Source organism: Cupressus sempervirens, chromosome 2 (genome assembly GCF_028749045.1).
Source record: "Cupressus sempervirens isolate cs-2001-9-10 chromosome 2, ASM2874904v1, whole genome shotgun sequence".
Lineage (NCBI taxonomy): Eukaryota > Viridiplantae > Streptophyta > Pinopsida > Cupressales > Cupressaceae > Cupressus > Cupressus sempervirens.
Window position 1 is genome coordinate 216,319,209 of NC_143119.1, and position 72,089 is coordinate 216,391,297.

Sequence of the window (72,089 nt, forward strand, 5' to 3'; positions counted from 1 at the left end):
ATATTCATTTTGGGATGTTACTAACAAATAATGATAATGTTGAAGTGTGTGTGGAATTAGAGGCCCATATTTAACATTCACAGTGCTATGTTTGAAACCTTCTACTTTCCTTCCCTAATTTTTCCCAAGAACTTCATTTCAGAGATTTACTATACCAATTTTGAATATCCTTCACCTTAAAATATTTGCTTCCTTCATAATTTTCTTATTCTCTTCATCATAAAAAAATGGAATAGTTAGATTGACATACATCTTTTCTTGCTCTTTTCTTTCAAAATTTTTACCACTACTCTAGCATGGAAAGTTGGATTTTATTTTCCCTTTACTTCATCCATCCCTTTTTGCTTTAGATTCTTTTCTTCCTGAATATGCAATTCTAAGTAATCTTTCAATCATTTATGTTGAGAAATCAGAAAAAGTAACTATGTCTACAATAAGTGACCCTCTTTTTAGAGGGAATTTGTTTCCATGGTTCAATTAATTCAGGTAGTTCCTTCACTAAAATGTGCTTACATCTCTCAATAATTTCCTTATTTGAACCTTCTCTGATGCTCAATAAGTCAATCCTAATAACATAATCTTGTTGAATATTAAATTCCTCACTCTTAGTTCCAACGTTATGTGTCATAGCATAGTCAAGGGGATACTACTTTAGAGATACAACTTCTTCCAATATTTCTCCATCTTCAATCTTTGTATTTTCCATAATATTCAAATTATGATTTTTTTCCTTATTTCATGTATAAACTTTATCTATCCAAGGAATTGTTTCCCTGTCCTTGCCCTTTTTAAGATTAATAATAGTGTCATTTTCCTATAAATCTAGAGTTTTAACAAATCTAGTCTTAGATGTGGACTTTAAAATTATTGTAGTTAATTTTTGATAAATATTTCTTTCATATAATTTAGGGGTTAATCAGTAAATTGAGTGTTTTGTTATAATTTTAATTGGTTTAATTTGTTGAAGTTGTACCTTCATATTAATTATTAGAACTTCACATGGATAATGATGACACACAATTTTCCTCAACCCCTACTAATCCTCCAAGGAAGTCTTCTATTCTAATAAGCATCTAGCTATGAAGTAGCTCAATTAGTAGATAGGTATAACTATCCACCTTGGTATGCTAATATTGAGGAACTCTTTTGGATCAAAGTTTTGCTTCCATTCTAAATTTTTTAGAAATACCTTCTAAATTAAATTGGTTTCCTATGTAATATTTATTATTATGAAGAAATTTCCCTACAATCAATAAATAAAATTTAAACATTAATGATTTTTATACTAACCTAATCTGCAAATGAATCCTTAAACTTCCTAACTAAGTTCTTCATTGAGTACTTGAATCCACACCAACTCAAGTATAGGACGAATTGAACATCACAACTAAGGCTAGGCTTAAAGTGTCAAATAGTCTTGATGTTGACTTAGTTTTTTGAAACTTAATTTTTTCCTTATTGCATGATGTTTAATGGTATCCCTCACATATAGACCATGCTCTTTGCAATCCTCTCTTAATAATATAAGATTTCCACAATCCATTTTCATGCAATTTTTGCTTGTGGATTTGATTGTGTATGCTTTTTTTTAGCATCAACATTTCATATCACACTCTGTGATCTGATGAGAGAATAGAAGAATCAGTGTATTTGTTGCTCATAACTAGAGTATCGAATTCCTCCTTCCCCATCTAAATTTTTTATTCAATTAATTAATATTGAATAAAAATAATAATATAGTAATATTATAAGATGTTATATTAATATTTTATCTAATTAGAATAAAATTATAAATTGACATCACAATTGTAATGTTATTTTAATATATCAATAATTTTACTTATTAGTCCTTGCCTCTATAAAGGCACGGAACTAATGTTTCTAGTAGAACCATAATTCATTAATTTTTATGACCAAATTAGTGAACTTCTAAAGTTCAAATATTGTTTTATTTTCAATCACAAATTTCTATTTATTGATTGGCTGATTGTACCTTTTCGGGGGGGTAAAATTTATTTTTTATAGAAAAATTAGTGAATTAAGTCTATGGAATGTTCCAAGTTCATTATGGAAGTTTCTTCACAATCATCTTTACCGTTCCAAAAAAGATGGACTGTCCAGATGAACCAATGGTTGTTGGCTTGCAATCCAAGCATCTACCAATAGTGGAGGCGTTGAGTAGCACAAAAGGATATAGGTAGTGCATATTAGGTAGAGATGGTTGTGAGTAAATGTGCATGATGTTTACCAGAGATGAACATGAGAAGGGAAGAGTTAGCTGAAGCTCACCCATCTTTTTCACTCCTGAATTGTGTAGCATGAGAAGCGGTTGAGAATGGGTGTAAACTCTAACTATTTCTAGAGTAGATAGATGAATCGTCACCTTCCCAGTACCCCATATCCTTAACTCCTGGTCCTTTCTTGGGGACTCCTCCAATTTGTTAATTATCAAATACCCCCAGTGGCCCTCTGTTCATTAGATTGGTAATCCCTACTAGGAATCTGAAACTGGCCCCAATGTGCTCGGTCACAGGTCGAATCTTGGTGCCTACACAAGACTTGCCATAATCTGGGAAAATCGTATCTTGTCCTAAAGAATTTTTGGCGATTGGATGACCATAAATGACATCCATGGGACTTGTGGTAGTGTGAACAGACGAAAAAGAGTTGTCCGAAAAAAATCAAGAACAGTTAAAAAAGAGGCTACAGATGTCTTCTAAAACTCTTCGTCTCTGTAACAAAAGCAAAACAAAAAGAAGAGAGTTATGTGCCAAGCACTGGAACTGACTGCAGTCATTCACCACCATGAATTAATTGAGGCATTAATTGATCCACGATAAATCATATACTCCTCCATCCACAGTGCAGCTCTACTAGTAAAATCATGATGGAACCCTAACAAAAGTTTTGCCATTTGTTTTGGAATTTGTAGTTCAAATGTGGGGATTGCAAAAGAGAAGTCTTTTATTTTCACACAAATCCTATTTAAAAGTAACTCATGTTGATCATCTTTAATGGATGAATATTGGACCAAAATATTTATTAAATACACAAAATGCATTAGTTGCATTTTGGTTAAATTAGTTCGTAAAATCAATTTTTTTAAAAAGGTTTATTTGAGATATTATATTATCAAGCAAGAGACGCAATGCGCCAATAATTGGAAAAGAAGGAAAATGGAGATTTATAGGTAGAAAGGAAGGATATGAAGAGATAGCTAAAAAAGATAATGATATGTTATTGTATAGAAAATTAAAGGTAGAATGATAGAAAGCGTTGAAGGGAATTTTAAAAATATTAATAATTATATTATTTTCAAAAATATATAAATAACAATAGAAATTATATTATATGAATGTGGGTAGTATTAGTTTTGCAATTTGTAAAATGATATAAAAAAATTAGAATAAGATTGTAAAATAGTAGCCAGTAAAATATAGAGTAAACTTAAAAAAATAACATTTTACAAATGACAAAAATAAACATCAATGTAAAATTAATCTATATATTTAAAATAAGAAATATAAAACATTTAACTTTATATTTAGAAAAATAGATAGTGATAATTAATATTGTTTAGACATTTATTTGTAAGGTGGAAGATAAAAATGATTATTTTTTTGAAAAGTTAATGCACTTGTCACAAATGTGGAAAAGGTAAAGTTGTAATTAATGCACTCGGAGTGAATGGAGGAGAAAGGACTGGAGAATGTGGAGAAGCATTGGCTGCCGGCTGGGCTAGGGTTTTTCCCCTAGCTTGTTCTTGGTGTTTGATCTTTACTATTTTTTCTGTTCTGTTTGGATTGCTAGCTATTGGACATAATTTGCGTCGGTGTTTTTGGAAATCTTCTGTAGTCAATTTTGGATTGGGGTTTTATTGTTTGCATGGCAGGGCTTGGGATTTCTTCTCCGTTGGTGAGAACAGATGGTTCTTCTCCAACTATGCATGCAATGCGATCTGAATCGTTTTATTCAGGAGAGAGCTCCAAGCTGAAAAAAGTTAATGGTTGTTTTCCGCGTAGCCATGATCGCCCTGTTCTGGTTATTCCTCCAACGACTGTAATGGAAGACATTGATTATTGGACCAAGCATGCTTTGATATGCAAATTTCTTGGAATCTGAATTTCCCTATCCGCTCTTGAGGCATGGATCCATCGCTCATGGCAGGTGGAAGGCGATATGGAGATTATGTTGGCAGGGAATAGTTATTTTTTTTGTATTCTCTTGCATGTCTGATTGTGATCGTGTTTTTGAAGGAGGCCCTTATTTCTACAACCATGTGGGGTTATTTGTCAAACCTTGGCATTCAGGTTTTAATTCTGCTGAGGATCTCCCTTCAACAGTGCCACTTTGGGTTCGCTTGCCTCGTCTTCCCTTGGAATTTTGGCGTGAAGACATCCTTCGACAAATTGCTACTTTGTTGGGGAAGTCGACTGCGATCACACATCAATCCCTCGATAAAAAGGTTATTTCTTATGCTAGAATTTGTGTTGAAATTAATTTGAATAACCCATTACCAGATTCTTTGAAAATTTGTCTGGGGGATTCTTCTTGGGTGCAACAGTTAGATTATGAATCCCTCCCTTTCCATTGTCAGATTTTTCATGAGTATGGTCATTTATAGCGTCAGTGCCCCCGTAACTCGAGTTTCAAAGGAGTGGACGGTTCTTCAACTGGCAATGCTGGTGGTTTGGCAGATACTACAGGGGAAGGACAATCTCAAATGGCTAATACTACCAAGGGGATGAATCCGCAAGATGCTACAGGTAAGGGTAAGGCTCAAATGCAGGATAAGGATGAATTTACCCCTGTTCGCCCTCGAGCTAAGGGACGTGGTCAAAAGAGGCCTTTGAAAGAAAGATTATCTAATTCAAGTTTTAACCACTTTGAGGTGCTGGATAGTATGGTTCTAGAGGAGGGTATTCCTCCTCCTATCTCTTTTGATCCAGTTTGCCCAGATGAGAGATCTATTCCTAATGATGCTTGTGGGGCATCCCAAGTTGTAGTATATCAGAACTGTGAGGTCCTTGTAGCTCCTGTGACAGAGGCTCTGGTGACTCCTGCCGTGTTGAAGGATAATGATGTTGTTTTGGCTGACTTGGTTAAGGATGTGCTACCATCAGGTAAGGGCAAGGGATCTGCTCTCCCCTTGGGGTTGTTGCCTCGACCCTTTAAGCGGGCTTCTTCTACTCCCCCTCTAAGGAGTGGGCGCAAAATAGACCAAGAGAAGATTAAACTCACATGAGATATATTGATTGAGTCTGGTTCAGTGAAACCTTTGGATTCTCATTTTCCCAATTCTACCCAATGATGATTATTCTCTCTTGGAATGTAAGGGGGTTGAATAGCATCCCTAGACAAAAGGCTATTCATAACTTGGTGGTTGATCATAGTCCTGATGTTTTTTGTATCCAAGAGACTAAGCTCTCTGTGGAGTCTATGGTCCAACATGCCTCTAGTATTTGGTCTCGTGGCCAATGCCAGTGTGTTGGGGCAACAGGCAGTGCTGGGGGTTTAGCTATATTTTGGGATCCTCAAAAAATTTCTCCTCTTGGTTGGATGTCTTCTCGCTCAGCTCTCTCTATGGTAGCTTCTGCTCTAGACTCAAGAGAGGTAATCATGGTTACTAATGTGTATGCACCTATTGATCTTGTGGGAAAGGAGGAACTTTGGGAACATATTCAATATGTTAGAAATTGTCATCCTTATCATCCTTGGGTGTTAGTAGGGGACTTCAATTCAGTTTTAAGTCTGGAGGAGAAGCATGGTGGTTTGGCTAGATTGGGGCCTTCTTTTGCTCTTCTTCGGCAACAAATATCTCTTTTGCATCTCTTTGATGTTAAGCCTTCTAATGGTCTCTATACCTAGAATAATCGCAGGACTAGTGTTGCTACTATCTCAGAACGTTTGGATAGATTTCTTGTTTCTTGCTTCTGGGTTAGTGACACCCTTACTATCTCTTCAGAAATCCTTGATTGGAGGGGTTCAGATCATTGGCCAATCAAATTTTCCACTATAGGGGCTTATTTTCCGAAGCATCCTCCTTTTAAGTTCCAGTTGATGTGGCTTCGTGACTCCTCTCTTCATGATTTTGTTTTTTGTTGGTGGAAAGATGGTGCTCCTGCATATGGTACTGCAATGTTCTCATTTTCTAAAAGGCTTCAATATGTTAAAAGGCAGCTCAAGATATGGAATAGGGAATGCTTTGGGAACCTTCACTTTATGAAGAGGCTTGCTTAAGAAGATCTTGATGTCATCATAAGGGAGATTAGAGATCAAGGTTTCTTAGAGGATCTTGGCAAGGTTGAATCCCTTGCTTCTAGAGCTCTAGAAGAATGTGAACTTCAAGAGGAAATTTTTTGGAAGCAAAAGGCTAGAGTTGATTGGCTCTAGGAAGGTGATCGAAACACTGCCTTTTTCCATAAAATAGTGCAATCTCGCTAGAATCAGAGCACTATCTCTTCTTTGGTTAATTCTCAAGGTATCCAACTGAATTCCTTGCCAGCTTTGTTCCAGGAGGCTATTTGGTACTTCTCTACCCTCTTCTCTGAGGACTCTCCTCCTGCTAATAATGAAGAAAATATTATTTTGTCCTGTATTCCTTCCCTTATCACTCAGGAAATGAATGATTATCTCATGCGTCCTATCTCTTTGGAAGAGCTGGAGGTGGTGGTCTTTGGCATGCCTAAGGGGAAGGCTCATAGTCCTGATGGCTTTCCAATTGAATTCTTTCAAGAATTTTGGGATATCATTAATCATGATTTTTTGGAGGTGGTTAAAGAATCCTATGCTAGCAAGCAGATACTTTGAGCTTTGAACTCTACATTCTTGACTCTTATTCCTAAGAGAGAGGGTGCTAATCAATTGGAGTTTTTTAGACCAATTGCCTTATGTAATGTGGTTCACAAAGTTATTACTAAGTTGATTGCTGAGAGACTGAAAAGGTGGCTTCCCATTATTATCTCAGAAGAACAAGGTGGTTTTGTTGCTGGCAAACAAATTTTGGATGGGGTGGTTATTGAGAGCCATGTTTGTTAAGCTGGATATGGCTAAGGCCTATGATAGAGTTAAATGGAGCTTCCTAAGGAGTATTCTTCTTTCTTTTGGATTTAGCTCTGACTGGGTGAGTTGGATTATGAGTTGTGTTACTTCTGCCTCTTTTTCTGTTCTTATTAATGGTCAACCTTCTCAACTATTTGTTGCTTCTAGAGGCCTCCGCCAGGGTGAACCTCTCTCCCCATATCTATTCATCATCATGGCTAAAGGCTTGGGCAGATTCATTAAGCATAAGGTGTCCCAGAATTCTATTCAAGGCTGGCGGTGGGGTAATGGCTTACCTTCTCTTTCCCATCTTCAATTTGTTGATGATTCTACTCTTGCCAATCTTGCTAGGATCAAGGAAGCTGAAGCCTTTCGACATGCTTTGGACGTTTATTTGGCAGCCTCAGGCCAGAAAGTTAAGGAGCACAAATCTTCCATTTACTTTTTTAACACTCCTGATTCTATTCAGCATAGGATTGTTGGTATCCTACGATTTCAGATAGGATCATTTCCTTTGACTTATCTTGGCATTCCTATTGCTGTTTCCAGGTAGCCACGTCTCTTCTGGCAAAATTTGATTACCAAGCTTCAGGATAAGGTAAATCATTGGACTCATAGATGGCTTTCTACTGCTGCCCGGGTTACTCTTCTTCAAGCTGTTATCCAGGCTCTTCCTACTTATAGAAGCATGGTTCACACTGCACCTATTTACTTTCTCAAGGAGTTTGATGCTCTTTCTTGACAATTCCTTTGGAGTGGTAATTTGCGTAGTACTAAATGAAGTTTGGTTAATTGGGCAACTGTTTGTAGGCCTAAAAAGGAGGGTGGTCTTGGTCTTCGATCTGCTCTATTGAGTAGTCAAGCTTTGGATGCTAAACTTTATTGGCAATGGTGCTCTGGAGAACATCAACTTTGGGCTCGTATTATCACTCATAAATATTTTCATGGTGCTGATCCTTGCTCTGTTTCTGCACTTCCTCTTGAAGGTCGTGGCTCAATGGTTTGGCATACTTTGAAGACAAGTGCGATGTTGGTGAAGAGGGGTCTGTTCTGGATATGTAAAGGAGGTTCTCAGGATTTGTTTTGGTCTGATGCTTGGGATGGATTCCCTTCCATTTTATCCATATACCCTCATCTTCAGCCTCTTTGTGACTCTTTTCTTGCCGCTGGATGGGATAAAGTGGCTCATTACAAGACTCCTTATCAATTGGGACCTGTTGTTGGTTACAGATGGAAGCATTCTTCTGATTGGCCTCTTGGAGGTACAGACATGGATCGTCAAGTGCTTTCTCAAATTCTGGCCTCTAGAGAGTGTTCTTCTTTGCTTGGTCCAGATGTTTTGGCTTGGGGTGGTACCTTGTCTGGTAAATATCATGTCTCTGCCGGGTATCAGGAGATAACTAGACAATTATTTGGGGATGTTGAGGTCCCTTGGTGGAAACAAGTTTGGAATAAAGTTTCTTGGTCCAAATGCAATTTTTTCATGTGGCTAGTGGCTCACAACCGTTGTCTTACCTAGGATAATCTTTGTAAATGTGGATTTCAGGGCCCCTCTTATTGTGTTTTGTGTGGTAATGGAGAGGAGTCTGTCTCCCATCTATTCTTCCATTGCTCCTATTCTACTCAGATATGGCACCTTTGGTGGAGCGCTTGGGGTTGCTCTTGTCGGCATGCTTCCTCTTTGCCTGAGTTCTGGGCCCACTTGGGTAGTGCTCCCTCCAAGTCTTCTTCTCTCCATGCTACTTGGATTGCTGGCCCATCTTTCATGCTTTGGCATATCTGGTTGGAGAGGAATCGTCACATATTCCAAGATGTTCGGCTTGGTTTTTTGCATCTTTGGTGGAAAATATCACATTCTCTTCAGGAAACTATTCTTGTGAAGTGTGAGCTTGATGGGGGTATGGATCCGGTTGATCTTGCTATCTGTAATCGCCTCAATTTTCATCTTCAAGATGGGGCTGCAGCTCATAGGTTTCCTTCTATGTCCAGGAAGCTTCACCATCAGAGGAAGGGTCGAGTTAACCGGGATGGGCACTAGACTCCTCCTCCCTGTGGAGTTCTGAAAATTAACACTGATGGTTCTTCCCGTGGGAATCCTGGTCCGGCTGGTATTGGCGGAGTGGCTCGTTGTAGTTCTGGGGATGTTAAATTTTTCTTCTCAGTTCATAAGGGTGATTATACTAACAATCTCATGGAAGCTTAGGCTATTTTATATGCTGTGGAACATTGTTGCTTGCGGGGATGGAGTAAGATTATCTGTGAGTCTGATTCCTAGGTGGTGGTGAACATGCTTTCTTTGCAAGAGCTTAAGGATGTTAGTTGGTAGCTGGCCACTGTTGTTAAGCAGATTCTTTTCTTCTCTTCCTCTTTTCAGTTCATTAGGTTCACGTATATTCCTTGTGAATGGAATAGAACTGCTGATTGTTTAGCCAAATGGGCTTCTAGTCATGATCTGGGTTGGAATATTAGGGATAGGAGGCAACTGTCCTTTGAGATGGTGCAAGAATTTGATGATCTTGTTGCTCAGGATCGAGCTCCTTGTTGAGCTCTCCTTGTTATATTCCTTTCTGTCTTAATAAATTTTTACCCCTCTTTTTGCAAATAATTAATGCAGTCATTAATGCATGATAGACTTGTTAGAAAATATATGTATTTTTGTTAGAGAAAATTGAATTTTCTCCTTGCCAAAAATAGTATGGTCCAATAGAATGAATGAAAAATTAGAAAAAGATATAAACATTTGAAGTTTCTTTTAATCTTTTAAATCCTATAGTGATTAGTCAATTAATTGAATGATTTTTGGCATGAACTAATAAGAATTATATAGAGATAGAATTATGGTTTAGCTATTTATTTTGCTATATTTTTATAAAAATAGTTTACATATTAATTTTAATATTTTAAATTAAATTATAATTGACAATTGATAGTAATTAAGATTAAGATTATAGGTGAGTAATTATAATTAATTTTTTTTGACCAAAAAACTTAAAAAATATAAAAATTTAAATCTTTATCTTTGTAATTTGTGTTCATCAAATATTTTAAAATTATTATACAAAATGATTTTCAACTAAATTTAAAACATAGGTAAATAAAAATATTTTCAAATTTAGCACTATTTTACCTCATAATATATATTGCCAATAAAAATTCTTATCAAATTTTGAAAATTAAAATATTATTATTGATATATTCTCAAGATAGATGAATATCATTAACAAAAATATGAATACATTTTATTTTAAATTTTAATACATATATAAGTCTAAGTTCTTAGACAAAAATAATTTTATGACTACCAAATTATAATTGCTACTTATAACACTTACCTTCTAATCCTTGCACAAGACATGGACTCAAGCTCTCTTAAAAATTTTGTTAATACAATACTTTTTAATTATGTATTAGCTTATTTAATATTCTCTAGACTGATTGTTATAGTTTTATATATATATAAATAAAGAGGAAGAGGACCTGTATAATAATAAACACCTCAACAAAAAAATGTGTCGGCATATTTTCCATATATTGAAACATATATAAACTAATAGAAACAGCAGTATTGTTTAAGGGAGAAATTGGGGAGGGTGATTTTCTGAGATAGCCCGTGATTTGGAACGTGTTATATCCATCCTGAAATACTCCGTTTTTGGATGCGTGGTTTTCATTCTGAAGACACAAAAACGTGGTATTACCAAATGCGGTAAACCTGAGAACTCGTGAAGCAGATTAAACTGAACATTTAACTGACTCAATCAAACCAACTACTAAACATCCACTTCCTTGTGAATCGCAACAAAACTTGCCTTATTAAACGCCCACTCATCTTCCTTCAGCACTCATAATTCTCTATCATAGGAATTAGCCTGCAATTATAATGATATCAATGGCTTCTCTACCTCATTCCAATCTTCATATGAAGAATTTGGTGTTCTTGGCCTTCAATTTGATGATCATCATCACAGCTGTTGAAGCCCATATAATCAGAGGGAGCAATAGATATCTGAGGGCTAATTCTACAATATCTCTGGATGCTTATAATACAAATTATATTGCAAGAAACTTCGATGTACAAAATTATGGTGCAGTGGGTGATGGAGCACACGATGGCACTCAGGTTCCTCTTTCATTTACTCTCTTGATAATATATCTTATTTACTCCCTCTTTAACTGTTTATATCTTCACTGACAAGGAATCTGAAAGCTTACATTTCTTATTGATATGATTCTAATTCTTTTCCCAGGCGTTTATTAATGCATGGAATGATGCTTGTAAAGCACCCTCTGCAACATTGCTTGTGCCAGGTGGCAAGACTTTTCTGGTTAACAATCTAGACTTCCAGGGACCCTGTCAGCCTGGATTCACATTTCAGGTCTAAATTCTGACTAAGGATTCAAAAATGTCTGGTCTAACAATAATAAAACTTGATGTTTTATTTTGTGGAAAAATATTTGGTACTGTAAATCTGCTCACTGATTGGAGAATATGGCAGTATTCAAGCAAAAACTGATGTTTTCCAGTTTTTGTGTAGGTTGATGGAATGATTGTTGCACCCGAAGATCCCAGCAGGTGGAAAAACTCATATGTGTGGCTGTTGTTTGAGAATCTTCAGCAATTTAATTTGACAGGGAAGGGAATTATTGATGGAAGAGGAAATAATTGGTGGGGAAAACATAAAAATAGACCAACGGTTAGTAACCTATTACAATGGTAACCTAATGTAACCATAGAGAATATTGATTAATGTCATATAATTAATTTGATTTGATTTGTCCACAGGCCATTAATTTCAATAATGTGAAAGGGAGTGCAGTGAGTGGGTTGAAGGTGACAAACAGCCCTAGATTTCACCTTACATTGACAGAATGTGAAAGTGTGGAGATTGTGGGTATTTCAATTGAGGCACCAAAAAGAAGTCCAAACACTGATGGAATTGATACATCCCGATCCACAAACATTGACATAAGCGATACCATTATTGGAACAGGTAGATCAATGGGTCAAATATTAAATCATTTTAAGTTTCTTCTTTTTGAGTTTGTAAAGGTGAGCTGTTTGCAAAGATTTTTTTATACGTCCAATCAATGTTAATCTTTTATAATTATAATATAAAACATTTCATGTTATAGATTGAATAACAAGCTGTTTTGAATTCAATAATAATACAAGAGACAGTTATTCTTTATTCTTTAATATAATTTTATAAGATAGCAGAGATTATTTGCCAAGAGATGTGTATAGATGAATTTGTGATGATATGGAAATGCAGGAGATGACTGCATGGCTATAGGTGACGGATCTTCAAATATCAGGATCACTGATATCACATGTGGTCCTGGCCATGGAATTAGGTCATTTAATTGCATCTCCTTTAAAAGTTAGTTAATAGTAGTATCATGTCTGAGTATTATCAATGTATTTGGTATGAGAAATTGTTTATATTAATTGTTTGTATCATGTTTTCATTGTGTGCTGATGGTTTAAATATCACATACTAAGCTTCATTCCAAGAAAGTGTTAAATAGTCAAAGTTGACTTATTTTTTCTAAGCTTAATTTTCTTCCTAATGTGTGATGTTTAATGGTGGCCCATTATATGTGCAGTGTTGGAAGTCTTGGAAGAGATAATAGTAGAGCAGATGTCCATTCGATTCAGGTGAAGGGCGCCAAACTGAAATCAACAACGAATGGATTGAGAATCAAAACATGGCCGGTATTATGATTATCATTATTTTGAAAAAAATTACAGTGTAAAATGCTGAGGATAGATGAAATGCAGAATTAGAGTAAAGCACAAGCATAAAAAGAATGGTATTTTTATGAGATTTTATGAAATGCTTATTGAGCAAGTCTCTATGATATAATATGACAGGGAGGTTCTGGAGTGGCAAGCGATATAACATATGAGAATGTAGAGATGGAAAACGTGAGAAACCCAATAATAATTGATCAGTTCTACTGCAACAAGGCTGAAAATAGGTCTGCCTGCAACTCTCAGGTACAATAGTCAAATCATGTACGCATAGTTTTGGCTTTAATCAGTATAACTGATATCTACTGTGGAGAAGTCACCTTTTTTCCTTTTTGTGCAGGGCGGTTCTGGTTCTGCTGTGAAAATCAGCAATGTAAAATACAGCAATATAAAGGGGACATCAGCAACAAAGGATGGAATTACATTAAAGTGCAGTCAAGAGGGATCATGCACGCATATAAGAATGGATAATATAGAATTGGTATTAGCTGAGTCAGGGTTGAAAGCTTCGTGTCATGCCCAACACGCACAGGGTACCATTCCTTTACGTTGTTTGGGTAACCATATTGCCAAATGAAGTGCCTAGACTTCTCGTATTTGATAATATTTAACAAGTTGAAACCCCACTGTGGAAAAATATGTACTTTAGGATAGTCAGTCAGTGTTAATAAATTCCAATTGTTCTTTGCCAAAGAAAATGCAAATATAAAGGCCCTTACAATTTTTTATAAAGTTAAGTTTCATCTTTGAGTTCCCCCATTTTCATGGTGTATTTTCATTTCAAAATCAAAATTTTCTTGAATTTCTTAAATTATTAATTAATTAAAAAAATATGTCATTTTAAAATTAAAATCTTTTATTTATTACTGGAGGAATAATAAATTATCTATCAAAAAAAAAATGATATAATTATCTTCAAAAACTATAGCATAATGCAATTATTTATTTAGAAATTTTGTCTTACTTGAATGATCAATCAAACTTTGTGTATGAGAAATATTATTAAATACAAGATGTGGTCAATATAAAGATAAGAAACATAGGTCAATATAAAGATGTCTATATTTCTTGATTTCTTGTTACTTAAAACTTTTTAATAGTTTGCATGGAAGTGGGCATCAAGATGGTGAGCAAAAACGTGGTTACTAGACTAGACAATAAAAAAATGCATTATCACTGAACACACTAAACCTCTTTATACAACATTTTTTTCCTTTTTTTGTGTGTATGTAAACAAGTTATAGAACTATCAAATAAAATACATTAAGATAAAAAATAAATAGATCTCCTTTGAAATTTAGTCAAGATTACAATATAGATCACCAATTGTAACTTGCATTTTTCTCTTGATTTTAGTGACAAGTTAGATCTACATTCTAAGTTCTATTTTTGTACTTTTTAGTTATTTGTTAGTTCTATTTATATTATATTTTTTCATAATTTTCATTTTCATTATTACCTATTTAGTGAAGGATCACTACCTCATTCAACACTTGAGTCTTCTCTTGAGCCTAGTAGGTACTATTCCTTCCAAATGTACAATGGTGAAAAGGGAGGTGTCAATTTCCCTATTTCCTTATGATACCAATAAAATTCAAATATGATAGAAGGTTGTTGTTAGAGGATATTTAGTGATTATTTTAAAAATTGATAAAATAAAGTATAGTGTAGTTTGAAAGACAGACTACATTGGGTTCAATAGGTTATGTGAAATTTTTTTTGAGGTGAAGCCAAATTGTGAACCAAAATATTATGTAAAATCTAATTTGAAGATAAAAATTTCTACACTGTTCTTGAGACCTATGCACGATTATAAGATAAATGTGAATGGCTTAAACATCGCACACTAAGCTTCATTCCAAGACTAAAAATGTTAAAAAGTCAAAGTTGACTTATTTTTTCTAAGCTTAATTTTCTTGTTAGTTTGTGATGTTGAAGATTGGCTAGATAAATGTAGTTAAAATCATATTATTATATGAATAATTGTAAGATAAATGTGGCTAAAATTATATTATTATATGAAGAATCTTCCTTTACCAAACTAGTGCAAACCCAAGATCGTAGGGAAATACCCACAACCTTAAGCCTCCTCTAGTGAGCAAAGAGACTTTGAGGTGAACTCCTATTATATGAGAAAACTAAATACATTTAATAGAAAAGATTATGTGTAAACACATTAATCTATTTTTTCATTATATATTTTTATCTTAAATTTGACAAATTAAAATAGACAATTAAGATGCAAATGATAGAAAAAATTGTAATGAAGGAAGTTTTCCCTTTATTATAATTAAGTTGATAGGCTTTTCAGTGTGGAAGACTGTCTGACGCTACCAAATTTCCTTATGCAGTTCAATTCATGACACTTACTATCATCGGGATTTTGCAGCTGCCGAAAAACCCAAGTGTTGCATACATTCAAAGAATCTTAGGTCGGTAAATGGACACCAAGATACTTTGAGTGACTTAGGTTGTTGCAACACAGAGCATGACACAGAGTTGCTTGGTGGTAAGGTTGAATTCCTATAGGCTTTTTCTAATTGCCATTGCAAGACAAATAAAACTGGAAAAATCACTTTGTCAGAAATGTTGATTGCCATCGCAGGGTAAAGATCCCTTGCAAAAATGTTGTAAACCATCGAAAAATATCTCAGTGTAACTGCTTTAACCTGACCGCTACACTGAATCATGTAAAATTCATTAACCAACCCACCTATGTTGGCAAAATACTCAACAACTTCTAGATGATAATTTCTGTGGAATGATTGCACATGTAAATCTTTCTTCCACGGGAAACAATAGCTATGTTTTGTGAATTTTGAATTCTTTGATCGTTGAAGTTATTACTTTGATGGTGGTTAAAACCTTTAATGGATAATTGGAATATTGACAATAGATGTACTCTATTTAATAAGGCATAGAGATTATTTTGAACCGCATCTTGGGTTGTGTTAATGTGGTTTTGGGTAGACTTATATTGAACCCTAGCATGGACCAGAGTGAATCATAGTTTATAGTCCAAACTTCATTAGAAGAGCATGGACTGCACAGACACCCATTATAAACAATTTCTAGAAAATAAAAAGCTATTAAGCATTTTTTTGAATTTGAAGATTTTTATTCTTCTAGACATGTTTGTAGAATGTTGATGAACTGTTTGACAGAATGCCTCAAAGAAATGTGGTCTCATAGATGCTAATGATCATCGGATATGGACAAGTTTTCTAAACAAACTTTTTCAAAACTTTTTGTGGAAGGCTTTTGGAAACTGGACTCAAAACCCTCTTTGCAGACCACTATGAAGATATGCTACACTCTTGGAAACCCCTAATGCAATTCTATGTCATTTGGACCATCTGTGTGCTACTTTAATTTAGTTTGCAACAAAAAAAACAATAAAGAGATCAGATTTTCATGCATAGCTATGTCTAGGTGCTACTCTATTTTGTTATGCAACAAAAATAACATTAAATAGATTAGATTTTCATACATGATAAGTGTGTAGCATGTCATGAGACTAAATCATGTTGGATATCTCTTGTTTATAAGAGTATCCTTCATTAGTGTTGTGGTTTCACAATGCACGCCCCATTTCTAGAAATGGGAACCCCCTAGTAAACTTTTTAGTCTCCCAGACCCCTAGTCTGAGGCCTGGGTCATTTTGGAACTCTTCCTGAGTCTAGATCAAGTCCTAGTCTTTGACTGGACAAGTACTTGGTGTCAAAATTGAGAAAAATTGGAAGATTTTAAGTGTTTTAGTGCATAAATGTGTACTTGCACACTAGCGCACATGCACACCTATCCAAGGTGCACAGGTGCGTTGAATGTGCAAGTGCACACTTATCTCCCTTTGGAGATATGCACTTGTGCACATGCATAGGTGTGCACCTCCAAAGGGTGCACACTAGGTCTAAAACTAACATACCTAAGGAGAGGTGTACATGCGCGCACCTCCCCAAGGTGTGCACATACACACCTTTCAAAAACCTTAAGGCAATGTTAAGGGTGCACATATGTACACCCCATCGAGGTGTGCATGTGTGCACCCTTTTTAAACAAGACATGGACTTAAGTCCCTTCCCCATTTACACTTGCCACATGCATGTGTGCACCTCACCTAGGTGCGCAACTACGCTAAAATGACTTTAAAATGACCATTCAACACATTTAGCACACCTATCAAGGTGCGCCAAGTGTGCTATTGTGTATTCTAGGGCTTTGTCGAGGGGAATGATTGTCCTAGTTGTTTTTTAGTGTTTTGGGCTAGGTTTTTTGTTAGCTTGGGTTTGTTTTGGGTCTTCCAACATAAGATAACTAATGTTTGCTTCTTTGTGCAAATAAAAAGCCATCCTTAACTTGTCAAGGTCATAAATTTTGACCTAGAGCTTATAATTCAAAACTGTTTACACCATTAGAAAGAAGAACTAAAAAGTTTCAGTCCCTAAAATAGCAAGCCTTTGGCTACCCAATTTTAGGGACCGATGAAAGTTTCAACTTGAAATTTTAAGCAGAAGACCTCCGAAAAGGCCAGTTAAAAATGCCTAGAAAAGCTTGTTAAAAAAGACATGAAAAAGATTCAAACATTTGATCATTTTGGATAATCTGAATCACCTGGTCTCTCACCAAGAAGGATCAAGCAGTCAGAGAGAAGGAAAAATCAAGGAATAGACTTCACAGTACACAAAGATGTGTATAACAAAAAGGTGTGGCACATAATGCACAAGTGGATAGATCATCATAGCATCTTCATTATTAGCAACAATAGAGATCTCACCTAAGATGGTAACCTTCACCTTCAAAGGAGTCACACGTAAGTTTTGATTCATGAATTTACACTGAAGATCAAAGATACAGAGGTTGGACACATGAACTAGAACAAGTTCCTCATCTTATGAAACTATTAATTTGATAAGATTCAACACATGTACCTTAGGAGTTCAGATAGAAGAAGTAGAATGAGTTCAAGTTTATGACAATTTTGGGCTATAAAGAGGGTATAGATCATAAAAAAAGGGCAAAATAAGAACACAAGAGTGCTCCTAGAGCTCATATATGAAAAACCTAGAAACTATTTTCAAAATAGAGAACTTTGATTTTGCACCTTGCACAAATTCCCTAAAGGTGCACTACTCCAAAGATGTGTTGCTCCAAAGGTGCACTACTCCAAAGGTACGCTACTCCAAAGATGCACTAGAAATTTTGAAGAAGTCAGAGGTGCACCAATAGTTAACCACCAATTCCAAATTTAGAGCTTTCCATGCACTAAAAAAGCATTCTAACGATATTTTAACACCTAGAAACATTCAAAGAAGGCTAAACTTCCATTTATAGAGCTTCCAGTGACTCCTAGATCCTCTTACAACTTCCTTCTTCTCATCTATTACTTCTTTCTTTGTTTTAAAGACATGTAAAGGCTCATGCACCCATTAATTGATATAAACAAGGGCAGAATCCTACTTAGCACCATTTAGAGAGCCATTTTGTACATAATTAGTTTTGTTTTATTAGTTCTAAGCATATATTTGCATGAAGAGATCTCTCACTCTCAACATAAATTGAGGAGATGATTTCTTATAAATTTAAGGAATGTAACATGTATTCGGGGTTGTTATTTTGTTGCAATAATATATGCTATTGGTGCTCTCATTTTGAGTGTAGTTATTCTTGTCGGAGTGTGTTATTTTTTGTGAATTCTCATTCATGATAGTAATGGAGCCAATGATTTTGTTGTGTTGATTTGATTGTGTAATGTTTTAGTTATGGTGTTTTTCACATCTTGACAAAATCTGCTGACGTACTGAGTTGGAGAAGAGATCACCCTATTGTTCCTACATAGCTTCTCATCTCACATGAGTGCACTTTCCGTGGCCTTGCAATTTGATAAGAAGTGAAAAATCTTTCAGTTTTACTAAATTACCATCGATGATTGCATCAGTGGATTTCAAGAAGCATTGCTCCTACTTTCATTGGTTTCCTACCCGATCTTCTTTTTGATGATTTAACTTGCAAACGTGTTGTTACCACGATTTATGTCTATTAGGAATTTCCCTTTCACGGTATTTTCTTTTATCTTGTGTTACCTTATCTTTGTTATTTTCTTTACTAACACTTGGTTAAATTAGGAGTTCATATAGTTGCATTGTTAGATTGCATTCATTTCAAAATAGAAAATACCAAAAACATATATCTTTTTGTGGTTAATTTTGAAACAACAAGTAGATTGATCATCTTTTCTAAAATTGGTTTGAACCAGAAAAGGCCTCCCTATGAATAAATACATTTATCTTCAACTGAGGGGATTCCAAAAGGTTGGAAGATCGCACAAAATCTTGGAGTTGATCCCAGATCAACTTTTCAAGAGAGGAGTTCAAAAGGACTCCTATCATTAAGCATCGTACAAAATGACAACTCAACAATTGGTAGAGCAAAAGCATCGCTTCATTTGAATCTTATACCTACAAACTTATGGTCATGTATCGCAAATGGATTCCAAAAGAATAGAGCTTACTCAGTTTTTCAATGAAATAAAGCCAAATTTTAATCTCTATTCCTGGGTAGAAACTAGTATGCATTCATCCCATGATCAAGACGAATACAATGGTATATGTGCATGTTAGTTTATTCCTTAGCTTTTTTGTGAGGTTGAAACCTAAAAGCGCACACAATTAGATATCCATATGACCGGATCAATTAATAGTTTGTTTATTTTTCCTTTTAGGAATTTAGGCTTTTAGCCTAGTCCAAGTTGATAGGGACCATTTACCACTTACTGAGGATCTCTTCCCATTTTAATTACCAAGAACACACTGGAGGTCTCAATCCCATCTCAACATACTTCACTTTTTTAAACTTGCAATGTCATAAGCCCAGGAAAGGCCCAAAGTCTATGAGTACAACTTCCTAATGAAGGCACATATCCTACCTAATTGTAGGAGAAATCAACCCCAAGATCAACAATGTCATTTCTACCTAAAAATAAAATAGATGTTTTATTATAAGTTGAGCATTTAGAGACATCACAATATACATCATATTTATTTTAACCATATGAGAAATAAAAGATAAGTAATGCATCTTCAAGTGAGGTGTCCAAATAGAGAAGTCTAAAACATGAAAAAGGATTGAATTTTAACTCAAGAGATATGTTAACATCTCAAGATAAAATGTAATCAACCAATAGGTTGAACACTAATGAAAAAATACTAGCATGTTGATTCATAAAAGTTTTCAACAAAACTAGCCAAGCAAAAGCTCCATTGAGAAGAAAATATGCAATAAACTATTTTCTCACCCTATCATGTACCACAAATGATAAGTATTGTCCTGTGTAGTATTTATTTTCTCTAGAAAACCCATATTAGTGATGGAGCCATTTTCATATGAGGCAACATTTTTTTTAAAGGATTCCCTAAGAAATTTGCCAACATGCATCATATTCACTTGAGATCTTTACAGTAACCTAAAATAGAGACATAGTAACCTAAAATAAAGAAATGTTGGTAGTTCAGTCTCATATTTTCCACAACAACTTAGGTGAGATCATTTTCACAAACATCTTCTATGCTAAAAAGAAAATCAATTCATACAACTACAAAACTCACTATTAGGTGCCACTTGAAAATTTGAAATGTTAAGGTAGAGAAGGTAATTGGAAGTAATATGTAAGGATTTGTTTAGTCTTAGAAGTATTTAGAGAAATAATATACCAAAGGAGGAAAGAGTGCAAACAGATCACATGCTTGCTTGATTTATGTTCATTAAGATGAACAATGATTAAATCAATGAATATACATTCACCATTCTAAAAACATTCTTCTACATTTTATTCATTTACTTTTTATGGGCATCATCTTGAAGATTATTATGTTTTGCTTACCAATGGAAATATAAATTCTTATCATTGTGCTTACCAACTCTAAAATTGGTCTTCTTATAATATGTAAACTTGTTAACTAAGTTTATAGGAAAATATCAACAAGAATAATGAAACAATTCCTAAGATCTGAATCTTCACTGTAGAAAAATATTACCATTAGAGAAGTCAGTTCTTAATTCAATCTAAGGAAACCCAATTGATAAGTTCTTAGATGCCATATTATGCTAAGGATTCCTAGCAAAAAGTGGTTTATAAAGAGATCAAATTTATGGAAGCCCAAATTCATAAGGGATATAAAAACTATTTCTCTAGAAAAATATCCAACTCTCAAAGCATATCATTCATCTAGGGAAGCCATAAGAGAAGGAAAAGGAACAAAATGTCCTCATCATTGTATTCAAAATTGACAATATATTTAATATCCAAATGTACACAAATTCTAAAAAATCTATTGACAGTAGAAGCATTTGATCAAGCTCTCAGTTTGATGCACCCTTTCATATCTTCACCTTTCTCCCCATTTGGTGATGGTCATCTTCCATGGGTAGTAATAAATAAATATTTAAGTCCAGAAACCACATTTACTAGTCTTGGGTTTAGTTGGTCCTTGTTAGAAGCCCAGTTGGATGAATTCTCTTATTTCTTCAAACTCCAAATTTGATGTTCTGTTTTGTGACCTCTGTATTGAAAGTCCTTGTTTCTGCTAATCTAAATTGATATAAATCTTATGGTTTTTTCTTTTTTGTTCATCTAGATTTGGAGTATGAAAGTCTAATTGGGCTTTATCTATGTATATATAGATGTATGTGACAACCTTTAAGTGCAAGCATTCCCCCATTTCTTTGCAATCTATTCTTATACACAGTTCTATAACTAGATTTACCATGTGGTTCCCACTTGTGTTCAGAATATGATCAATTGTAAGTCCTTCACTTCCTTCCAAATGTATCAGTTATTCACACCCATTTGGCTCTTGATGGCCCTTGTTAGGAGAAGTGGATGATTTGTCACTATCAGAGACTGCACTGCTAGGCCTACATGTAATGTAAGAGCACCCAACAAGCACAAGTCCCAACAGAAGCACTGCACACACATACCCAACTATGATCCTAATGAAATTCTCTTCCGCGGGAAAAAGCTCCCTTCCTAAGATTGGGCACAAAAGGTTTTCTCTTCGAAACCTGTAGTTCTTTCAGTAGTGAGACAAACTAGAGTTCTTTTGAATATGATTCCACATCTCCTCATTAAAACATGGATACCAATATCTTGTGACACTACACTGTAGGCTGGACAAATTACAAATTCTTGGGGCCATAGTGAAATACATTTTTAAAAAGCTATACAAGGCTAACTTTATCGAAGATACGAAATGTAATAGGTTCTTATTCAACCTTCGTCTATGTCTCTTTGTCTCAAAAAATAGCTTTCATTTAGATGTATAGTACTTAAATTGTAGGACTACCTAGAAATATGTTGTGTAATATTTTATCTATTGTTTATGGTAAATAAGTCCTTGGATATGAACTTATCTATGCATTTGCCAATCATAACTCAATCTGAATTTGAGGATCTTTTGTGAAAATGGTAAATAATAAGGGCTCTTCTCCAACCTCTACAATTATGTCTCATTTAGATTGTGAAGTTGTTTGGTCCTTTCTTGTATCTTTATCATAAGTTGGTCTTACAGATTGCCCTTATCAGTCTGCACCACATTATAAGCTTTATGCAACACATTATATTACATGACAGTGAGATTTTACTTCCCTCAAAATGAATTTTTACAATTGTTCTGTATATGCATACAGTGTACTAATAATTTAGGAGAATTTATAAAAATACTATTGAATTGAGATGTACCAATAACAAGTCAATTTTCAGGTTTAAGAGCAGGATGACCTCATATTTGTCTAACCTAAAATGTTCGATGTTCAAGTTTTTAATAAATGATCTTGAGTGACAAAATGCTCTTGTATATCTAGATAGATGTGATGTGTTATTTTTATCTAATTGCAGTCTTCTAAATCAGAGACCGTCTTTGAGATAGTAATAAAGTAGTTGATTTGACAATTGACTCGACCCTTGCACCTAGCGGGTACGAATGGTAGTATAAATAGGGTTTAAAAAGTTGGAAAACCAATTATACCTTTGTGCTCGCATTTTACTCTCATGCAACACGGGATTACGGATCCGGATCCAAAACAGATCAAACAATCTATTTAAGATATGTTGCAAATTAGACACCCATCTTATGCAAAATCACCATTGAAGTCACCCGGAGACAAACCACAGTCTACGCTTGCAGGTGGGTCAACATATGCCGTGTAATCTGATAACTAATTTGCCCAACCGCGGGGAAATTGCAGCCTACATTTTTTAACTGCGCCAGGGACACGGTACCGTTTTCATCGTCGATTTCTTCGTCGCTAAGTAAACGCGGTCTCTGTTTCCCTCTTTAAATACCCACCACTTCCCTCAACTCTTTTCTATCACATAATTCCTTGAGCCCAATTCCACTCATTGAAGAAATCCCCTTACCCAATTCCATTCACTAGTAGAGGATTTTGAGGTACTCTTGCAATCTACGAAGGCTTCATTTCTGTAGCCGAAAGAAGATGAGCCACCATCACCGTCACGGTCACGGTCACGGTCATCACCATGGGCAGAAAGAAGTCGGGGCTTATCTTGGCGCAGCACCGGGGGCTTATTCTGTAGCGCCTCACTCTTCTTTCAATGCAAAGGAGGAAGATGCCAAAAAGCACAAGCACCGTGAGCATATGGCCGAGATGGGAGCTCTGGCAGCGGGGGCTTTCGCCTTGGTAAGTCTATACTAGTAATTTTGTTATATTATATCTTAACAATAATGAAATGGTCGATGATTAATAATTGTATGAATGAATGGCAGTACGAGGGGCATGAGGCGAAAGTGGATCCGCAACACGCAGCGAGGCATAAAAAGGAGGCGGAAATAGCTGGGGCTGTGGCAGCTGGGGCGGCGGGCTACGCTGCTTATGAACACCACGAGGCCAACAAGTATAAACCCCACCATGCTCATCACCGCCATGGCCGCCATCATCACTGAATTCAGTCAAACTGCAACACTAGTGCCGTTTATAATAAATTCTATGTCATCTACGTAGCGGTGTGTAAAAATCAGATTCTTTTTATTAACTTCTTGTTCCTCAGAAGTTTCGATTGTTATGTTCATCTTCCCTATTCAATCGATTTGTGCTTTGTTTGGTCTCGTTAAGGTTGATGTATATTATTTATGGGTATAATCGTGAATGCTGTATAATAGAAGAAAATATATGTAGAAGTTTAAAAAGACTCATGCTTTCATTCTGAACAATCTCTATAATATGATCTTCCCATTGGTGTGTAAAATTGGATTTGGTTCATGAGAAGCCTCGATTGTTAGTCCAAAGGCAGGATTCTGTCCTATTTAATTTTTAGCTCATCCTATGTTATATTTCAATTTTGTAAAGGTTGGATTTAAAATATATTTTTCATATGATAAATGTTAATTTGCTATTGGTCTATGAATAATTTCCTGGAGATTAATTGATTTATTGGGGACGGAAAAACAGCGCAGCGGATGGAGGAAAAATGTTTAAAAAGACAGTGCAGCGGATGTATATGTATTTACGCTATGAAAAACACGGACATTAATAACATTAAATCGTGCCCCACTTTTTACCCGATAAATTACCAACGCACATGGCAAAAGTTGGGTAATTGGAGCCACCCATTATTGCGTTTAGAAGTTTCTCTGCTCATCTTCTACAATTCTCTACTAACTCGATGTCTTTAGATTTAGAGGGAAAAAAAACTGTACATGACAGGGTTTATATTTTAAAAACATTCAAAAATATTGTTTAATTCAATTTGATGCATTATTTTCTTATTTAAGTAATTTTTTATACATAATTTATAAGAATTATAAGGAATCGCATTTCTATTTTTTAGTAGTTCATAAAGAGAAAAATTAAATTTATCATTGGTAATGTAATAGTTACATTGATTATAGGCCATTGGACAAGCACTTCAAAATTTTTGAAATTAATAATGTAATAGTTACATTGATTATAGGCCATTGGACAAGCACTTCAAAATTTTTGAAATTAATATGTATAAAATATTTTACAGTTTACAATGACACATGTTATAATTTATATTTTATTAATTTTTTATATGATATCTTAAATTACATTTAATCATAAACTCCTTACTTATTATACATATTAAAATAAGTAATAATACATGAATACATAAAATAATTATAATTTGAAAAATATATTATAAAGATATCATGATTATCTATGTATATTCTTCTTATATAAAAATATTATATCTACTTCTCAATTTGTAACTTTTTTTTGTTATTATTTATTAAGCAATTTTAGTAATCATTTAATCATTCATACTTTGTTATATGCATGATCATAACTATAAATTTTTATTATTATATTTACAATTTCAATCTTGTTTAATTACGTTTAGACTAAATTAATTTTGATTAACAAAAAATCAACTATTTTATTTTTAATGCACTCAAAGACAAAGAAAACTAAAAAAGAATCTTAACTTTAATATAACTTTTTAGTATTATTTTCATATGAATAAAATAATTATCAAAATATGCAAATTTCTATTTATTTACTAGTACTCTATATCTGTATCTTTTGTATGTAGAAGTCAATCTTGCGAAATGAGAATCTACACATTTGTTCAACCAATCATTACTTTATTTACACCTAAAAAAAATCAAGTGCTACAAACTTGTTTATGACTTCCATGAATGGAAAATAAAAAATATGATGTTTCTTATCTTTGAAATGATTTCCTACATGGTAATAATGTTCTTCTTTAGTTCTTTTCACTTGATACTTCAAAAATACTTTTACTTTTTTCTTATTGTACCAATCACTTTTAAAGAACAATGCTAGTTGGCACTAAAATAAATTAAGAAACTTGGATCAAGTTTGTCTAATTTGTTTCCCTAATCACCTTGTAATCCATATTCACCAAAATTCATATACATAAGAACCCACTCCTCCCAAAGGCAGGGACTCCAGCTCATCAAGAGCTCTTCTTATTATTTAAAAAAATAGATTTGATAAAGTAAATGTGGACAATGTAAAAATATATCAAACATAACACTTATAATGACACTAAAAAATAGAAGTACATTTTTTTATTGATTGATTAAAGAAATAGCAATGCATGCAAAAGTCTATTGAGATTTTTAAATTAATATAATTACATAGAAAATAATATAAAAATGTGTACTTAATATTATAAATTAATAAAAATAAGTTTTTAAAATTTATTACATCTTATTTCAATAACATGCTAAATTAATATAAATATACAATCATCAAAATAAAAATATATCTAAATAGAAACATTTAAAATATAAAATAATATATATTTATCATATATGTATATTTATAAGAATTTGGCTTAGGCCAGAATTCACCCAAGACTAAGGAACTTAAATGCAAGCGCAACTGTAGACTAGAAAGAGAGAGTATGATCAGAATGATTATATATTTATTCAATATGCCATATGCAAGTACACTAGGAGTGCTTGTATATAAAGGCCTTTGGAGAGCTTCTAGAATGCATAGAAGTTAGCAACATGATAAGTCATACTACCAGACACATGTCCACCAAATATGGGTTATCCTCCATTAAGCACCGAAGTAAGTGTGATGATGTGAGGATAAGCCTACAATGGTGTAGCATGCAAATTAGTGGTGTAGACAACATGTGCTAAAAAGGGAGTGTGAATAACTGTGTTGTCAATATGACAACTCAATGAATGATGCAAACTCTAGTGTTATAGACACCATGTGCTAAATTAGAATTGCGTACTTCTGTGTCATCAACATGAGAACTCATGAGAGTACACAAACTCCTAAGTGTCTCACCTAAATAAATAATAAAATAATGAATTAACCTAAGTAAACTTAAGTAAGTGTAAATAGTAAATACTTATTTACACCAACCCCCCTCCCTTAAGTGCAACTTAGGGGAATGCCCTTAAGCTTACAAAATCTAGGATGCAATGCATAATGGGTCCTAGCTACTAGGCCATGTTAGGTACTCATGTACATAATGAAATGCAATCTCTCATAAGATGGAGAAAGAGGGCAACCTCATGGGAAAACCCTCCCCTAAAAAGAGAGAAAAATAGGGATGCATGGATGGATGGAGTAATCAAGAACGCCCCCCCCCCCCCCCCCCCCCCCCCCCCATTATGACATACATCCAGTATATACATAAGAAAATGATGAGAAGAGGAAGAGAGACAGGATAGGCTCCCCCCCACCCTGCCAAAGAAGAATGCTTGCCAGTGACTGCTCCAATGAAGAAGTTGATCGAAGATTGCAGAATGGTATTCCTCCCCTGAAGAAGAAACAAGGCCAAGGGTACAAATGAGATGCTTCCACTATGTGTGGAAAGAATCCCATTGATAAGTGATGTCTCTGAAACCTGCTCAACTGACTGAAGAACCTATCTCAAAGAACTATTTGTCTCCTTAGCTAACGAAGAACCCTTCTGCAACTATTGATCATAAGTATCCACAATCACTTCAACTTGTAACGATCTATCATGTAGAGAATGAACAAGAGGGTTAGATGGAGCCCTCATGACAACTGAAGAAGGTGTTGCTACATCAAGAAGAAGAGGTAGATCATCAATACTATCTCCCAAATCTATCACTAGAGCTAGACCTAGAAGACTGGATGTACCATGTTGTGTTGGACCTATCACTATGGCTATGTATGCATGTGGACTAAACTGATCTAGCAACCTCTCGCTACAACTGTTGATAGAACCCCACATGTCTGGATCTATTGAAGCACTATCACTTGTGTCACTATCAGTTTTCACATGATATGATGTGCAGAGAGGATTAGAGGACAAGCTTGGTGAACTTTCCTCAAAGTGTACATCCTTCTCCAAAAAAATCTAATGTGTCTCAGGATCCATGAGTTTATATGCCTTCACACCATCTTCATAACCAATGAAGGTACAAGGTTGAGGTGATTGTGTCTTGCATCCCCTGGAAGATATCTTTGCCCATGTAGGACAACCAAAGACTCTGAAGTGTTTTACAGTAGGTTTTCTATTGCAATGTGCCTCAAAAGGAGTCTTTCCATCTAAGGTTGGATGAGGAGATCTGTTAAGAATGTGAGTGGCACTACTGATTTCTTTGACTTCAAGTGATGGATCTAGAGACTTGGCTTGTATCATGCAACTTGCCATAGACTTAAGAGTGTGGATCCTCAATGCTGTAACATTTGTCTTATGTGGATTGAATGTTGTTGGAGTTTGAAAATCAATTCCCTCAAGTCTGCAAAAGTTTGTAAGTCTTTTGTTCACATACATGCTTCCATTGTCCATTCTTAGAACTTTGATGGCCTTTCTCAATTTCTATTTTACATGAGTCTTGAAGGCTAGAAACTTGTAAAACACTTGATTCTTGTTATGAAGAAAGTAGACCCAAGTGTATCTTGAAAAGTCATCAACGAAGGTTAGAATGTAGTGACCCGGGTTGGCTACAAACGGTCTGGCTAATACCATGTGAACCATCTATAGAACACCTGGTGCTCTTAAAGGCTTCCCTTTCTATAACTTCCTCTCTGAATGCGTATCCACTAAATCTATTGAACATTCATCTTGGGAAAAGTATATTTGAGGTAGACCTTTGACCATTATGTATGTGCAAAGTTGCTGAAGATAGCGGAAGGAAAGATGACCAAACCGTTGATGCCATAATTGCATTGTTGAATTTGATTGAGATAAAAAGGCCTTTGAAGGAGACTTGAGCACAAAATGAGAGAAAGATTACAACCTTTTGTAATGATTCACTTTCCCCACAACAACCAATGAGTCATCTTTAAGACTATGCACCTATACTGCGTCTAGAAGGAACTCAACTCTATGTCCATCTCTGAGGTGAGTGATTTGGTAGATTGATAGGAGATTTGAACTTAGGTTTGGAACATAGAGAACATTTTAAAACTCTCCATTTTCTATTTCCACATTTCCTTTCCCTTCAACTTCTATTTTGGTATCATCTCCTACGAAGATGTGCGGTACTATTGACTGCTTCATTGAAGAAAAATCTTCCTTTGAAGAACCCATATGATATGAGGCACTTGAGTCAAGAATCCATTCCTTTGAAGAATTTGAATTTGCCATGAGTGCTTTCCCTTTGCCCTTTGAATCTAAAGAAGACCCTTTATCCTTGTAAGCATTAGGTAGTGGAACATTATGTTGCTTCATGATGTTGGTCAACTCATCAATCTTTTTAAGATAACACTCATGTTCTTCATGACCCATCTTCTTGCAATAGGCACACTTTTTCTTCTCCTTATTGTTGTCCCCCTTCTTGTTGGAATTCGAGGATGAGTTGACTTGTTGATTGGATTGTGGTGTTGTCTTTTCTGCATCCTCTGATTTGTCCTTCTTCCATTTTTTATTCTCACCCTTTCCTTTATTTGAAGACTGTCTAGCTGAATTTTGAGAACCCTCATTGTTGGCCACCAATGCTTTAGACTTAGGTGATTTGAGAATCCCCATTTATTTCAACTTCTTTTCTTTAGTATCCAATAGATCAACATATTCATCAAAAGTTTCTTTCTTATAGGTAGACCCTAATGTAGTCTTTAAGGTGTTAAAAGAAGATACAAATGTGGAATACTCTGATGGCAGCTTGTTATCTATGAGATAGATCAATCTGTCATCTTTGATAGAACTCCCACAATTAGTAAGCTTTGTCCTTAGTTCATTCACCTTAATGATGAAATCCTATATTGAATCAAATGACTTAGGATCTAAGAAGACAAGCTCATCTTCAATTTTGAAAACATCCTCTTCAGACACTTTACCATATAGTCTTTCAAGGGTATCCCAAGCTTCCTTGGATGTAGAACACTTCTCAATTTGATACATGATCTTGTCATCAACCCCCAAACATATATCACCTAGGGCTTTTTTATCCATTGCTACCCAAGCTAAAATATCACTTGATGATACATTATCACCTACTAGTTTAGGAAGATTACCATCTACATATTGTGAAACTCCATTATGCATTAAGTGATACCACATTTTGATGGACCATGTAGCATAGTTATGTCGAATTAATTTTGGAAACTTAAAATTTCTCATAATGTAGAAAATGAAAGAAAAGTGTAGAAAAGAGAGAACACAACACCAAGAACACCCCCCCTCTTTTTCACTAAATCAAGAAACCCCTCCAAAATAGATGCTTTTGGCACTTTATTAGTGGTGCAATTATAATGGGCCACTTGCCAATTTTTTCCTTTGTGGACTTTTGATTTTTCTTGTTACAACCTCTTAATAAATTACAAATTTGGAACTTTACAATGTGCTACAATTCTGAAGCAATACAAAGTAAAGAAAGCCCCTATTTCTGAAAGTGACACATTTGTCCACACAACCCTACAATTTCACTACAGATCTGAAAAGTAGACAAAAAATAATACACTTTAAAAAAAGATAGAACCTATTTTCAAATCTAGATGTTCCCGTACAAAGCATTTGAAGTTGCAAAATGTAGGATTATGTAGGTACAATAACTAAAAAATGTAAATTCTAACAAATTTGTGCACGAAAACTAGAAAAGAGTTGCACCATTGAAATTTTTAGAAAATTCTACCCAATTTTTAAAAAACTTGCACCTAATTTAGATTCTGGATGACTAAGATATGGCCTCCCAAAGTTGGACTGAAAAATCCAAAATCAATTTGGTGAGGGGTTGCATCAGCAAAAGATGGGGTTAAATTTGATAGTCATATAGACGGCGCAGTAGTTGTAATTTTCCCTAGAATGATGGTCAGATAGCCATCAAACTTAGACTCATAAAATTGATGACGTCAATGACTCCTGTAACACCCTGCTCAGGAACCCAAGAGAATTAAACCTAACATGTTACAATGTTTACTGAACTTTTTTTTTTTTGAAGTTTTAACAACATCAAGATAACATTAATGCAGAAGCAATAAGAACATACATATCAAATACACATTTGCAATTACAGATACAGTTTCAATTCCTCAAGGATTCCTTTACGCTGAGTCACATTTAATAATTTTTTTAAAATTAATTAGTTTAAGTTCCAAGTACAATGTCTCAAGATCATAAAGAAATAACAGATACATAATCACATAAGCAAAGCATAAGTATATCTAATACAATGAAAGTACATCCACTGCACATGTTGCAGGGTATGTGAAAATAGATACAATACACCAGCATATATGATAACATATATACATCATCGGAAAAGAAGTCTCTGAGATAAGAAATAAGAATGATAAAGGTACATCTTCTGCAATGAACATCCAACAGTTAGCAATGTGAAGGGGAAACCCAAATCGTAAGAAGGCACTACCTCCCGACCACGTGGTTACCTAGTCAGGCTTCCACTCCCACCGTGCAGGGAAGATAATGAATGATCCACATACGGCTATCAAACATAAAACATTCCTAGGCAAGGTACCCCTAATAGCCAAAACTACCTCAAAGGTAACACATGCTACTCAAGAAGATAAAATAATCCAGAAGTAAGAACACTCAATCCAATACCGACACCACATAACCAAGCATCATACACAAACCAAGTATAAACCAAATACCAAGATCATAAGATAAAGTCAACGAAAGATAATCATCCCAAGTCAAAAGCCACATGTCAAAAATACATCATCCATGAATCACCAATCATCCTCAATGAAAGTAAATAACCATAATAAACACATTCGACAATAAGTACACCACATCCAACAGTAAGTACACCACTAGAGATACACAAAATCTACAGAGGAGACTCAGGCTACATACTAGGGAGTGTCATCACATGGCTGCTTGAGTTACCCTGGACTGATCTCTTAATAGACCCCGGACCCTCAAGCGTTGAGTTACCCAGGACTGGTTACTTTGAACCTCGGACCCTCAACATCACACATATGGAAAACTAGAAAGCCCTCTCAAGAAGACGAGGCACTCATCTCATTCCCATCCTTAGTCTATACAAGCACTCAAGGCATGGGTGGGTCAAATCTCTAACTTATCTTTTTAGTGCATTTCCCCCCATAAATTTTAATTACTAGATTATCACTTATTACATAACTTGCATTAGGTTACCCTGGTACTGACCACTTTGGGTCCCGGACCCCTATGCAAGCCACTCCCAAGTCACATACCTAGACAACCTCTCCTAAGCACATAAAAACACAATTGTGTCCCATACCACAACACCCATAAAGATCAAACTCGGTTCCTTAACAGGCAACCCGAAAGCAAATTGGTTCTCCAAACCCAAGTACACATAAATGTTCCATAGAGTAAACCTCATAAATATAATCTCAATTTTGAATCACAAAGCACATCATGACTTCCAACCACAAAATAGTATCAAAGAAATTCCATAAAACCTCTGGTGTACGTCCTAGACTGGTCAACATCTAATCAACTCCAAAATCCTAAAGAATAGACCATACAAGCAAAACAATATAGTTTTATAGTTTGAGTTACAAGTAAAGTTTCAGTTTTGTTTTCAATGTGCGTTTTCAAGTATACAAGATTCTCAGTATCACCCTTATAACTTAACCCAATCATTTATTCGAATAAAGTATAGAATTGCCCCTAATTGATTTAAATCAATTTTCAATAATAATTTAGCATAACTATTTACTAAAATTATTACAGCAATACCTATTGATCTTTGAGTAAAATAATTGCGATTTTATTAAAAATTAATGTCATTAATTAATAATAAAAACAATTCACATCTTGTTAAATAATTACCATTATTTAACAATCTCAGATAAAATAGCAATTATATTAAATTATTAAATGTTAATAAGATTTATCAATAAAATTATTAACAAATAATAATTAAAATTTAACATAATCTAAACTTAACAATTTAAATTTATTAAATTATAATTAAATTAAAAATTAAAAAAAACGTTTAAAGCCCGTCCGGCTTTTGGCCGCAGCCTCTGCTGGGCCGGCGGTAGCTCTACCATAGCAGGCTACTACCGCAAAAGCAGTACATAGTATTGCTGCTGTTGCAGCAGTCCTTGTTGCGGCAGCAGTTATGCCGCCCAACAAAAAGGTAAGCGGGGGGGGGGGGGGGGGGGGGGGGGGGTAAGTTTGTAATATATATATTTTAAATTTTTTTAAATTTTATTTATTTTTAATTAAAACATTAAACAATCCTCCCCCATAGTATGTAAAAAGATATATATACTATTTTATTATTTTAAATTTTATTTACTACAAAAACTTTTAAACAAATTCCCCTCTATTAAAAAAAAAGTGTGTTTTATTTTATTTTAAATTTCTATAATAATAATATTTTAAATAAATAAATAATTTTTCTTTACTTTATTTTATTACTTTTTAAAAAAAATATTAACAAATATAATCTGATAGAGAGAATACTATCAACCAATCAAATTTCACATTTTAGAATTTTCTTTTCTTTCGAAATGCTACCCAGATTAAATTTCTCAATTCCATTTTAATTCAAACCCAGATCTTGATTTAATACTAATTTCTTTCAATTGTAGAACGAGGTTTTCTAAATATTTTTTTTTTCAATGTAGATTCACAAATGAAATCAAATAGCAAAAGATTTAGAACGGAAGGTGGCAAAATTCATACAACGAAATTTGAGAAAACAATTTTCAACAAGCACGAAGAAAACAAGATCCAAAAATATTTCTACAATGGTTCACAAACCCTACCTTGATCTGATGCTAACAACTTGTTGAAACCTTTGCTAATCCAAACCCTTCAAAGCTTTCAAAGATTTGTTTGTTCCCCTTTCCAAAAGTGTGTTCCCTGAAACCTGTGTCTGAAAACTTGTCTCCCAAAATCTCCCTTGAAAAATGAACCCTCCCATTTTGATAAGGAGTTCTCTTCCTATAATCGGGGCACTAATTATGCGTTTACCCGAGAGGTCTCTTGATCCCCTTTCGTTAACTCTAAAATCAACCTTTATTTATCTTAACTTTCATATTTTCATGTACGTTAAATGGATTATTAAATCTCTTTATTTAATTTCCACTCAACTTCTATTCTAATCAATTTATAACTTATAAATCTCATGCACACTTAATGCGATTAAATATCTTTATTAATTTCACATGTTTAATCTTTTCAATTAATTTCTTTTATTTTCAACTCATGCATAAATCATGCGAACTATAATCTTTATGATAATTAAATATCTTTTCATTTTTAATTTCATTTTTAGAAACTTAATTGATAAAATATTTATTAACTTAAATAACAATAATATTTATCATTTATTTAAAAATGCACTCTAAATATATTATTATTAAATTAAATAAATATAATCACGTTCTAAATTTAAACTTTAACTTTTATCTCCAATATTTAATTACTTCATTCATGCACAATTAATTTCCTTTTTAAAATAAAATATTCTTTTATTAATCCTTCATGCACTTTAAGTGAATTGTTAAATTACTTTATTTAACTTTCCACTTTACTTTTCTTTAAATTAATTTATTAACTTCAATCTCATGTGCACATTATTAAAATATCTTTATTCAAGTTCACATGTTTTAGCTTTTAATTAATTTCTTATATTTTAAACTCTTTCATGCAAACTTAAAACATATTCATAATTTAATATCTTTTAACTTATTAATTTATTTTTGAACGTTTTAATTTGATAAATATTTATTAACTTAAATAACAATAATATTTAGCATTTATTTAAAAATGAACTCTAAATATATTATCATTAAATTAAATAAATATTATCTCGTTCTAAATTTAATCTTATAGCTTTTATCTTCCAATTCAATTCTTTATATTTAATTAATTTCTCAATTAATTAAATATAATTAAATATTCAAAAAGTCATAATAATTCTTCATTAAATTAAATTATTAATTTAATCTATTAATTAGACTTAATTAATAGAAATTCATCAAAGACTCACAAAACAACATACGCACAAAATACTCACGGGTTTAAAAAGGGTAGACAGTCTATTACGAGTCCTCCTTGCAAGACAAGTATTATAAGCTTATGGCTAGGATTGGACCTGATCATTATCTTCTCATTCTCACCATTTGAGTATTTGTAATAGGGCATGCTCATCCTGGCAATTCAGGGAAGTCGATGCCCGGTACCTGCATCCTGCATAAAAGACGAGCATGTACATGTATATAATATATCTAAACTAAAAAGAAAATGGTAGGGAGTGGTTCATCGTGTAGATCCCGACTAGCAGGTGACTACGACTCCCTCCCTTAACCACATCAAACACTTTAGATAGAAAGATAAAATAAACACGCGCACCATACACATGCAAGTATGGGGTAAGTATCGTAAAAATCATAAGTCTAATATCAAATGCGTACATATAATAATGCATCTCTATCAATAGAACATAATCATCATTAAAGACATCATGTTAACATTTTTATGAAAGAAACCACATTTACTAACTAGGATCATCAAAATACCATTAACAACACATGAATGAAATCAACTAAGCAATAATAACCGATGCATTTTTAATTCAAGACATGAAATAATATCATAATATTGTAAATCCAATATCTCTAAACTAATCAATGCATAAAATCAACCTAAAAGAATTTGACAATGATAACAGAAATGCGAACTAGGGGTAGGCACTACATCCACCCCCCCTAGAATTAGGCTTACTCCTGGAAGCCCATTACAAAGAAACATGAATCAAACTCAGAAAACTCAAAACTAAGGTCCACGATCGAGGCAATTGGTCGCTCTATGACCATATTTTCCACAAAAGTAGCAATCTCCACTAAAGCCTCCCTGAGCTCTAGGTGCACGCGACTGATCACAACTACCAACACTAGCATCCTCACTGAGAGCTCGAGGAACTCGGTCCACCCTATTGCGCATACTATGCTTCCAGTTGCGATAGTTCCCTGACTGTGAACCACCACTGTTACCATGGAAGAACTTTCTTCCCGGCTTCTCCTGATTACCTTTAGAGAAGTTAGGAGAATTTCTAGGACTTTCAGCCCCTTGAGACCGGTTATCCCTCAATTCTCCTGAATAAAGTGCCCCTCTAGCCTGAACACCTGGTAGGCCACCTTGGCCTGAAGTCACACTCACCTCAACCAAAGTAGCTCGCAATATTGCATCCTTAAGGGTTTTAGGTTGGAAAAACTTAACACCCCCAATGATGTTAGCATTAAGTCCTCTAATGAAATGTTGGACCATCAATGGTGAACTATCACTAACTCCAGCATAAGACATAAGCTCGAAGAACTTACGCTCATACTCCACCACAGTCTTGGTACCCTGTCTCAAGTCATGAAACTCATTTGCCCTCTGAAGTTGCCACTGCTCTGATAGAAATCACTCATGGAAGTGTTCAAGGAACAACTCCCATGTGACAGTCTGGATATTTATCCCAAGTTTCTTCTCCTCTATACTCCACCAATTCGCTGCAAAGAGCTCTAAGTGGGTAATGACATATCTTGCCTTGACATTGGAGTCAAAGTCTTGCATGGAAAAACATCTATCTAGAGCAATCAACCAATTCTCAGCATCATATCCAGTACCTTCTCCATTGAAAGGTTTGATCTTGACCCGTAATAGGTCCTTCATCTGGATGGACTGGATAGACCACCTTATGCTCTCTAGGCTCCTCCCTCTAGGACTCATGGACCTATCTCTATCTCCATGCTCTGAATTATGAGCTCTATCCTGCAAGGGTAGTCATGCTAGGATCTCCTTGACCAAGTCTCTAGTAACCGGTCCTTCTATCTCAGCATCTTGCTTAACACTAGCATCCTCTCTAGCCTCTTCCTGAATAGGGTCCCCTGAATGGACCAAGGAAGGAATATGGTGACTAACTCTCCCATGACTTCTACCACGTCCTGAGCTACGACCCCTAGCAATGGATCTAGAATCAGAAGTCATCTCTCCTACAACACCCAAACACAACAACGACATTTTCTTTTATTAATCCTTCATGCACTTTAAGTGAATTGTTAAATTACTTTATTTAACTTTCCACTTTACTTTTCTTTAAATTAATTTATTAACTTCAATCTCATGTGCACATTATTAAAATATCTTTATTCAAGTTCACATGTTTTATCTTTTAATTAATTTCTTATATTTTAAACTCTTTCATGCGAACTTAAAACATATTCATAATTTAATATCTTTTAACTTCTTAATTTATTTTTGAACGTTTTAATTTGATAAATATTTATTAACTTAAATAACAATAATATTTAGCATTTATTTAAAAATGAACTCTAAATATATTATCATTAAATTAAATAAATATTATCTCGTTCTAAATTTAATCTTATAGCTTTTATCTTCCAATTCAATTCTTTATATTTAATTAATTTCTCAATTAATTAAATATAATTAAATATTCAAAAAGTCATAATAATTCTCCATTAAATTAAATTATTAATTTAATCTATTAATTAGACTTAATTAATAGAAATTCATCAAAGACTCACAAAACAACATACGCACAAAATACTCACGGGTTTAAAAAGGGTAGACGGTCTGTTACGAGTCCTCCTTGTAGGACAAGTATTATAGGCTTATGGCTAGGATTGGACCTGATCATTATCTTCCCATTCTCACCATTTGAGTATTTGTAATAGGGCATGCTTATCCTGGCAATTCAGGGAAGTCGATGCCCGGTACCTGCATCCTGCATAAAAGACGAGCATGTACATGTATATAATATATCTAAACTAAAAAGAAAATGGTAGGGAGTGGTTCATCGTGTAGATCCCGACTAGCAGGTGACTACGACTCCCTCCCTTAACCACATCAAACACTTCAGACAGAAAGATAAAATAAACACGCGCACCATACACATGCAAGTATGGGGTAAGTATCGTAAAAATCATAAGTCTAATATCAAATGCGTACATATAATAATGCATCTCTATCAATAGAACATAATCATCATTAAAGACATCATGTTAACATTTTTATGAAAGAAACCACATTTACTAACTAGGATCATCAAAATACCATTAACAACACATGAATGAAATCAACTAAGCAATAATAACCGATGCATTTTTAATTCAAGACATGAAATAATATCATAATATTGTAAATCCAATATCTCTAAACTAATAAATGCATAAAATCAACCTAAAAGAATTTGACAATGATAATAGAAATGTGAACTAGGGGCAGGCACTACAACTCCAAGCCCAGGGATGACGTCAGTAGATGACGTGGTCATACGACACTATACAGACTATACAAAAAAATGACACATCTATCCTGTGGCGTACTGTCATTGATTAGTGTGCTAACTAGGCTAATGATTGGATGCTGACATGGTCTGACCTGTCTACATGTGTGGCAACTACGTGGGCATGCATACTGCTCTCCATGTGTCACTACTTAGTGACGTGTGTGATAGGTGAGCTACTGATTTGGAGGTTGGCATGGACGAGGACTTCACTGTCCACTTCTAACATAGCACTATAGGTGGCAAGCACTGTGCTTGCCATGTGTTGAGAATGATGTGTCTACGACAGTGAACTAATAAATGTCACGTGTCCTCTGTACTCCTGCGTGGCACTGTCCCCTATGGCAATCATGGCCAAAAACCTTTGCGAATGTCAAGAAAAAAAATGACTATTGAATTTTAATTTACGATCATCAAAGGTTCATGGAAATTATCCCACGTCACTTGGGTAAACAAAAATCTAATTATTTTAATATGCTGCAGTCGCTATATGCAAATAAAGCTATCGCAGGGTGTATTGTCAAGAAGGCCATTGGAAAAAGGGCTTGGTCAGAATTTTTATGCGAAGCTGAATTTAATGCATAGTACAACCAGTTGAATATAATGCCCAATTTGATGGTACAGACGATGGTGGAATAATGAGCCCACAAATTATGGTGATAATATTCCCTGCAAAATAATAAACCTCTGAAATTGCAAAGCCAGGATCTGACAGCCTAGTTCTGCAAAAAGAAATTCTCTGCAACTAGCTCGACTAGGCAAAAAAATTCAAAAAATAATTTTTAACAATACAAAAAAATAAAATTAAATCAAATTTGAAAATCAAATAATCAGATTGAATTAGATCATACCTAGTTTGCAAATCGGTGCCTTTGGGTGCTGGTTTGTAAAAAACATTTACCTCAATATCAACTTTAGCCCAACATAGGAAAATTTATTATCAATCTTCACCGAATCAATGTTCTAGACACAATGGAAAGGTCATATTTGGCTCTAGACACTCCCAATTTCTATAGATGCTTTAGATTCGGGTCGAGGTGTTGAAGCATGAATGGTCTCGAATGGCTATGTGTAGAGAATCTCCCCGAGCTCTAATACCATGTAAGAATTTGGCTTAGGCCAGAATTCACCCAAGACTAAGGAACTCAAACACAAGCACAACTATAGACTAGAAAGAGAGAGTATGATTAGAATGATGATATATTCATTCAATATGCCATATGCAAGTACACTAGGAGTGCTTGTATATAAAGGCCTCTGGAGAGCTTCTAGAATGCATAGAAGTCAACAACATGATAAGTCATACAACCAGGCACATGTCCACCAGATATGGGTTATCCTCCATTAAGCACCGAAGTAAGTGCGATGATGTAAGAATAAGCCTACAATGGTGTAGACAACATGTGTTAAAAAGGGAGTGTGAATAACTATGCTGTCAACATGACAACTCAATGAATGATGCAAACTCTAGTGTTGTAGACACCATGTGCTGAATTAGAGTTGCTTACTTTTGTGTTGTCAACATGACAACTCATGAGAGTACACAAAATCCTAAGTGTCTCACCTAAATAAATAATAAAATAATGCAAAATAATAAAATAATGCATTAACCTACATAAACTTAAGTAAGTGTAAATAGTAAATACTTATTTACACCAACAATATTATACATATTATAAAATCACATTTATGTATGTTAATAAATAAAATACTAAGTTTCCTTTAACAAATATTGACGATTTAGTATTAAATTTACTTGTTTAGTAATAAATTTACTTGTCATCTTGATGGTTCTCTAAATATTTAGCCTATCAATTCATACGATCTTATAATTTTTCAGTTTGGTTCAAAAGTGCAAAAATGACCAATATGAGCATCAAATTCTAGGCATGTATATGAGTATAGGAAGATTCTATATTTTTTTTGTGGATGATTGCATGAAAGGTAGAACTCAATCCACAAGAAGACGTGGATCTCTGTTGTGCAGATTTCCAAGAGCATGCAATGGATATTGCAGTGCAGTTGGAATTGATTGCAAATGTGGAGGTTTTCTAATAGTTATGTATATCTTCCCTATTCTATGGATATGTGTTTTGTTTGAACTTATGTGGTTCTCTAAATTGTTGATTGTTAGTTTTCTATAGTTAGAGAGACATACAATTGCTATAAAATGTTGATGCATATAAATGTGTCTCATCTGTGGATTGTTTAATATTTGTGTTAGTGAACCATGCAAAACACAACAATGATAAGAAGATAAAATTGATGATTATCTTTGTAATAATTCATCTTGACATATTCTTTTAAAAATGAGAGGAGAACTCCTTATATAAGGAGCTCAAATACAATAATGACCAAGATTAAATTTGAATCAATAAGCTAGATTAAATCCTAAAAACCCTAACTAGGGTTTCCACCTTATCAACTAGTGAGATTCAAGTATCCCAAAATTTACCAATAGAAAAAATCTATTAAAGTAGAAACCAATCAAAAGATGTTGGAAGATTGAAGAGATTGTTGGAAGATTGGTTTGATGATGATATGTTAAATTCATGACTGAGTTTGTCATTGATGTCAACATAGCATGTTTGATCTCTTCAAGGGTATCTGACAGAAGAACAACAGAAAGATCAAATTGATCTAGATGGCTAGCTAAGCATGATAACCACCCAAGGTTATGGGAGATACTTCTGAGTATATAGCATATGCAGTTAATGTCAGAGGTAGAAAGGATAAGTCTAGAAGAAGTTATGTAAGTTTTGGTGATTTATGTTCTAAGATAGAGTTTACAGAGGCATTTTTTGGTAAACTTGTTATATCTCTTAACAGAGTTAATATCTTGAGGATCGACATTGAGGAGATGGAGAAGACATGTTGAGGATAACGTGGCTAAGCTCGCTCATCATAATTTTTCATGTACAAAAATTTATTCAAGTTACAAGGCAGAAGATTTGTGTTATCACTAAGTGTAACGTGTTCTTAATGTAGTCCTATAATATTTAATTGAGAAGGACTAAGAACCAACTCAATGAATTTTTTAGTGGACTTGGTATAAAGGAAGGATATTTTCCTTTATCATGGTATGGAGATATGCAAATTGTGAATGTTTAGAAAGCAGCAGAGAGTGCAGAATGCGAAGTTGAGTAGAGCAGTGCAGAAGTGAAGGAAACTTCATTTCCAAGGTTTTGCTGAGTGATCTGATGTTTGGTATTTGGATCCAAGGTTCATGACCTAGTCTACGAGGTTTGACAGTGATTGGTCTGGTTAACAAGATACAAGAAAGAATAAGGAATGAAGAGAATAACAATAAACTATTTGTTTGCTTAGTAAGCTCTTCTTGAAGTTGAAATTGCATGTTTGGGTAGTAGGCTCTTCTTGCATACATTCTACTACAACTCCTAACAGGTTGGCACAACTCTTAAAAGGCTTGGAATCTCCTAACAAGGATTCAAAGTCTTTTAACAGGGACTCATTGTACTAAATTTTGTAATAGACTCCTAACAAGGTCCATCCTCTAACAAGGAATATTCATATTAGTACATTATCTTGTGGGCATCATTCCCACCAAGGTTTTCCCTCTGATCATCGATTTCCCTAGTCAACATATCTGGTGTAATTGTTTATGTGCATTTTTGTATGGTTGCTATTTACTTCAGTTGAATGGTTAAGTATGTTTGAAGAATATAAGTGTTTTAATTGTTGGATAACTGATTCACCCCCCCCCCCCCCCCAAAGTTATCTTGGTGGACTATTGTTTCTAACAAAATATGCCTCAAATGTAGGGCCACTCATAATTAGATACCTGGACAACAAAGTGCAATGAGAAAATAAGTGCCACATGGGCTTACATCAAATAATTATCCGAAATGATATTTCTTTTATCTCTTTCTCTTTTTTCTAGTTCAAGGAATCTAGACACCATTTTTTCACTTTGTCAACTGGAGGTGTAGGTGTGAAGTGATTCTTCCTCTCTACTATATCCATATTTTTCCCTTACCCTCCATAATGATGCTTTCCTAATTTGATGCATCATCTTCTACTAAATTCATGAGAACTTTAAAAGATGAGAGACACTCTAAGGTCTCCCTCCTAATGATACAATTCTCCCTACTGCTGAAAGATCTCAATCTTTAACTCAAAATCTTTATGTTTATAATTACTCTGTTGATCCTCTCAAAATTGAAGGCAACTACAATGGTACCTAAAATATGTGTAACTATGTTTTGGACTAAAGTACCAAGATGATTAGTATCATCCCTTATCTTCTCCAAAGCCTCCAACATATGAGCCAAAGTAAAGTGGCATCTCTCATTCCAAAGACTAACAAAAGTATGAAATCCATCTTTTAGGGTTATGAATATTTGAAACTACTAATCAACCTTGGGAGAAGTTCTGATCCTTCATGTATAACTTTGTTCACCCAATATCAAGTACCTTAAAGTGTGATTTTTGTAGACTAGACATTATGTCAATGTCTGGAGCCCCTCTTAAGAGTGAGTGACAATGTAACTTTGTGATCTATCTATTGAATTGGTTTTCATGCATTCTTGTAATAAGTTACCAACCTTTGATTCTCCTCCTTTTACTTTTTCTTATCCATAATTTGTTCATCCACTATCTTCTCCATGGTCTTAAAACCCTCTTTATACTCCTCATAAATATTTCCTTTTTAGTGGTCCTTAAATCATGCTCTTGTGTCTCATGATTTTGAAGTTGCATATCACTTATGACTACATTGTCATAATCCTCTAGTTGATCTAGAATCATTATCCACTTGTACCTTCTGATCTTATTTGCTATCAATCTTTAACATGTTCTCTTTCTTACCTATAGATCATCATTTGCTGAGGGGATCATTCTTTCTTCCTTATCTTCCTTTTTTCTTTTTTAAGGTCTTCTCTAGTTGGTTATCTCCATGTGAGGATCTTATTAAAGAAGACTATTTCTCTATGGAGGTGAGATCTCACTTGATTTCTTTGTGGCATATGTTGTATTATCAAGCTATTATTATCTTGTTTCAAGTTTTCTTTTGAGGTTGGATCTCCCTTCAAGGTGGAGGCATATCCTTTCAAGGTGGATTGTTAAATTGGTAAGAAGAGTTATGTGGTTATGGGTGCCCTTCCTCACACAGATGTTGTGTGGAAAGTTTGTTTCTAGCTAAATATCTTCCTTTGGCTATTTGTTCTCTCTCAGTTCTCTTTGGAGTGGCTTCCTTCTCTTTTCATTTATTGGGTTCTTCATTATTGCTTCTTTGTAACCTCTATCTTTTCCATTCAACTTTGGAGGTTTTTCCTCTTCCTTGCCCCTCCTTTTTGGGAGCAAGGGTTTTTTCTTTAGTGTCTCATTTGGGGTTTCCACCTAAAAGCTTATGTTTTTCAAATTGTAATATCCTAGTTGTTGGATCTGGATCATGTTGGTTGTGGCTCCAGTCAAAAGCCTTTTGAATTCACCTCTTGTGAATTCCATTCTATCTACCTCTTAGGCTTGATGTTTTCTCTATAATATTTTTGGTTCTTTTGGTTGTATGAGTTCGGGCCTTATCCCACTTTATCTAATCAAAATATTATGTTTACAATGCATCAAATAAGCCAAAGAAATTTGAGGACCAATTTGGTTTTGAAATTGTTGAATGAAAGTGTTGGCAAGAATTTTAAAGGAATAAGAAGAATAATGGGTTAAATATAAATACCATTACAAAGTTTTGTCCCTAAGAGTGTGTGTAAATAACTTACCCATAAGCCTATAGTTGTGAGAAAAATCACTACATATAGTTTGGAAAGTCCTAACATGAATCAAAGGACCACCCTACCATTATAACTCTCAAGATGAGGTATCTATCTATGTTGCTCGATAACAACATGAAGGATTTATAATTAAAGGGGATTAGATGTGACATGTAGGGATATTTTATTTATATTGAGTGAATTAAGCCATTTTTATTGCAAAGAAGTGATTGATTTGAACCAAGCTGCTAATAATGGGATTAGAAGACATGATAATAGGTATATATACATATTGAATGTGTTAGGAAATTTGTTCTAGGAAGCGAGGGAAATATTTAAATATGTTGGTGAAGGATTGGAAGGTGTTGTAAGGGGATTGGAATATATGAATGGAACAACATTAAATATGACGATAATGAAAAAGGTGTGGAGGTAGGGGGAATACTTGAGGGAAGTGTAGAGTAGGAAGATCAACAATTAGGATATTAGATACTTGTGGAGGATTTTTCATAAGAGGTGGTGCATAATTTGGAATTCTAGGAATAGAGATGGAAATAAATAGAAAGTTCTATGATTGTGAAAGGAGGATTGCATCTAAGTCTCGAGCATATTATGTCAAAGGCTTAGCATGAGGATTAATAAGGCAAGATATACCATGCAAGATAGAAGTGATGTTATCATCACGAGTAATAATCTTCTTAATAGTCTCAATAGGAGAAAATTTGTTGGGATTTAGTTTCTCTATCACTATCCAATTAGCTAAAATTTCAAACTCATGAGAGAGATCTTATCAACTTGGGAAGGAGGAACTCTTGAGGCTTTACATTCATCATGGGAAGACTGAGAATAGCTATCCTCGAGAATAGGATTGAGATCTTGACGAAAAATATGGGTATTATCATGGATGGTAGGAATAAAAGAGGAATTGTGATCAAAAGATTCAATGAGTCTACAAGTTCTCCTAATGAGAATGTTATAGGTTAGAATTAATGTGATAATGCTCATAAAAGGAAAATATAATGAGATCAAGCCACATGAATATAAATGTAACAAGTAGCATAATAAATATATGGCTCTAAAGTGAAAAGGGTACAAGGAGGGTTCATCCAAGAAGAGTAAAGCACAATTCTAGAAGGAAATAAGAGACCTAACTACAAAGTCAAAAAGAGGAGATGCATTTGGTTCACCAAAATTTTATGTAATGAAATTTGATGGGGTAAATGTTAATGATGTAAACTATGTGACGTAAATTTATTAACAAACCACTTTCCACACATTAAACATTAAATATAAGAGAACGAGGGGCTTCCAAACACAACTCTAAACATTAACCAAGTTATATTAGCAAAACCAAAATAGAGGAAGGGGTGTCAATACTAAACCTAAATTATATCAAGGAAGTATGCAAGTAAGTCCTCTTTCATGCACTGGAAATTAACTAAACATGTACAATATAAATGTGAAATTGAACTAGAATTGATTTAATGACAAGAGTAAGATAGATTTAGGTTCTAAATGTATGCGATTAAACTAACTAAAATATGGAAATAGGTCTATGCTAAAGGTGAAATGAATGATGAAAGACTTACCTTGAAAAATATGAGAGAACATGTCTTTTTACTCTAAAAATTGTGGATATAAACTAGTGAGTGAACTTGTGACTACAAATCTACTTCCACACGAAAAAGCCCTATTTTTCTTAGACCTCCAAGAATAGGTCAACTTGAAGGTGAAGTGTCTGAAAAATTTATTGGAAAATGTACATGGTCCTAGGATATAGTAGCAAAGTTGACTCAACTTCTTCAGCAAGGTCTCGGTGAGTAGGTTTTGGATCTGCAACCACTATTTGGTTATCCTTTTCTTGCACACAATAACATTTTCTTTTTTTATGAGGCTATTCCTTGTTCAAGCTCTATGTTAGGGAATCAACTTTTAACTTGAGATGTAAAATGTGAAAGAAATCAAGGAAAATGTAAATATTTACCTTTCTTGATGGAGATCTTGTCAATAATGATTTTTCAATGCTTGTGCGTTGTCAATGTTGAATTTGCAGTTAAGGTTGTAAGAAATATCCAAAATTATAATGGATCTACCAAAACTACATCATAGAGCCATGAATGTAATGTGTATCAATGAAGAAGATGATGAATGCCACAATGTAGATCTCCTCCCTTTATGGCCAACAAAATGCTAGATCTTGAGGAAGAAACACTCACAATGTATCCTTGAATCTTGAAAGCATTGAATTCTTGAAATGTCTTATGAAATGTATTAGTTTGTGCACTTTAATGTATGTGAATTACTTGATATACTTGGATGTCTAGTGGATGTGAAAATGAAGTGCATAGGCTTCCTTTTATACTAGTTTTTAGGTGAAAAAATAAATCAAGTTGATGAGGTCGCATGATTTCAAAATTTACAACCTCAAGACTGAACTGGCACCAAGCTCTAAAGTCCTTGGAGAAAAGATAAACCTAGGTCTCCATATTATCCAATAGGTTTACCTAGGTTGATCTATTCCTGGGTTGGCCCAAAAGGAGCTAACCTTGAGGTCTCAAAAACTGTGTAGACAAAAATGCAAGAAGTGAGACAAAGTAAGAGAAAGGGTTGATTGAGAATGAATCCATCCATGGTTGATAAGGTCACTAAAGGGTAGGAGATAAAAGGTCTTAAATGATGGGTGCTTCCTTTTTAAGATGGTACAAATGCAATACATTATTAATATAAAGTATAATAACTAGTGTTTAATATTATTCATAACAATATCATTTTTACCCTTACTAAAGTTAATCACTCTTACAAAATAATATATTTCTTATATATACTTGCACAAAAATTAATTTAAAATATTACTTGATAGTTATAGAAAAACCCAAAAAGAAATCACATTTGATATTGATATTGTATTGGCAAATGAGAATGATTTTAGACTAGAATCATTTTAGTATATTATTGAATATTTATTGTTTGATAGTCTTAAATTTTTGCTTCATTTTTGTTATATATTATCTAAATGAAAAAGTGTTGTTATTGGTTACTTCATGTCATTAGTATCTCAAAATGATATTGATGCTTTGTAAGCAATTTTGATATGAATTGCATCAAACTATTATAAAATAAATGCATGGTTTATCTAAAATGTAACAAGATTTCTACAAAAAATGTGACTTGCTGCATCACTCTCTTTACATGATCATGTATTTCTCTTTCGATATATAATAGCCCATAGTTATTATTTTATTGTATATTTTGTTTGGAAATTATAATCAAAAGAGTGGGGGAGTGATGTAAGAAATAAAAATGTAAGTAATTTTTTTAATTTTACCTACAAAAGATTATTTTGATTGAAAATTATAATCAAAAGAGTGGGGGTGATATGAGAAAGAAAAACAAGTAATCATTTTTATCGTGCCTACAATACATTGTTTTTGCATGTTACATTGGTTGATTCAAGATGCACAACTTGTATATTATCATCATAGACAATGCTATAATGCACCTCAACATTTTATTCATAAGATATAGAAACATATGTACAACCAATCATATATTGGTAGATGCAATTCCATCTTTAATGAAACCTTCCAAGTGGATCATTGTTTGTATAAGGTCTTATGTTTTGTGCTTTAGATTGATGCATGATTGTGTGGTACGCCTGTTAACTCTATTGAAGTTACAAAATGTGTAATTACTATAAGTTATAGGAAGTGTATTATTAGGATTTAATGGACATACCATAGAAATTGCAACAATAAGAAAAAACATAATATTTGAAGAACATGTTTTTATGAATCCTTTTAATCTATTGAAATTCCTAGAGTATTTTATTTGAAGGAAGGAAAAACAAAAGTATTCGAAAATTTATTATATTTTTCATTCACTTACTTTCCCTTCAAAAAGGAAATTTGGCTTTTGAAAACAAGAAAGGTAATAAGAATGAAACAAAGAGGCATATGTAAATGCATTAGATGATAAGTTCTTGGTCTAAAAAAAAAAAAACTATATATGTGTGCATGTTTTAAAAAAGATAAATCTAGTCAAATGCACAATAATTTTAACAAGTACAATCTATTATGAACCATAATTTATAGCTAATCCTCATCAAACTAATGCTTGAATTTACCATAGCTATTGGACAGGGATGACATGTTTGTTTATTGGTTCATTTTTTGTTATGTGCATCTAGTTTAAAGTCATTCACCAATTTTAAAATTCACACACACACACACACACACACACACATGAATGTGCTTTGAGAAAGTTATTTCTAAATTATCAATGCATTACTTGAACTAGTGGACAATGAACAAGACTATTGAATAGCATATCCCTTTAATATTTATGGGATATATTTGATTACAGCCATACTATCAAATGAAAAAAATCATATGTTATAGAAAAAATCTATATAGAAACACACGAGTCTTTTTTCCCATTATAAAGTTTAATCTAAAGATGACAAATTAAATAATATCAAATATATAATTATCTTACATATTAATGGCATGATAGAATAGATTAGAAATAAAAATTCATTCTTATTATTTATAAAAGAAATACAAATAAAATGAAAACTTTGATATAAATTCTTATTGAACTATTTTTTTTTAACTTCAAATCGCATTTACTGCAGAAGCTTTTAGGCTAGTTTATAATGGCCCTGGCCAGTGGTGACCCAGTTGTTGATACTGCGTTCGCGCTGTTGCTTTGAAAAGCCATGTTGCCTCCATTGAACAAATGTTCTTGCAAATTTGTACCGAAGGTTTTTTCACGAGGTAATCCTGATACTATCCTTCCTTTGCAAGAATTTGATGTTGCTTGTGATTGGTTAGAACAACATACCTTAATAGGGTATTTTGTGGGTAGGATTCCTCCTAAAGCTATGCTCCAAGAATGGGTTAACAAGAGCTAAACTCCTCATGGAGTCCGCCTTGACGCTGTACAAAACCTCACCAAATTTTTTTTTTTGTACTTTTCCAACCTGTCACAAATAGACATGATTTTTAGCAATGGTCCTTGGTCTGTGTGTTCTTTCCTGCTTGTTTGTCAAAGATGGTTGAGAGATTTCATTGTGTCTAATGACAAAAAACTTAGGGTTCTAAGGTGGGTAGAGTTTTCATGTTTACCCTTACCTTGTTGGCCTTTTATTGAGACCTTTACCAATACTCTTGGCAAAGTTATTACAAAGGAACATGAATTTTTTTTGATGCTCATCCTCACAAATGTGTGTGTGTTGAGGTTGATCTTTCTAAGGATCTTAAGGATTCTTTGGAAATACAGATTGGTTCCCAAGCCTTCTCTCAGAAGGTGCTTTATTTGAACATGCTCAACACTTGTTATAGGTACCAATCAACAGAACATGAGATTAGGGATTGCCCTTTGGCTGTGCCTAGGGTTAAACCCCCACCTAAAGTGGTTCTTGCCAAACTAGCAAAAGGGAAAAAAGAAGAATGGACTACTATTGGATGCAAGGGAAATGCTCCCTTGGCTCCTAAATAGTCATATACAGTTGTCATTTTGGTTCCTCCTATCTCAATAGGAGCACAAACCCCAATCAGTGCTGAGATGCAAGCAATTTTTTTAGAACCAAACCCTAGTGTTTCACAAGTTTCAAACCCTAACTTGCATAGGGGATTAAGGCAGCTATTAGGGCTAACACCTTGGTTGTGATTCAAACCCCTCTTGTTGCTTCTTCCATAGTAACTTAGAATGTGTGGCATTACCGCAGTCCTCTTGGACATGTTGAGAAACTAGAGGAGAAATGTCGGGCCATCAGTCCAAAGGATTTTCCTTTTGGCTTTAACTTGGTTTCAACTTTCTTGCAAGAAGTTAAGATCTCTAGTTTCATTTTTTCATCTGCATGTCATGTCATTTGGCTGGATGGCATTATGTTTTTCTCTCAACACGATTCTAGTATGGGTGGTGTAGTTACTCTCTTGTCAGCTCGTCTTCATTCTGCCATTATTTTGCATGATTCTGACCCCATGCACAGAATCATTTGGTTTTTTCTTTCCATTAACAATCATTCTTTTGGAGTTGTTAATGTTTATGCTCCCAATGATGTTGTAGAAAGATCTCAATTGTGGGGTTGGCTAGTTGACAACTTGCCTCCAGCTACTTGGGTTATGTGTGGTGACTTCAATATGGTTGAGCTGGCCTCTAACAAAGATGAAATTTTACCTTTTCAATGGATAGCTGGGATACTACACATGCACAATAAATTGGGCCTTTTTGATCCCAATACTAGTTGTTGCCAACATAGTGGAGTTTGGCACACTTGGTCCAACTTTCGAGCTGGCTCTGACCACATTTTAAAACATCTTGATCGTGCCATGATTACTGCACAATATTTTTTCTCCTTTTTTGAGGATCAAGATTTACTTATCATTCCCTTGCCAGATATGTCTAACCACTACCCCATTTATTTTGCTATTTTGTGGCACACAACTATCCAGAGAGTTGTTAGATCTCAATTTTTCCTCAACACGTCAGTGCTTATGCATGCTTCCACTATTTCTCATATCCTACATGTCTAGAATTTTGAGCCTCATTCGCATTCCCAAACATGGTGGATCTAGTGGTGGAATGACGACATTACCAGAATCGCTCGCTTTCTACACATCTATGGGCGAAAGTTGGCAGTTTTCAGAAGGTGGTCTTATGAATCCACTACCACTGCTCTAAAAAAAGCTTCTAAGGCTCTCACCCTTAACTGTTTTGATGTTGATTTACAAATTCAACTTACCAAACTTTACCATGACAAACAAGTTGTAAATAATTATGTTGCTTGAGGGGCCTAAATCAAAGCTCGCCTCCATTGGTTGGTTGTAGATAAAGCTTCGAAGGAGTTCTTTTAGGCTCTTTGAGCCTATCATACTAATTTTGGGATTAAAAAAATCAAACAAGGCACTTTTGTTCTCTCTAGTCTCCTTGACATCCTGCAAGCATTTGTTCATCGCTATGAAAACGTGTTTGCTTCACAGGGAAATCCAGTTGCTCAAGAGGAAGCTCTCAGAAAATGTATCTCTATTACTCCAAACTGCCTAGCAGTTGAGCAATGTGCTTTTTGTGAGCAACTTCTTGCCCTCCAAGACCTTAAAGAGGCAATTTTCTCCATGGCAGATGATAAATCCCCTAGGTGTGATGGGTTTCCTTGTAAATTTTACAAACACCTCTGGGAGTATATTAGTCCCAATATATCCAAAGTTTATCTTGAAGCCTATCATTCTAAAAGCCCAGGAGCTATTATCAACAAAGGAAACATTAAATTCATACCTAAAGCTAGAGATCCAGAGGATATTTGCAATTAGCAATCCATTACCCTTCTTAATGTGTCATATAAGATTATTGCTAAGGAAATTTCTCTCAAAAAAATTCATCTCCTTCCTTTAATTGTGCGGGTCGAGCAAACTAGCTTTATCAAATCCAAATATATTCTTGAAAACATCATTGATGTCTAGGAAGGTATGGAATGGGCTCACATGTCCGAGCAGCTGCCTATTTTTTTGAAAATAGATTTTGCTAAAGCTTATGACTGGATTGAATGGCCTTTAATTTTTGCTATGCTCCAGGCTCTTGGTTTTGGTCCCAATTTCCTGCAGTCCATGGAGATGCTAATGCTTGCATTACCATCAATAACTCCCAATCTGATGCCTTTGGTCTTTATCATTCCATTAGGCAAGGTTGCCTTCTGGATCCAGCACTTTATGTTCTTGTTGTTGAAGGGTTTGGTTACTTGCTAGCCCGCTCTGTGTCATTAGGTTTGGTTCATGGCATCTCTTTACCAGAACCCTCTTCCTAGTTGGTCAATGGTCATTTTGCTGATGATTCCTTTCTCACTCTTTTGGAGGATGAAGAAAACATCAATAATGACTTGAACTACCTTGACACTTTTTGTCAAGCCTCTGGCTCTGCTATTCAATGACATAAAATGCTCTATTTTCGCCAATCTTTTTTGCTAGCTCCACCTTGGCTTCACCTATTTGAATGGAAATGGGTCACTCATGGGGAGATTTTCTGCATTTTAGGCATTCCTTTTTCCTTTCAAGTGTCACAAGTGGATTTGTGGAATACAATGCTTGCCAAGATTACTAAGAAGTTGGATTATTAGCTTAAAAAATCACTTTCTCTTGCAAGAAAATTCTAGATTTTCTCTAAAGTCCTTGCAGCTATGCATGTCTATTATTCTTCTTGTTGGGCTCCTTCAAAAGCCTCTTATTAGAAATTAGAGTGATTGCTTTGTGATTTTCTTTGGGATTTTGGTTCTGGTCATCATGGTTTTCACAAAGTTGCTTGGGACTTTTTTTATCTCATAAAAGAGTCTGGAGGCCTTGACCTTCTCTCCACACAAAAGCAAGGCCTTACTCTATGTGCCAAATGTATTATTTGTGCCATCACTAGAAATGAAGCTTGGAAGATTTTGGTTCAACATTGCATTTCCTCTGGGTTTCCTGTTAATAGACCTGCATGGAATGGGATTAGTTTTCAAACCCTTCTCATCATGCGAGAACTTGTGCTCATACAAGGCTCTTTTGTTATCAAGAGCATATGGAAAGCTTGGGAAGCTATTTAGGCTTGGCTTCATTGATTTGGTGATGAGTTATATGATGTGCTCTCTTTGAACCAACAAAACATTTGATGGTCTCCCTTGTTTACCATCTAGGGTATTCCCCTAGCCAAGACTTAAGGTGCTAGTGCTTTGTGTTTTTTCAAATGAGGCATCAAGACTCCTAAAGATCTTTTCTCTAGGGTCTCCATGAGTCTTAGATCTTGGGATGATATGCAAGTCTAGTACTGTCTTACCTATTCAGATCAGTGGACTTTTGACTTATTGCTTTTTGCAATTCTAGGTTACTTAATGCATTAAGTGGGTAACTAGTCTGTTAGACCTTGGTGGATTGATTGAAAGTGGTATCTTGCCACTCCTTTCACCAACTATAAACCAAGTCTGGGCTATAGATGGCTTTCTCCCCATCTGTCGATGGTGGATAAGCTCAATCAGAGATGGCATTTGCAATCTTCCCTTTCTCAATGGAGAAAGTGCTTTGACACTATTTGTAGTGCCATTATAGGACCCAAGATTGTCCATTTTGCTTGGTGCCTAGCTTTTCAAGGTCTTCTGCTTGGGCCTTGGCTCAAGCATATTAGGGTTTCAGATTTTAGGTGTCCATTTTGTGGCAAACTAGAGTCTTTCCTGCATATTTTTTTCTTTTGTAGACGTGCTCCAAATTATTGGCACTGGATTCATGATTTTTTAAAGTTGTTTCAGCTTAAACCCTTATCTTGGCACATGGTTATTTTGGGGGATTCCCCCAAGATCCCTAGAAAATTTACCAAGACTTGGCATACCTTGAGGGTGGAGATTTTGTTCACTCTATGGAAAGATAGAAATGTTGTTTTCTTCACTCACAGTTTCCTTGATATAAATATTGCTATGTACACTAAGGCGTGCATTTGTAATAATGTAATGATGCAGATTCAAGTGCAACCAAACAAGGTGGCCCACCTTCAAGAGCTTCTTAATCATTGGGGCAATGCCCCTTGTACTATTGCCAAGGTACCTTTAGATGCCTCAATTGATCCCATGATGTCCTGAGGTCGCCACCAGAGGCACAGTTCTTTAGGCCTCTGCTCGCACACATCGCATTCGTAGGCTTCTCACCACTACTGGGTGGCAATGGTGGGTGGAGGCACCACTCAATTTCCCAGCCCCATGGTGGCACTGACTAGTCCCTGACTCCTCCTCCTGGTCCTCAGTGAGCGGTTTCTGGAAAGTAGCATTTTTGCCTAAAATTGGCCATCTCTCATCTACAACTTAATACAAAGGATGTTGACCAAGCCCTTGATGATGTTGCTGACGGCTGGATTGTTCCCAAATCGCTTGCCAATCCTAGGGATGACTAGGGATTTCATGATTGGGATGAACCACCCCCTTCAGCTAGCACTACTTTAGCTATGCGAGGGGTTGCTTATATTTTTTTTTTATGAATAGTTGTTGATTTTGACTTCGGCTGTATGAACTCTTGTGGGGTGATCTTGTATCCCCAGGCCCCTTTTTTGTGAATTGTAATCTTAGTATATTATTTATTAATAGAAAAGGACTATTTATCAAAAAAAAATTAAAAAATTCTTTAAAGTAATTATTATACATCTATATTATACAATATGACCTTTTTTTTTAAACAAACACATACATAAAACTTCTAAAAAGACTTGTAGAAAACTATATATATAATTTTCTTACATCAAAACCATTTAAATTCTTATCTAACTACTTTTTAATAGTTTAATTTTTGATAAGTAGGAGATAATTTCCACAGCAAGTCAAATTGTGATATTGCTATCAGGATTTTAACTATGTGATTTCGAGTCAAACTCATTGACCCATGTTTCATGAGTAGTGATTCAACATGAATCTGTCTCTCATGAGAATAAATGGAACACTTAGCACTCATTGGATCTAGGTGATGCTCATGTTAGATAACAATTAACTACTTTTTAATAGTTTAATTTTCTTTAAAATAATTATTATACACTCATGTTAGGTAACAATGTCACGTATTTTTTTATTTAAAACTATTGCCAAATGCATATCTAAAACTCCTAGAAAAACTTGAGGAAAGCCATATATAATTTTCTTACATCAACACTAAATCACCCATTATCTCGACTCATTCAATGAAAGAGCAGGAATCTTGATCGAAAAAATTAATCTAGATAAAGATGACAAATTTTGAAATGAAAGGTTGCTTTAATGGTAAATGTTCCACCAACCAAACTAGATAGAGGTAATAGAAGCTAGCAATGCCGTCTGATCCAAGTGGGAGAAAATCAAGGCCAAAGTTAAGTTTCCATTTTTAATTCAACCCCACTCGCAATTGACGTGCGCTTTATGCCCCAACAAATGGCATGCAATTATAGTAAATTGTGTGATAAGTACAACCTGTCCAGATTGCCCACTTGCGGGGAAATTGTAGCCTCCATTTTTATATTCAAAGAGGGTGGTAAATCACGCCAGAGACGTGGTACCATTTTCATTCTTTGTTACTAAGTAAACACGGTCTCTATTTATCTCTTTAAATACCCACTTCGACCCTCAACATATTTCATCACATGAGAATTCCTCTAAGCCCAATTCCATTCATTGAAGAACTCCCCTTCATCCAATTCCATTTACTAGGAAACCACCATCACGGTCACCGTCACCGTCACGGTCATCACCACCATGGACAACAAGAAGGCAGGTTATACCCATTTGCACAGGTGCCACCGCCAGCAGGGGCTTATCTTGTAGCATCGGGGGTTTATTCTTTAGCGCCTTACTCCTCTAATTTCCATGCAGAGGAAGAGGCAAAGAAGCACATGCATCGTGAGCATATGGCCGAAATGGGAGCTCTGGCAGCAGGGACTTTTGCCTTGGTAAGTCTATACTAGTAATTTTGTTATATCACACCACAATGAGATGGATGATTGTACTGGGTTAATAATTGTATGAATGAATGGTAGTACAAGGGGCATGAGGCCAAAGTGGTTTTCACATAAAAAGGAGGCAGAAATAGCTGGGGCGGTGGCAGCTAGGGCAGCGGGGTACGCTGTGTATGAACACCATGAGGCCAACAAGTATAAACCTCACCATGCTCATCACCACCATGGCCGCCATCATCACTGAATTCAATCAAATTGCAACCCTAGTGCCATTAATAATAATTTCTACATGATCTACGTAGTGGTGTGTAAAAATCAGATTTTTTTTTATCAACTTCTTGTTCGTCAGAAGTTTGGATTGTTATATTTAGATTCCTTATTTAATAGATTTATGCTTTGTTTGGTCTCGTTAAAATTGATGTATATTATTTTTGGATATAATTGTGAATGCTATTTAATAGAAGAATATATAAGTAGAAGTTTTTTTAAAAACTCATGCTTTCATTTGAATAATCTCTATTATATGATCTTCCTAGTGGTGTGTAAAATTGGAAATTACCAGTGGTGGGTGAAATCGGACTGGTTCATGAGAAGTCTATATTGTTATGTGCATCTTTTATGAGAAGTTTGTATTATTATGTGACCTTCTCGTTCAATAGATGTACCTTCAATTAGGGCTTGTATCTTTTAAGGGTGCAAGGGTTAAGTTGATAGTTTTGTATACTTTTGATTTATCGTTCCATATGATTGAAAAAATTAAATATAAATTGTCCTTTGCATAATAAGTTTCCATGGTTGAAATAATTAAATAAAAATTATCCTTTGCATAATAAGTTTCTACTGTTGTCCTTTGCATAATAAGTTTTCATTTATAAATATTATTTATTATTATTTGAGGCTATCATGCTTTAAATGCTATGGTGGGAATTGTTTGGCTCTAATTTTTTGTAAGAGATTGAAAGTGCACGACTCTCACTTGCATTATTATACTAGAAACAATAGGAATGAAATTTGCAACTTGAAGTACTATACATCTTAATACCTGTCGAATTACAATTAATAAACATAGCAAAGAGAAGTCGAACTAAAGAAGGCAATCCTACAAACATACATAGCCAAGACAAATCCAGAGAATTATAATAACTAATTCCATCATATATTTATATCAGTATCTGTACAATACACTAAGTCTAGATCTTAATAACATTCTGATAAGATTTGAAGCTATTCGGCTCTCAACCAAAGAAAATGAGAGAGAATACTGGCTATATATAAAAGCCCTACTTGGAAAATAAGTCCATAGCTACAAAATTTCCTAATGGCTTATCAGCTACTAACCCTAATAAGTATAGCAACTCCCCAAAAACCATCCATAGTAGCAGTATTACTTCTAGTACACCGTTATAACTTCTGGGATGTCATTCGGCTGGTCCATGACATAATTTGGTGGAAATTCAAAATCCACTTTGGCCTTGCTGGTCTTTTCAGCATTTGGGGTGCAGAATTCAAGGGCATCTAGGTTATCAAATACCACTCCTAGTTGTATATGTGCATTGGACAGCTGGAGGTATTTGATTAGCCAATCTCTATTATCTTTTGCAATTATCCCTCTCCAATGTAGCAGGAAATGAATACTTGCTTCCATTTTAGGCCATTCCTAATAGAACGCGAGGCTTTCCTAAATTATCAGTGATGGGTGCCTGAACACAATGTCTAGGTCCAAGGAACCCAGAGGCAATTTCATGTATTTTCTAGGTAATTGAATACGAAGTTTCTCATCTATGCAATGGACAGCCTACTCCAAACCCTTCCTCCATGTTGGGAAAAACAAATTGCGACAAAGCCTAATAATGTGTTTTGCTACAATCTTGGCTCTGGCCATAACTCCAATGAAAGATCTGATAACGTCACTATTGGTTTTCCATGTGTACTCATAATCAAAGACGTCTTCCCCAATTGCTCTATTAATGCCCAATCAAGTCATGTCATCAACTGGATAGAGTATCCTATTCCACCTTTTTGGTTTTACATTTCCACAAAAGGCCATGGTGTGGGCTTCTGACGTGTGAAACACATAAATGTTTGAATCCATAGCTTAGGGAAGGTGAAAACGACAGTTTACTAGCCTCCAATTGTAGGCAAAGGAAGCACCTAGAAGCCTCTCTAATGACGCTATCAGTGATGTCATCTTGATAGACTTGGCCATTAAACCTTGCCATAATATGATTAAATCATGGGAAGAAAGCTAAGACTGGCCTAAACTGACCAGTGATCCTAAATGCCATCCCAAAACATGATGATGACTAGCCATGCTAATAAGTTTGGGAGTAATATATTAAAATGGCTTATATCTTACTACCTACAAAGGTCTACCCATATGAAAAATGATGATAAGGATGACGATAGTAAGGGGGATCACATTACTAAACCCCACTAGATGTTAATGTAGATAAAGAACTTAATAACCTACAAATGAATTTGGGATAATAAGAGGCTGATTTTAAATAAATCTATACATATTAGAAATCTATGTGTATTGGATTAATGTAAAATCAAGAGAGCATAAGATAAGAAACAAAAAAAGGGGGGGAGTAACCAAAGCAAGAAGGAGCCAATAGCTAAGTTGAGAGACGAAGGCTATCTCGGAGATGATGAGTCACTCTTAAATAGTAACATGTTAGCTCCATCCGACCCTATATTTGATAAAAGATTTGCTTCTTGGTTCCCCTCCCTAAAAATATGACAAATTCTACACTCTTCCAACTTATCCATTAAATTGATGACTTCTTCTAATTGAGAATTGAGAACCCAATTAGGGGTAGAGCATTTTCTTATAGCATTTAATATGATCTAAGAGTCTCCTTCTATGATGACCTTGGGATATTTTAACCTAAGGCACAAAAGAAGACCTTGCTTTAATGCTTCTAGTTCTACTAGATTATTGGAAGTTGGTTTCATCAACAAGGCTTTTTTGGCGATCCATTGCCCTGACTCATATTTAATGATGCAACCAATCCCTATTGTTCCAGGGTTACCCCGAGCCGCACCATCAAAGTTTAATTTGACCCACCTTGCTGGTGGCAGTTCCCATCTGTAGTTTTCCCTCACCTTTTTATTGGATTTGATATAACTCATCAGGGGATTCAACAAATTGGACCAAAGCTTCTTCATTTGCACATCCCAGTTTGAAAATGATCCTTCTACTATTCACACCTTTCTGAGGTGTGAGTTCATAGTCTCAACAATGCTTGCTTCTATTTTTAAAATCAATTCCTCAGGCTTCAATTCTAGGCTGCGAAATATTCGTTGATTCCTCTCCTTCCAAATCTCCCATGCCACAATGGAGGGGGAGATGTTCCATAGTTTGTGATCACACCTTTGACCAAATTTGTGGGCTAGACTTTTAGGAGAGCCATCAGGGTATTAGGGAAGGGGGTCGACAATCCCAACATACGCCTAAGCCATTCCCAACATTCTTGGGAGTAGGAACAACTAAACAGAATATGATCTGCATTTTCTTCCCTTTGTTTACATAAAACACATCGAGAAGGGCCCTGAATATCGAATTTGTGTAGCCTATCCATAGTTGGAATCCTTTTTTTGGGAGGCCAACCATAGAAAGAACCCAGCTTTTGGGAGACATGAAATTTCCCAGCATAAGTTTAGTGGGATTTCCACTTTTTCCTGATATTGAGATTCTACTAAAGCTTTATATCCATTCTTTATGCTATACTTGCCATCATTTGAGGCTGCCTAGATTACAACATCGTGCTTTTTTGAATGCTTAACCCTCTTGTCTTCTAACAAATTTTCATATTCCTTGATCATCTCGGGATCCACATCCAAACTCTTCAGAGATTTCCAAACTAATTTAGGGTACCATCTATGGAGATCATAGTCTTGTAGTCACCGACTTTGCAACCCCATAAGTTTTTAAGCTAATGTATAAGTTCTGTTGATATGAGGCTCTGATTGAGGGAGGGTGTCCATCCCAAGAATCTTCCCAAAATAGGACCTCCTCTCCCTTGCTGATGTCCCAAGTTAAATATTTGTAGATTAAAGGGTGACATTTTAACATGAAGTTCCAACTCTCTAACCCTTTAGGCGGGTTTCTAGTTCTAAAGATTGAAAGAAGGTCATCCACATTAAGATATTTGTTATAGAGGATCTTAGCCCATTTAAGGTTTCTTTCCTTATAAAGCTGCCAAATAAGTTTTGCCCCCAAGGCGACATTTTTCCATAGCAAATTCTTGATTCCTGGCCCCCCCTGATCATTGGGTTTTCATATGTTCTCCCATTTAATAAGCGCCGGTTTTTTATCCTCTTTACTATCATTCCACATAAAGTTTTGCATTTTGGATTCAAATTTGAGGAGGTTTTTCTTAGATAAAGGAAGACATGAAAGTGGAAAAATGGGAATGGCAGATAGAACTGATCTAATCTTAGTGGTTTTTCCTGCCTTAGTTAACCATTTGTCCTTCTAACCACCAATTTTTCCATCGTATTATTCCAAACCTTACTTGATTTCTTGCCTTTCTCCAGGGCGATACCAAGATATTTGCAAGGAAATACTCCTTTATTATATCCCATGATCTTACAAATTTGTTGTTCTATATTAGGTTTTCTATTAATAAAAAATATTTTAGATTTAAGTTCATTGACTTTATGTCTGGAGGCTTCCATATATGATTTAATAATGCCTTTAAGACCAAGAGCCTCTTTGATAGTGCTTTTTCCTGGTAAAATGGTATCATCTGTGTATTGCTAGTGTGTAATGTTGGGCATATTTTTAGTTACCCTAATGCCTGAAATCTTTTGTTTTTTGTGTGCATCAATTATTTCTCTCCCAAATGCTTCCGCCATTATGATGAATAGAGAGGGAGATAGAGGACCTCCCTATCTAATACCCCTTGATATGTTGAAGAAACCCTCCTACGCACTGTTGATAAGAACAGAGATTTTGGGAGTCAAAATAAATTTGAAGATAAGGTTAATCCATTGATGGGAAAACCCGAATGCTTCCAATACCTTGCATAAGAATCTTCAATCAACCATATCATATGCTTTCTCAATGTCTAGTTTAATAAACATACATGCTTCTTTGTTCAAACAGGCTAAATGGATTGTCTCTTGAATGGTGATGATTCTATCAAGAATAGATCTGCCTAGCATAAAACTGGTTTGTTCTTCAAAGACAATTTTGGGAAGAATACCTTTGAGCTTGTTAGCTAGGACTTTGGAGAAAACTTTGTAAATAGTGTTACAAATTACTATTGGTCTATAATCCCCTGGGGACAGAGGTTCCTCTTTTTTAGGGATCAGTGTGAGAAAATAGTGATTAATTTATGATAACAGAGAACCCCCATTTAATTAAATAGACTTTAGAGATTGTTGAGTGATAGTATAAGAATGAATTTAAGGAAATCGTGAGATCAAGCTAACTCAGTTAATTTCTTGGGAGATGTAAACTGCATTGAAGATAAGATTGATGAGCTAGATCATTAAATTCAAGACAAAGATTAGGTAAAGACCACAAATGAATTTTAGAGAAGTTTCTAAAAGAATATCAAGAAGATGGACTAATACAATGAACCAAATTGAACTTGATTGTAAACCCTAAGATTTATGGTGGATGTAGAAAATGGTAAATCACAAATTACATATTTAAAGAGATACAGAGCTAAACAATTAGTATGTGCATGTGCATGTGTAGTGTGTATGAGTGTGTATGTGCAAAGGTTATACCTAAAGAGAGACATACAGAGAAAGGTTGATCAGAAACACAAAAGAGTGTGAGTGAATGCAAAGCTAAAGGAGAAAACAAGTGAGTTGTAATCACATAGATCAGAACCTGCAATTTTTTCTAGTCATTGTAAACAATTTATATTGAAATCCTTTTATTAGAGGTTGACCTAATAGTCATTTGAACACTTAACAATCTGTGTAAATCCTTTAACTAGGTGACATTATAAATGGAATGATCAAAGTCCTCTTACAAGGCCACTCCTAACTGGGTGAATAAATCCTCTAACCAAGTCACATTTAACAATGTGTTTTGTAACCTTTAACAGGGTTGGCTCCTAACAGAGCTCACTTCAAAAGAGTGAAAAATAATGACATGTTGTTGGTGGTTTTTTTTCCAAATTAAGTTTCCATGTAAAATCCTATGTAAAAATCATGATGAATGCTTTATGCATGTTTACATTTGATAATGCTTTCATTATGCAATGCAAATTATGTTTATGACATTTTTACAGTATAGACCAAGCAACAACAAGATAAGAAAAACTATGAAGTGTTTATTTTTTAATTGTTCAAGTGATACATATTGACCTTGAGTAATTGATTCACCCCTTGACCCCCCCCCCTCTTAGTTATTCTAAACATTTCTAACAATTGGTATCAAAGCTTAATGCTTAAAGAGAAAAGTTTGAAGTTACTTAAAGCTAAAGATAATTATTAACAAGAGAGATGTGCCCAAGCTAAACAAGGAGAAATTTTATGCATGGAAGACCTTGATGAAGTTGCACATATCTAGTACCATTGATGTTGTTGTCAATTTTTTGGACAATGGACATGTAAAGGTAACAACTACTCCTTTGACTATTGAACAACTGAAATAGGAGCTAAAACACAACTAAGCAATGTTGGAGATTGCCTCAGCTCTAAGCTATGCCGAGTTTGATGACCTAAAAGACTGTGACAGTACAAAGAAGATGTGGGATAGATTGAAGACCATATATAAAGGTGATGAAAATATTCTAAGAGAGAAATTAGAAATCAGAGAGGTAAATTTGATGACACGAGAATGATGGAAGGTGAGAACATAGTAAAATACTACACAAGAGTCAAAGAGGTTGTTAATGCTATTCAAGGTGAAAATGGAGAAATCAAAGATGAAATAGTGATAAGTAAGGTATTGAGGACTCTACTCCCTGTCTATGCCATTAGAGTCTCTGCAATCCAAGAACTGAGATGCACACTAGGTAACAATTTGACCTGATAAGGTGTAATTGGTAGACTTACTAGTTTTGAGATGTCTAACTTTGATAAATACACACCTGCTACGATTGAATCCACTTTCTAATAACTAGCTCTTAGCAAGAAGAAATGAAAACATGTGAAGAGTGAAAGTGGTAGTTTTGATGATGATATTTATGAACTTGATGCCCTCATTGAAAAATGGTTTGGAAGAGGAAAAGGTGAGTAAAAAGGTGAATTACTTATCGTTTCTTTTTCATGCAATAAAGTTGGTCATATTGCTACTAGATGCTTTGATAGAGATGATAAGGATGAAAGGAAGGAAATAAAGTACAAAGGAAGAAGAGATGACAAAGACTACAAGAGAAGAAAAGATGTAAAAGGTACAAAATCTTGTTATATTGTTGAAGAAAGGACTGATAATGAGTCTGAGAGTAATGATAATGAAGTTGTCTATGTTTCTATGAAAGAAGATTTTGATGAAGATGAGAAAATTGCATTAATTTCTTATGTGAACAAAAGTGATAAATGTATAATTGATAGTAGATGTTCCAATCATATGACTAGTGATAAAGATAATTTTGAAGATATTGGTCCATACAATGATGGATGTGTTAAATTTGGTAATGATATCCCATGTGTTATAAAAGGTAAAGGTACTATTCAACTGACCGACAAGATAACATGTGACAATGTTTACTGGGTCAAAGGAATTAACTACAATTTGTTGATTGCTTCACAACTGAAAAAATTAGGTTTTAGAGTTGAATTTCACAATAGAAAGGCCAAGATACATGATGGTAGTGGGAAGCTAATTGGAACCAGTGAGAAAATAACTTATTATATCTAGACCTATCAAATGAGATGTATTTTTTTACACAACAAGAAGATGTTTGGTTATGTCACAAAAGATTATGTTATGTGAACTTTGATAATTTGGTGAATATAAGTAAGATGAAAAAAGTAAGAGGGTTGCCCAAACTAAAGAAGTCTGACAATGATATGTGTAAATAGTATCAATTGGGAAAGATGACAAAAAAGTCTAGTTTTAAGAGCAAAACATATATTGCTAATGATATTTTGAAATTGGATCATACTGACCTTTGTGGACCCCTTAGTGTTAAAAGTTACTGTTGAGATTAATGTTTCATTTTATTTGTGGATGACTACTCTAGAATGATGACTGTGATGTTTCTTAAAGCTAAATCTAATGATTTTCAATTATTTAGGTGGTATTTAGCAAGAGTTGAAAAAGAAATAGGGAAGAGTCTAAAGTGTTTGAGATATGATAGAGGTGGTGAATTTATTTCACATGATTTCAATACATTCTACAATGACAGAGGAATCGAAAGATAGATGTCATCACCAAGGACCCCTCCTCAGAATGAAATAGCTAAAAGAAGAAACAAATTAATAATGGACTGTCCAAGAGCATTAATGATGGAGAAGAATGTATCATAGAAATATTGGAGAGAAGCGGTTAGTACTACTATTCATACCCTGAATAGAGTACAAGTCAAGAAAGGTACAAATGTTACACCTTTTGAACTATGGTATGGAGGTAAGTGCAAGAAGTTGGGTCTCAGTTTTGGGCAAAAAGTGGAAGTGTTTTTCCTATTTTTGAATTTCTTTTCAATTGGTGTCAATTTTTGATGCATTTAGAAAATGAATATAAAAAACTTCAAAAATAAAAATTGTAGTGTTCGGAATCTACTTTTAAATATGTAATTTATTTGTGTACCCATATGATAGGTTTTTTTTTTCGTAGGGATCTTTAAAAACTACTTTTTCAAAATGTTTCTTTTAGGACTATACCACACTTGTGTACGAACACCATAATTTGACACAAATAACCAAAGATTGATGATAACATTTTTCCTTAATTGTTCATTAAATAATTTTATTATTATTAATTTTTAATTGGCTATATAGATAAATTTTAAAACATCTTGTGTACGAACACCATAATTTGTTAAAAAATTATTATTTTTTAACTTCAAAAGAATTGTATGTAGAATGATGACATATAAATTAATTTAAGAAAAATCATAAAATAAAAAGGTTATTAAAGTTTTAGTGAACCTTGCTATTTTACATTTAGGTACCACCTTTGATTAAAAAATAATGCAAAAATAGTAAATAAAATCATAACACTATAAATTTTATATTTCTAAAATCAGGATAGTGAGAGCTATAATGGATTTTCTTTTCATAAAAAAAATTGATCAGGAAGACCCTCTAAAAATTATGGCAAGGTATGAATTTGTTAATTCAATACTTCAACTGAATCTTAAGAGGTCAAGGCATAGGTATGGTTTGACCAAGCCTATCCCAAACCAAAATTTGAGGTAGGAAAAAAATATCCTGCCCCATGTTGTAAAAAATGAGTACTCATTATTTGAAATTCAAAAAATAGGTGCCCATTTAAAAAATTAAAATCAATTTTTAAAATGCATTTAAAATCTCCCAAAAAATAAAAAAAATGATTTTTTAGAAACGGGTACCCATTTTTTAAAAGTAAAAAATGGGTACCCGTTTCTAAAAAAAACAATTTCTTTTATTGAAAATAAAGAATAGATACTTGATTTTTTTTTAAATGGGTGCCCATTTTAAAAATTTACGATCGTGCACTCGAGCCTAATATGGGTGCCCATTTAAAAAAAATGAGTACCCATTTCTAAAAGAGCATTATCTCAATCCACAAACTTCCATAGAATTGAGACCCAAATTCTTGTTTCTACCCATGGTTATGCTCCTAATGTTAAATATTTCAAAATCTTTGGTAGTAAATGCTATATACTGAAAGATAATATGAATGGAAAACTTGATGCAAAAAGTGATGAAGGCATATTCCTAGTGTTAGACTAACCACCAATGTTCCCCTTTGGGATTTGTGACATGGCTTAACCACCTCTTGTGTTCTATAAGTCTAGTGGTTGTATTGAGCATTGACAGGTCAATCTTTTGGTGTAATGACAACTCTAGCTTGTAACAAGTGGTATCAGAGCTTGGTCATAGGTTTGAATCTCCTTGGGTAATACTAAGGGGGGATTTTTGGACTAACTACCAACATTTTCCTTTGGGATTCATGGCATGGCTTAACCACCTCCTATTCTCTATAAGTCTAGTGGTTGTATCAGACATTGACATGTCGATCTTTTGGTGCAACAACTCTAGCTTATAACACCTAGGTTATTCCACTAAAACAAAAGCTTATACATGTTTAAATTTTAACACTACATAGTTGTGGAAAGTGAAAATATGAGTTCATGAGTTTACAAAAAGAGGTTCAACACTCCATGTAATGAAGAACCTGAAGACTGTAGTCCATTCATCTAGGTAGATGATGATGCTCCCAACACTCAAACTGAACAGACAAGTCAAGTTGCAAGTTCCCATCAAAGAGGAAATGGAATGCAAATGCAAATTACCAAGAAGCAAACAGTGGGTGTTGAGCAATAGACTGAAGATGCCAAGTAACAAATAGGCAATGTCGACCATTAGATAGGAAATGTTCAGCATGGAGAACTTGAACCAAAACCAGAGAAAGGAAGAGCAAATAAACTTGATATTTGTTTTCATGATAAACCTGTAAAAGATTAGAGAAGGAAACTACCTATGCTAGAAAACATGTAATTTGAAGACATCATAAACTTGAACAAATCTTTGGTGATGTTGAATCAAGTGTTATGACAAGAAAAAGACTCAAAGATAATACATGCTTACTTTGTGAGTTTCAGCCCAAGTTAATAAAGGATGCTTTAGACAATGAAGATTGGATCAAAGTGATGAATGAAGAAATTGACAAAATTGAGAAGAACAATACTTGGGTCACCTTAGTGCCAAGACCTAAAGACAAAAATGTCATTGGGACAAAGCAGATTTCACAAAAAAGTTCAATGAGAATGGAGAAGTAGAAAGAAACAATGCAAGACTGGTATGCAAGGGTTATGCTCAAGAAGGAGTTGATCATGGAGAAACTTTTTCTCCAATGGCAACACTTGAAGGGGTCAAAACTCTTCTTGTATACTCAGCCTAAAAAAATTTCAAGGTATATCAAATGGATGTCAAATCCACATTTTTAAATGGTAATATAGAGGAAGAAGTATACATTGAATAGCCTGAAGGATTTGTAGATCAAACAAGAAGAACATGGTATGTAGACTGAACAAATCCCTCTATGGATTGAGACAAGCCCCAAGAGCATAGTATGACATATTACACAACTATTTGGTGAAGATTAATTTTGAAAGGAGAAATGATAACAGTAAACTATATTTGAAGAATGGTAAGAACAATGAAGTATTGTTATCTGAAATATTTGTTGATGATATTATATTTGGAGGAAGAGAAGCTTTATGCAAATCATTTGCTGATGAAATGGAGAAGGAATTTGAAATGTCTACGTTTGGTGACATCAAATTTTTGTTGGACTACAAGTGTGTCAAATGAAGTTTGGCATTTTCATTACACAATCCAAATATATCAAGGAGATACTAAAGACTTTTGGTATGAAAGATTCCAGGCTAGTGAGTACACCTATGTCTACTAGACATAAGCTATCTAAAACTGATGATTCTACTAATGTGAACCAAACCCAATATGTTTCCATGATTCAAAAATTACAATATCTTGTTCACAGTAGGCCAAATATTGCTTTGGCAGTTGGGATAGTTGCTAAATTTTCAACAAATCCTAAAGAGAATCACATGATGACAGTCAAAATGATAATGAGCTATTCGAAAGGTACATAAGACTATGGATTGTATACAAAAGAAATGATAAGTTTGAACTAAGGGTGTTTATTGACTCAGATTGGGCAAGAAATATTGATGACAAAAATAAGCAATAGTGGAGGTGCATTCTTTCTAGGAAAGAGATTGGTGTCATGGACAAGCAAGAAGAAGAATTGTATTTTCCAATATATAGCTGAAGCCAAGTATGTGGCAGCTATAGTGAACTATTCAAATATTATGTGAATCACATGTCACAAAGTGAGTGGATGGAGGCAAGGGGATGGATGAGTCAACAAAGGAGGCTCAAGGGATAATATTTTCATAAAGACCCTTCATAATGGCTTGTAAGAGCAATGAATGGGCTTGTAAGAGTCTTTATGGCTTTTGTAAGAGCATTCATGGCTTGGTGGTTGGGATATTTTGGAGGGAGTTGAGATTGTTGACTTTGCTTGGCTTAGGAAAGTCTTAAGCTTGCTTAGGGAATGCGACAACATTAGGGGGTGGATTAGGCTTGGGTTTAGGATTAGATTAGGCTTGTTAGAGATATGCAAGTGGATGGCATTCATGAGGGTGGGTGAGTTAGTGGCTAAGCTTGGTTAGTATGGGTGGATGGGGTGGATTAGGCTAAAAAGGGGGTTTATGATAGTTTAGGGGTTATTAGACTTGAGGGCTTTATTTATCAAATATATTTATTTAATAAATGAGGATTTTGGAATTAGATATAAGAATAGGATTAATTGATAAATAATAGGTTATTTGATTTATCAATTAGGACTATAGATGATTAATTAAATTAATCAGCTAGGGGATGACAAAAGGATTAATTAAATAGGAATTTAATTAATGATGCCTTTAGAGATAACTAAATAGGATTACCAAAGCGGTGTAATCAAATTTAGGTGTCTATAGGAGATTGTTGGAAACTTACAATTGGAATAATTATAGTTTTGTCATTGATGTCAAATTTATTGATGAGACATATTGCTACCTAATCTAGATATCATATTTATTTGACCGATAAAGAGGATTTGAGAAATTGCTCATAACAATAGCACCTGGAGGAAAGGTTGACTTATGAAAATGAAGTTACAATGGACATTTGATTAGATAGAGTTTGATAAAGCAAAGTGATTGTTTATTTGAAGAAAGCTAAGCCAAGTAGAGCAAAATTATAAAATATAGTTAGTGCCAAGTGATTCTAGTGTCAACCAAGCTACAGTTAGTGCCAAGAAAATCTAGTGTTGATCGAGCATTAGCATCAACTAAGAAAGATAGTTGATGTCGAGCTAGAAACCTTTACAGCAACCGAGTATTTTAGTTATGACAGAGTGCTAGACTTTAGAGATTGTCGAGTGATGGTATAAGAATGAATTCAAGAAAATTGTCTGATCAAATTAACTGAGTTGATTTCTTAGGAGATGTTAACTACATTGAATATAAGATTGATGAGTTGCACCATTAAATTCAAGGAAAGCATTAGGTAAAGACCTAACAAAAGAACTTCTAGATAATTTTATAGAAGAAGATCAAGAAAATGGATATATATGGTGAATCGAGTTGAACCTAATTGTAAACCCTAAGATCTAGATAGTGGATGTAGAAAGTGGTAAAGCATAAATTGCATATTTCAAGAGAGACAGAGCTAAAAAATTAGTGTGTGCATGTTGGTGTGTGTGGTGTGTATGAGTGTGTATGTACGAAGCTTGTATGTGAAGAGAGACATACGTAATAAGGTTGATAAAAAATGCACAAGAGTGTGAGTGAATGCGAAGCTAAAGGAGAAAGCTTGCAGATATGATGTTGTTATTAATAAGTACATTAGAGAAAAAGAGTTAAGTGTTGATGAGAAAAGTGGAGTGATTTCTTGAAGGGTGTCCAAGCATATCAAGATTAGAGATGTCAATTGGCTTATTGGTAAACCAACACAAGGACCAAATAGAGATCTAAACCTACAAAAAAGTGAGTTGTAGTCACCCAAATCAAAACATATTGTTTACTTTCTAGTCATTGTAAATAGTTTGAATTGAAATCCTTTTAACAAAGGTTGACCTAACAGTCATTTAAAGACTTAACAGTCTGTGTAAATTCTTTAACTACGTGAAATTTTAAATGGAATGATCAAAGTCATTTTACAAGGCCACTGCTAATAGGGTGAGTAAATCCTCTAACCAAGTCACATTTAAAAATGTGTTCTATAACCTTTAATATGGTTGGCTCCTAACAAAGCTCACTTTGAAAGAGTGAAAAAGAGTGACATGTTGCTGGTGGTTTTTCCCAAATTAGGTTTCAATATAAAATCCTAGTGTCAAAATTGTGATGAATGCTTTATATATCTTTACATTTGATAATGCTTTCATTATGCAATGCAAGTTATGTTTATGACAATTTTACAGTATAGATTGAGCAACAACATAATAAGCATAATAGTGAAGTGTTTATTATTTAATTGTTCAAGTGGTACATATTGAACTTGAGTAATTGATTCACCCCCCCAACTCTTAGTTATTCTAAACATTTCTAATATAAAGATGTTTGTATTTCTTGATTTATTATTACTTTAACCTTTTTTCAATATTGTATGGATGTGTGCACCAAGATGGTGAGCAAAAATGTGGCTAGTAGACTAAACAATAAAAAATGCTTTATGATTACTTTAACATCCCAAACCTCTTTTAACAACCTTTTCCCCTCTTTTTTGTGTGTATGTGAACAAGTTATAGAGTTGTCAAATAAAATATAGAAAGATAAAGAAATAGAAGATCCCTTAGAAATTTAATAAAAAATATAGCATAGATCACCATTTGTAACTTGCATTTTTCTTCCAATTGTAGTGACAAGTTAGATCTACATTCTAGGTTCTATTTTTATACTTTGTAGTTCTTTGTTAGTTTATATCAATTTGGTATTTTCAAATTGTTAGTAACTTGTCCAAATTATTATTTATATTATATGTTTCCATAATTTTCATTTTTATTATTACATATTTAGTGAAGGATCATTATCTCATTCAACACTTTGAGTCTTCTCTTGAGCCTAGTAGGAAGTGTTCCTTTAGAATGTACAATGGTGAAAATGGAGGTGTCAATTTCCTTATTTACCTTATCTCCATATTTCCCTATACTATACTAATTAAACTCAACAATGATAGAAGGTTTTTGTAAGAGGATATTTAGTGACCACTTATAAAGTTTATAAATAAAGTATATAAAGTAGCTTGAAAGAGACTCATCACTTGAAAAAGAAGAAGAAAAACAAGTCTAAATTGAGTTCATACAATTAAAGATAGACTGTGTGAAGATTTTTTGATGTGAAGTGGATTGTGAACCAAAATATTATGTAAAAATTAATTTGATGAGAAAAAGTTCTACCTTGTTCTTGACACTTATGCATAATCATGAGATAAATGTGGCTAAAATCATATTATTATATGAAGAACCTTCCTTTTTATGTCCCCTCCTCTATAGCCAAGCAAACTTTAGGATGAACCCCTATTAAATGAAAAGACTTTACATTTAATAGAAAAGTTTATGTATAAACACATTAATCTATTTTTCCATTATAAAATTGTATCTAATATTTGACAAGTTATATAGACAATCAAAATGCAAATGATAGAAGAAATTGTAGCGAAGAAAGTTTTCCTTTTATTATAATATAAAAATGGTTTTAAAAGTTGGAAAACCAATTATTATACCTTTGTGAGCATTTTACTCTCATTCAATAGGAGATTATAGATCCTAAACAGATCAAATGGTTTATTTAAGAAATGTTGGTTTCAATTGTAACATCTCACTGTCCAAATTAGACACGATAAAATACTAGCAAAACCTATCTTATACAAAATGGCAGCAATTTTAGGCTATTGAAGTCACCGGGAGTCTAGATGACATAAACACCACACATTAAGCTCATTTGGTTGTTGGAATAGGAATAAGACATTAGGAATATGTTTTCTATTTTTTGTTTGGTGCGTCAATTGGAATGGGAAATATGAATACATATTCCAATTTCGCCCCTAAAATGAACTTATCTCCATTACAAAAATAATTATTATTGAAATAGTCACCTATTCCCAATACACATTCCTAATCCCAATCCCTATCCCTGGAACCAAACCTACCAACTAGCAAGCACTTGTTAAAATTGTCTTTTATCTTTTCCAAACTTAATACAAAGCACAGTCTACGCTTCGAGATAGGTCAACTTATGCCGTGTTTTAACCGCGCCAGGGACACGGCACCGTTTTCGTCGTCGATTTCTTCGTTGCTAAGTAAACGCGGTCTCTGTTTCCCACTTTAAATACCCACCACTTCCCTCAACTCTTTTCTATCGCATAATTCCTTTAGCCCGATTCCACTCATTGAAGAAATCCCCTGACCCAATTCCATTTACTAACAGAGGATTTTGAGGTCCTCTTGCAATCTACAAAGCTTCATTTCAGTAGACGAAAGAAGATGAGCCACCATCACCGTCACGGTCACCACCATGGCCAGAAAGAAGTCGTGCCTTATCTTGCAGCACCGGGGGCTTATTCCGTAGTGCCTCACTCTTCTTTCAATGCAAAGGAAGAAGAGGCAAAGAAGCACAAGCATCGTGAGCATATGGCCGACATGGGAGCTCTAGCAGTGGGGGCTTTCGCCTTGGTAAGTCTATACTAGTAATTTTGTTATATTATATCTTAACAATAATGAAATGGTCGATGATTAATAAATAATGAAATGGTCGATGATTAATAATTATATGAATGAATGGCAGTACGAGGGGCATGAGGTGAAAGTGGATCCACAACACGCAGCAAGGCATAAAAAGGAGGCGGAAATAGCTGGGGCGGTGGCAGTTGGGGCGGCGGGGTACGCTGCGTATGAACACCACGAGGCCAACAAGTATAAACCTCACCATGCTCATCACCGCCATGGCCGCCATCATCACTGAATTCAATCAAACTGCAACACTAGTGCCGTTAATAATAAATTCTATGTCATCTACGTAGTGGTGTGTAAAAATCAGATTCTTTTTATCAATTCTTGTTCCTCACAAGTTTGGATTGTTATGTTCATCTTCACTATTCAATCGATTTGTGCTTTGTTTGGTCTCGTTAAATTTGATGTATATTATTTGTGGGTATAATTGTGAATGCTGTATAACAGAAGAATATGAATGTAGAAGTTTAAAAAAGCTCATGCTTTCATTCTGAATAATCTGTACAATATGATCTTCCCAGTGGTGTGTA

The 72,089-nt window shown here is 34.4% G+C and overlaps 3 protein-coding genes across 3 annotated transcripts; all 3 read left to right on the forward strand.

Annotated features, from left to right (window-relative positions):
• The first annotated feature begins 10,921 nt into the window (after positions 1–10,921).
• Positions 10,922–13,373, forward strand: LOC149571808 (polygalacturonase-like). The gene is made up of 8 exons (XM_089815732.1): positions 10,922–11,161; positions 11,289–11,417; positions 11,577–11,735; positions 11,825–12,032; positions 12,315–12,396; positions 12,649–12,757; positions 12,917–13,042; positions 13,137–13,373. Exons 1-8 carry the CDS (start codon positions 10,922–10,924, stop codon positions 13,371–13,373), a joined length of 1,290 nt encoding a protein of 429 aa, XP_089671858.1.
• Positions 13,374–23,170: 9,797 nt separating this feature from the next.
• On the forward strand, positions 23,171–23,919 carry LOC149571809 (uncharacterized). The gene is made up of 2 exons (XM_089809941.1): positions 23,171–23,488; positions 23,575–23,919. The coding sequence occupies exons 1-2, from the start codon at positions 23,285–23,287 to the stop codon at positions 23,749–23,751; spliced, it is 381 nt and encodes a 126-aa protein (XP_089666067.1). The 5' UTR covers positions 23,171–23,284; the 3' UTR covers positions 23,752–23,919.
• A 47,268-nt stretch (positions 23,920–71,187) lies between these two features.
• LOC149571810 (uncharacterized) lies at positions 71,188–72,057 on the forward strand. The gene is made up of 2 exons (XM_089813227.1): positions 71,188–71,502; positions 71,615–72,057. The coding sequence occupies exons 1-2, from the start codon at positions 71,314–71,316 to the stop codon at positions 71,789–71,791; spliced, it is 366 nt and encodes a 121-aa protein (XP_089669353.1). The 5' UTR covers positions 71,188–71,313; the 3' UTR covers positions 71,792–72,057.
• Positions 72,058–72,089: the final 32 nt, after the last annotated feature.

Bases quoted from the DNA above. Each gene is read 5' to 3' on its own strand.
- LOC149571808 (XM_089815732.1), top strand. From the start codon at position 10,922: ATGATATCAATGGCTTCTCTACCTCATTCCAATCTTCATATGAAGAAT. The intron at 11,162-11,288 runs GTTCCTCTTTCA...TTCTTTTCCCAG, and splicing joins GAGCACACGATGGCACTCAG to GCGTTTATTAATGCATGGAA. The intron at 12,758-12,916 runs GTATTATGATTA...ATAATATGACAG, and splicing joins TGAGAATCAAAACATGGCCG to GGAGGTTCTGGAGTGGCAAG.
- LOC149571809 (XM_089809941.1), top strand. From the start codon at position 23,285: ATGAGCCACCATCACCGTCACGGTCACGGTCACGGTCATCACCATGGG. The intron at 23,489-23,574 runs GTAAGTCTATAC...AATGAATGGCAG, and splicing joins CAGCGGGGGCTTTCGCCTTG to TACGAGGGGCATGAGGCGAA.
- LOC149571810 (XM_089813227.1), top strand. From the start codon at position 71,314: ATGAGCCACCATCACCGTCACGGTCACCACCATGGCCAGAAAGAAGTC. The intron at 71,503-71,614 runs GTAAGTCTATAC...AATGAATGGCAG, and splicing joins CAGTGGGGGCTTTCGCCTTG to TACGAGGGGCATGAGGTGAA.